Here is a 57,066-nt window from a genome sequence, read left to right on the forward strand (position 1 = left end):
CGGCGCAGCTCGTCCCGGCCCCACTGTGTCGCTGGGGTGCAGTTGGACAAGCATCCAGTGCCGGAGGCTCTTCCTCGGAAAGCTTGTCCCAGCCACCTAGTCGGGCCAGTAACCGATTCTCCTCCACACGTTGCTCTTCCCTTAACTTACGGCCCATCGGGGCTGCCCCCTCACTCCTGCGCTCCTTGCGGTACCAACCCGGAGAGAAACCCGCTGCTGCAGGGGTCTGTCCCTGTGTGGTGGGATTTTACTGCAGGAAAAGAAAGGGTTAACCAGGCTGGCTGACTGCGGCGGGACCCTGGAGGTGCAGAACAGGCGGTTCAGTCTGTTCGGCTGCAGTGAGCGAGGCCGGGCCCTTTTCAGCCGGGGTCGCTCTCCAGCTGTGCGGCTCCCCAGCCCCTGCCCCCTCGCAGACGGTGGGAGTCCCTGAACCCTGGCATATGTCCTAGCTCCTAGTGGGAACTTTAGAGGCTTTTTGAGCTAAAGCTGGGGTAGCCTGCACCTAATTAAATCAGGGGCCTATCTGAGGTGCAAGTCTACCCTGGCTTTGGCTAATCACCTCTCTCTGCTCCCGTCTAGTCAGGACGCTTCTTACAAAATGTAGGGCTGCCAAAACCAGCTGGCTTAAGTTACTGCAGCTACCCCCAGCTCTGCAGTTGCAATAAGCCACAGTGCAACGCTTAACTGCTTGTTATTTGGAGCTGGGAGGTGCTTGAAGTTAATTAGCTGAGATAGAAGAGTCCTTTGATGACTACTGTGAATAAACACTGAAAAAACACAATTAGTGAATACCTGTAGTGTGGCTTTTCTAAAGGGAACCAGAGTGCCAACGAACTTGCAAATAACATAAACCAGACCTTGTAATATCACTTCTAAAAAGTGCATTGTTTTTTAGGGTCCAAGAGGTCCCCTAAAAATGCTTGAGGTTCTTAAAAACCTTTTTAGAAGCCATGTGATTCTTAAACAATTTCTCTAATGTCAATTGCTTAATTGTTAAAGTCCTGGGCTTTTTTAACACAGTAATTCTGGAAACGTTTTATTATGAAAGTAGATGCAGATTGCGTTGTGCAAAAGTTCAGACTAGTGCTGAGCAATCTTTTTTTCTACTGATTTTAAGTGATATGTTATCACTTCAGCAGCTATCCTGGCCCCTGTTTTTCACTTTTCCCTCCAGTTTCTTCTCCCCATCAGCCTACTTTCTAATCTTAATTTTCTCAATTATATTTACTGACTTCTTTTCCAATCATTGCTGAAGTGTAATGAGAGCTAACTTGGCTACGTGCCTACATTAGCTACTATCCTCCATTGTATCTATATTCAGGCAGCTGTGGATGTGCTAAGGCTTGAAGTGTCTGCTGCAATGATTGTAGAACCCGATGCACCTCTGGGACTACTATAGCAGCTGTATTGTTTGCTAGAACAGGGACATGAAGTTTCCCAATAGGACATGTCCAAATTGTTTGAGATGTTTGGACCACAGCTACTGTTGGCTTGAAAGACTAGAAGTTTTTAAAGTCTTGGATCATACTTCAGCTTTTCAAGTGTAACATAAGAGAGCTTGCAATGCTCAGAGCGAGGTTTCCAAAGTGACTTCTCTTTAAACAAAATCAGGTGTGGCATTCTGACGCTACTCGTCTTACAGCGAATACATGAGATGCTCAGGGCTAAATCTATGGCAAAGCTCCCATTTAACTTCAATTTAAGAAATGGATTTTACCCCCTGATTCTGAAAGAAAGTAAATACCAGGGCAAAAGCAATGTTCATCCTATTGGATTAGGAAAAACTGAGGAGTCAGTGTAGGCTTAGGGAATAATTTTGCACTGTTCTACTGAATTTGACAGAAAAAAAATATAGGATCTTAAATTGGGGGTAGGTTGGCTATCCTATGTGCCAGTCTCATTCTTAGTGGTCTAAGGACAACATGTCAAGATCATTTCATTAAAAAAAAAATAAAAAATTACTACTTAATGGCTCTTTTGGGGGGGGGGGGAATCTAAGCTACCCTCAGTGTTTTAATTAAAGTTTAATTTGTATCTGTTCCTGACACTTGTGGATCAAGCTCATAAGCATTTTATAGTAAAACTTCTAATTAACGAAGAGAGTGCCTAATCGCAGATCAAAAACACGAAGGGTTTCACAGCCCCTCATGTACTTTGCCCAACACCTAATGTAGTAATGAGAAACTTTTGCTTCATACACGCAGTATCTGGTGCTGCTGTGGAACTTCTGAGAGTTTACTGTTGCATGCTATTAATCTTTTGTTGGTGTATGGAAGAACAAGACAGCCCCCAAAATGGGCAAATACATAATGACTCACTTTTTTCAGGGAGCTGGGGACCTGCTTTCCAACCTAGCAGAGGGCAAGGAGAATGTTTTAATCCAAGGATACCTGTGCAGGGCTTGGGAAAGCTGAGGCACAATGGTCATCTACACCCAGCCAGCACTGGAGTCAGCTCCTTGTAATCTGCATGCTCCAGATAACACTCTGCAGAGGCAGCAGTGTAGGAGACTTGCACAGCAGGCTTCAGAGACAGGGCAGGGCTGATGCCCTGCTAATATGGACTGAAAAGCAGGAGTGGAGAGGTCCCAGGAGTCTTCCTTTCTTTTTATTTATCATGATGTTGGGGAGGGCTTTGCAGCGTGGGCAGCCTGTCTGCTGGGCATCTAGCACTGGTTTGTCCCTAAAAGTTTGGTGCATTGTATAACACAAACAGAAAGCTTTGAAAGAAAGGTACAGCTTAACAATTACACTTTAAATGCGGTCTTTTCCGTTTCCACGAACACCCTTGAGAGGAGGAGGAAGAAAAAGAGCAAAAGCAATCCAGGGACTTAGTATCCCTTGTGTTGTGTGAAAGGCATGGCATTAAAGCAACATTTTCATGGTGTGTGCTGCCTTCTTTAAAACTCCTTTCCTTACTTACTCATTTCCTATTAAAATACCAACTTCTGCTGTTTATCATTTTATAATTGCAATTAAAATAATGGTGTTGATAGTCCAATATCCCTCCAGGTATGCAGGGCTCCCCACACCTCGTGCTTTTAGAACAGTGATTTTCAAATGGTGCCTGGAGAGCCCTTCAAGGGTGCTGTGGGGTGCCATGCAAGGTAAACACACCTTGCCATGCTCACATGATTCAAGAGATGCATCCAGAGGCTTCAAGTAGGAAACCATGGTGTTAAAATCATTCTGACCTGTCGTGGTCTTCCTGAGTTCTTTGCAACAGAAGACTTGCTCTGATGCTTTTCTGTAGTCAAAAGAGTGAAAACTAAGAGCTGGCTTTTTTCCAGTGAGGGCCTGAAGACTGAAAAGGTTTCTCAGACCCTTTCTAAAGCAGTGGTTCTCAACAACTGCTTAAGCTGAGTATGGAAGCAGCACCTTACTGGCAAAGCAGTCTTGGTATGACTTCTGCAGTACCAGCAGATTGCTGTCAGCAGTGGTGATAAAGCCACGCTCTGTAAGCAGAACAAGATACGCTGGTCAGAGCACAATTTGGCTTCTGCCAGCCCCGCTATGTGGGTGAGGAATCGCACCCGTTCACCACCATGACCTGCGTAGCTGTGCTGGCAGTCATAGGAGGTTTGGCTTCAGATGAGAATGCACTTGCAACACCACTGCAGTTCATATCGGCAGGCCCTGTGTTTCCAGATGTATGAACATGTTTTACTTCTACAGGCAAAAACTCTTCAAATGCACTATGGGTCTCTCTTACACAACCCTGTTTTTGGTGTGCGCTGTCCCGTTCTCCTTCCCTTGTGCTGCAGCGGTGGGGTAGAGCAGTCTCAAGCTCATCCCAGCGAGAAAGCAGTGGTTGAGGTGTATGGGTAGTAAGGAGGGTTATGAACTTCACTGTATCTCTACCATACCTGTGTGATAAGAAAAATCAGTTTGGACATTCAACACAATGACTTAGCTTTTTACATTTGCAATATTGACATTATTTTGCTTGAGGTAGGGGGCGGGAAGAGCTTTTCCTCATCTACCATTGATGTTTGGCAGCCACAAAGATGTCAAAGTCCTTCCAGCAAAGGAAGAGAAGCAAAAAGCTTTTTTACTAATGTAGCAGAGAGAGTATTTTATAGGCAACAGGAGGTAGCCACGCAATTATGGACAAAGAAGATTTGTGCTCTTTCTGCTTCACTCTTCAGTGACTGAGGGGTTTTTTTTGGCGGGGGGGATGCTGTTTGTTTGTTTTGCTTTGTTTTTTTCCCCCCTTTCAGCAGTTATAATAATAGGACTTTGTTTCCTAAATGCATCTGTTCAGGAACTGCTGGTGATGCACAGCCTAAGAAGTCTGCAGTCACAATTGCATCCTGGACAGACTTGGCTCCTATTCATTCCACATGGGAAAAGCTACTAGCAGCAGCTGACCCTCTGGGCAGGGCTGCAAAGTGTTCCCTATCTAGCTGCAGTTTGATCAGCTAACAGCCAGCAGTTCTATTCTGATAGAACTGAGGGGACAGACAAAGTAACAGTAAACCCATTTCTTTGGGACAATACAGTACATGCAAAAGCAACTTGTGAGAGTCACCTTTTAGCTTCCATGTCCACTGAAAAGCAGCTTAAACGGGTTCTGGTTTGCAGGGGGCAGGTGTTCAGTAAGTACTTTGTGCAAATTAGCCTCCTTTGGGGTCCTTCCACTTGGGCACCCCTCAAATGATGGGTCAAAAATCACCAGTCACTTCTGGATAATCTTGGACACATTTTTGTTTTCTAGGATATGCCTGTTCACTCTGAAGTATTTCTCATGGGGGGTGGGGGGGGAGATTTTGCAAACTAGGCAAATGATTAGTTTTATTACAGGCCCTGTCCACAGCTTATTTACAAATGTTTTAAATGTAGTTTGTTAAACACAGTTGGTATTAGGCCCCTGCTCCAGTACACTCATAAACAGGGAAGAGTTAAGACAATAACAAAGTTGAATCCCAATGTGATATAGACTGCTTATTTTTAAACCAGGTCTTCAAATGGCAGTAAAATCAGGTCTCTCATGTGTTAAAGCCTTCACTACATCTATCACTTCTAGGGTAGAAAGGAAGAGATTTTTTCCAGTCCTTTTCTGTTACAGTAACGCTGAAATGTGTAGAGGCAAAAATCCATAATTGGCTAAATATGTTCTGCCTATAAAGAGTCCGTGCTGTTAAGCAGATCTGTTCGGAAAGTCCTTTAGAAATTAATGCGGACGGCAATAAAAATTATCTTAGAAATTACTTTCAAAGCCTACAGAACTTAATAGTTCTCTTCTATATATTATATTTTAATCCCCCTTTACTATTCTCAAGCAGAAATTTAATTGTTATATTCAAAAGAATGGTTAGAAATAGGTGCCTATACACAAGTGCTATCATCACTTTTCATTACCTTTTACAGACTTTTCAATTAGATTAACACCTTGTCTTTGCTTTTGACAAAGCAGTGAATCGCAATCCAAGTTGTGAAAATACTTGCTTAGCGATATTTGTGTGCACGAAGCATATTTGATTTTTTTTATCCCTTTTTGTAAATGGGATGTCAATAACAAAAGGTTCTTTGTTGGAAACACAAAGCAAATGTCTAGCAATATAAAAATGGCTGACAACCACTAATATTCCAGGATCTCATCTGATAAAGTCATGCCAAAGAGAATTGTGTGCAGACTTTTTTAGAGTGCACAGCTGTTTGTTTTTTTTCTGGCTTTCGAAATTCTGATTGTACTGGGCAATAATTAGACTCAATTTTCTCTTAGAACTTTAGTTTGGTTTTGGTAGCTTTATGTTGCCTCCAACTTTCAAACAACTTAAGCAAGTTTGCTCCAGTAGATTATAGTGATGAACTGGGCTATGCAGATGGAGTTGTGACTGTAACAATGCTGCTGTTTATGCATGACGCTGCAGTCCGGGTATTAAGCAGGCAAGAGTGTCCCTAATGCAATCAACCACACAGCTATTTGACTGCCACCTGCTTTGAATAGTCCAAACATCCAGCTGAAAACAGCACCATTGCTAAAAGGAAGCAGCATTTTGCAGATGCTTTATGCTGAAAACCAAGAGTGAAGAGATCCAATTTTTTTTGCAAATCTGAAGTGAAAAATCTGCAGCAGTGCTAACTTGTAATAGGGTGCTGGGTTTTTTTTCTGTTCCTCTAGTGTGGGCCTGTTTTCGTGAGTAGAAAAGAAGACCCAGCAGGTAAACTGCATAGCAGGGGAATAAGCACCAACTACACTAATATTCAATTCTGGATCCTTTGTTCATAATGCAAAACAGCAGTGCACAAAGAGACTAATATTCCCTGGGAAACCAATGTTAAATTAAACCAGCTCAAGGGAAGTGAAGAGGAAAGTAATATGATGGATATGGAGGCTAGAGGGGCAATTGGCTTGGAAAAAGATTAGGAGGTAGACAGAAAAGGGATGAATGGCTGGATGGTAAGTCAGTGACATTTTGTTTGGATTTATTCATGCACTTACTTTCTAAATCCAATTATGAGGCAGCTCCTGGAGAGTAATATCTGAATGAAACAGTCTACATGTATACCAATACTCAATAAACTATATTAAACATTATTAGGGTTGCAAAGTCAAGCAGCTCAACTCAGGAAATGTCAGACAAAAGGTTGCCTGGACAGCATCTCAAAAAACAAAACAAAACAAAAAAGCTTTAATTACCTGATCACATGGTGTCTTTTCCACAGAACTCCTTCAATGCATAAAACTGTTAGCAAAAAGAGGCACTTTGGTATTTGTTTTATCCTGTGCCACATTTATCGTGCAATATCCAAACACTGCTCTGAAGGCACAATAAATCTCATGAGTTTTTCTAGGGTGGTCATCACAGTAATGTCTGAGTGCTTCCCACACGTTAGCGGTTTCATTATCATAATATTCCTATGGCATAGGTGAGTGGAATCCCCTTTTAAAAATGGGGAGCTGAGGTAGAGAGAGATTAAGGTAAAAATATTAATTGTAGATGGCCAATCTGAGAAGACTCCAGGGCCTTTCTGGCATGTTTTATTAGCATATAGCAATTTTCCGTGGTCGCCGCACCACGCTTGTGTAGGCCATGCTCCAGAGCAGATGCTCAAATAGGTCACCCACAAAGTGAGGAAAACAGGTTTTGGTCCCCTATGAAAACGTGGGTTGGAGTGACCTGCGTTGCGCCTCCCAAGAACGCTGTGGCAGAGGTAGGGAGACTTTCCAGGAGATTATTCAACTGCCCAAGCTGCAAGACCACCTTTTTTTTTCCCTTGCCACGTTTATTGCGTACCTCCCAATGACCTCAACAAAAGGAGCGGGGTGGGGGCACAGAAAAACTACCTCCTGTATACAGTCCAGGGCTTCTGAAAAAGCAAATGGGGGGGGGGCACAGAAATGCGATCCTAAGGCATCATATTGGCACTCGTGTGGGACTCCGCAGGGTTCAGACCTTTGGCAAGGACCTCTGCCACTTGGCTCAGGCAGTGACCAATAGCCATAGGTTGTCATCTGTAGGTCGGTGGGTTTTAATCTTTTTACATTTGCAGCACCCATGTGAATTGTAAACTTGTGAATTGAGCAGCACCCCATTTAAAAAACTAACGTATTATAGTGCTTACGTATTTGCAGAGGGAGGGGGAGAAGGAGAAGCTGGAAGGGAAGACCCTACACTTTATCTCCTCAAGCTTCTCACTTTCTCCTCTCTCCCCGCTGCGCGTTTCAGGAGGTGTCATGGCAGCCTGGCATGCCATGGGACCCCGGCTGAGAATTGCTGCTCTCGAAGGAACCGCACTAGGGGGGAACAGGACATTGTGCCCGTCGTTCTCAGATACCTGCTGACAGCAGAGGAGTGGTGTGAAGCAGGATTGTGATCAGGAGTGTGCTCCTCTGGGCACACGCTCTTGCCTGTCTCCCCTAAGCTTGACTCCTGTCCTGTTCCTTTCAACTTGCTGTCCCCATCCCATCTCCTTAGCCCTCAATCCTTTTCTCAGTCTCTTTGCCAGCCCTCCTCTTCCTCTCGGTCCCAGGCTCTTTACACAGACAATCCTAGTCTCAAACTCCTGGGGCTCCATGTCTAATTCTTATCTCTCCCTGCCCCTCATCTCTATTCACTTACTTTTGCTGCTGTTACCCATTTTCCCCTGGCTCCCAGCCTCAGGTTTGTGAACTGATATTTTTAAGAAGTTCATGTTATGTGAACTCAGAGGCATTCGCAGGAACGGAGACCTAAACGGAACAGAACTGTGTCAAATATCATATTTTCGAGTGATTCCCGGATACCAACCTAGGTTCCTTTCCTAGCTCTTCAGCCAAACACAGCTTTCTTTCAGTCCCAGCTTCTCATGACAGTTCCTTTGCCCATCAGTCTCTCGTCATATCTCTTTTAAACTTCTCTTCCCAAATGAATTCTCTACAGGATGTAGGTTGTTTCTTCTGCATTTGAATCACCCGTTTCTTCCAAGTTCCCTGGACTCAGTGAAAATAGCAGAGAGAACAGATGGGAATCTCCCAGGAATTTAAGATGCAAAGCTCTAGCGAAGCTCCACTGAGCACGTTTAAACTGCTGTTTTCCAAAAGGATGAAATTTGTTCAAATATGGGCAGATTTTAAGGAGAAGAGCAAAAGGCATGCCTAATACCAGGGTGTTCTCCCTAATTTAAAATCACTTACCAAGAACATGCGGATTTGAGGCCTGTTTGAAGAAGAGGCTGCTGGATTATTTATTTTTTTTAACCTTGAGCAGCACAACGTATTTTTTTCCCAACACCTGAACCATTTGGGCTGATAGTTTCCAACAATTTTCAACCTGACCTGCAAAATTTCAGCCTGAAAGATTGAAGTTTGGCAAAATGATCCTTGGTGAAAACAGGCTGTAACAGCAGACCCACTGACAATGGTATTTTCTCCCCCCATCTTGGGCATCTACAGTCTAGGTCAGGGATGTCAAACTCATCTGGGCCCCAAGCCGGGTCCAGATCCTAGGCTCCTTACAGGTCAAACCAGGACCATGAGGAGCCTCGTGGGCTGGATCTGGCAGTGGTGGCACAGGGTTTAATGCAGCTGTCACTTGCCCCCACCCCCTGTAGCTCCAGTCCTCCCTTGCTGAGAATTTAGCAGTAGGCCCTTCCCCCAAACCTTTGCCCTCTCTAGGATCCTTGCAGGTTGGGTGAGCCAGCTCCCTGGGCTACATCTTGGACGCCTCCATCCTAGGGTGTCGGTGCTAGACCCACCAGGATCTTCAGTGGGGAAATGGATAAAGGCACCAGTATCCATGCAGCAAAGTCACAGATAACTGAGGTTTCAGCCTTGTCCCCATTCTTCTGTGCACCTTGTATTTGGGGAGAGAAAGAGAGGATAGGGGCAGTTCTGTGGGAGCTGTGCTAGATGGGGAATCCCTCCTGTAAGAAGAGAGGTATCCTAAGGGCCCCCTCGCAAGAGAGTCACTGAAGAGCTGTCAGCCAGGTGGGATCTGTCCCTAGCTGGGATTTGACCGAAGCCACGATTTGCTTACACAGCAGAAAGCTCTGAAGGAATGTCAAGGCTTTTCCTGAGCTCATCATTGTCTTTAATTAATTCTCTTAACCTGCTGTGCTTCTTTGAAAATTTCTGCCGATGGGCTGATGCAAGTAGCATGGAGAGTTGGTCACTAAAAATTTCCTTTAAGGGTTTGGCTCCGTAGCACTTTTGGCCTGGTGCCTTATGTGCAGTCTGTTGCAGCCCTGACAAAGCAAAAACATAAGCTTGTAGAAAAGAAACAATCTAAAACATACTATACCATTGATTAATGTATCTATCAATCCAGTAATTTATTTGATGTTGATTGCAATGCAGCCAAATCCAGAATTCTGTAGCATTTTTTAAAGGGAGGCTAGTTGCCAGTGTTACTTCCCTGCTGTTTTTTGATGTGAAACTTAAATTACTAATGAAGAATATCTGGGGGAAAAAAGATGCTGGGAAATATCTTAAAGCTTTAAAGGGAGGATTGTTGGGCAAAAGCTTAGTGAAGAGGATACGGCCTACACCTCCAGCTTTGCAACAGAGGTTCTGCATGGCCGTTTTGCTCTCTGGTATTCAGTGTTTCCATTTGCAAACTGGCAGTGCTAATATTTCAGAGGTGTTGGGAGTCTTACGTCCATTGTTATTTCTAAAGCAGTATGTGTTTTTGGCTTAGAAGGACTTTGTAAAGCTAAAGGAGTCGCTCTACTTAGGTTAGATTGCTGGTTTCGTGCTGGAATGATGATGCTATTAATCTGCTATCTGTGGGCTCTCTTTTTGCAATGCCTCTCTCCAGTCTTGCAACAGCACATTCCCTCCCTCTCCTTCTGTAGTTCTGCCCTTAATTTGGTCAGTTCTTTTGATGTGGCTTTTACTTTAGCTCAAAGGACTGAAAGCTGATGACATGGCTGCATTAATATCATCTAGCAGAGCCATTGTTTCCAAATCTCCAGTTCTCCCCTGTTTGGCCTCCTATCTCTACAAGCCCCGAGTTCTGCTTTCCTCTGATGGGAGAGATCTGAGGTTGTTCCCGAACCTGCCTCTCTCATCCTGATAAAATATGTGGCGCTGCTGCCAAGCCACCAAAATATCCTTGGCAGCCTGCGATAGCAACTGAAAACAACAAACACAATACAATTGTCAAAAAAGGTCACTGCAGAGAGCTGAGGCAGGACTGAATTTTCGGGACGGTTCAGGGCTTTCTGTGAGTCAGGCATGGGACGCGCATGGCTGGCTAGAGGAACGTTAAAGATCATGCAAGACTTGTAGTTGCCCTTGAACTGGTGCAGTCTTTCCAAGGGCAGAGGGGGCGAGTTAGTGAAAGGAAGCAGCTTGTTTCATGCTAGCTTTTGTCCACAGGGCTGACACTTCAGTGCTTGGCAGGAAAGCTTTCTGGCATTTTTTATTGCCTTGCACATAAGTCATGAATGTCTCAATGATTCTGTCAAGAGCCCTCTCTGCAGTTAAAAGCTTGACTGCGGTAGTGAATGGGCTGCACTGACTGTGTACGCAATGATCCAGCTGAGCTGTCCATAAATCTGAGCTCCGACACTTTCAGGGGCGGTGCTAGGGGGAAGGCGGGGGCGGCTATAGCCTTCCTGTAGCCATCCTGCCGAATGCCCCTGTCCAAGCCCCCCGCCTCCCCCTTGGCCACTGCCACCTGCCCTTTCCTGCCCACAGAGGTGTGGCGCTCCGGGCCCAGCCTGGACTGATCTGTTTGCATGCAGTATATATTTTTATTCCCCTGTTATCTCCTGCAGATAACATAGCTAAAACACATGTTTAAGTGGGTATTGTTAAAAGAATGAATAAGTATGTTTGGCCAGAAGAGAGAGAGCGCAGCACCCCCAATTTTCTGTCTAGCCACTTCCCCGGGAAGTGGCTGGCACTACCCCTGGATGCTTTCTTTCATTGCATCAATCAGCACTTGGAGCCTACTCTGTACTTAAAAACTTTTGTGGTATTGTCAATGCTGGCAAAACCCTTCTGGTGCTGACACTCATCTGCTTAGACTGGCAAAGTGCTTTTGCCACCATAGTTAATAACAGTTCCCTAATCAAAGTGAGCCATAATGGTTGATGTGTTTCTATGTGAGGATCTCCACTATCTGGTATAACCTCATCTGCACCAGGCCTTTGCTGGCATAACAATGCTGCAGAAAGAGTCACACCCTCCCAAAATCCTGTTCTGCCAGCCAAAGTTCGCATCCTGCACGTGTTTTGAGAGGGCAGTCGTGAACGGACACTTCAACACTCAGCAAACAAGCACTTTGTCCTGTTGTTTTGGTGGACACAGATTCACACCCTGCCAAGGCCAAGCCAGAATAAAATTAGCATTCAAAGCACTGTGCGAACTGTGCCATCATTGAGCTACCTTTACATCGGGCCCCATGCAAGCATCATGCCAGCGATGGGAAGAACCATGGCAATCACGCATTTGCCAAACTCTCCTCCAAATAACAACATAGCAGACACTGCTGACTGGCTGTAGGAGGTTATTGCCTCCATAATGCAATGTTCCCCGGCCCTGGTGAGAGGGTGGCCCCAGGAGAGCTGCCAGGCACATCCACGATGAAGAGCCACGAGACTACAAGCCCCGGTATACACTGCAGCACTGTGGGACAGTGAGACGCGGCAGGCTGGGACTTGTAGTTTCTCGGGGGACAATGGAGGCGGTTACCAGGATACCGCAGTAAACAATCTCTCCCAGTCCCTTGTTCTCAGCCCCAGCCGGGCTCCCGGGGACCGCCATGCCCCCGTGAGTCTCCCAGGCGCGGCCACCGTCCTGCTGCCCCGGTGGGAAGGAGCAGCGTGGGGGTGGGAGTTTGGTGGACGGGGCGAAGAGAAAAGGAGGCTCATGTCAGATCCGAGTTATGTCCTCTCCTTGTGTCTCTCCCACAGGCCTAATGGAGCCTCCAAGTAGCCTGAGCGCAGAAAGGCCAGCAGGGACTCGAGGCACGGACGTGGCCTGGGAGCCCCGACCCGGCTGCCCGAGACGAAACCTGCTCCTGGAAGGCTGCAAGGTGACGGAGACTGTATTGCCTTCGCTTTCTCGAAGGCGATAACCGAGAACTCGGCTGAGCGCTGAGGAACGCGTACTTTGGTAACTAAAAAGCGGCAGGGACGGGACAATGTTGCGATACCCTTTTGTGGTACCGAAGCTTTTGGCGAGTAACTCAACCCGGGCTTCTGCATGTTTAAATGGGGGTGAACGGTATTTACCTCATAGAGGCGAGACCCTCGGGCAGGCAGAGCAGACCGCACGTCCCCGCGAGCAGCCGGGAGCTTCGGTCCTGGTGTGATCTGGAGGCACCGTACCCGCAGATATTCCCTGGGCTCTTGTTTCCTGTCCTCGAATCCGACATTTCCACCTCTTGCATCACTGCTGCTTCTGCTCGGTCTCGGATTTGGTTTATAACCCCATATAAGCGCAATATAAGGGAATTGCGCTTATATGCAAAGACACTGCTTTTGTCCTTTCATCACAGGATTGCAAAGTGTTACGAAGAGCTGGGTATTGTCTCATTAAACCAAAGGGGAAATTGAAACCCAGAGAAGCTAAGATCAGACCCCAGCTCAGAGTCAGAGAACGGATGAGTCCCAGTTCTGTGTTTATAACAGGGCTTTTGTCAACGCTAAATTATTGTCATGTTTCATATTCATCACGTAGCCGAGATATTAGAGATGGGTGTGTGAGACGCTATTATATAGGGATTTGCTTCTGTAGGACCGGTTAGCTAGCTGGCAAAAAGCTATAGAAAGCCTTAATTCTAAGTCTGCTTTAAACTCATTTTCCCCAGCCGCAGAAAAAGGGCTCTGGGAAAAAGATGCATTTTATCTTAAATTTGGCTACAAAGTGATTTATAAGAAAGACAGAAAAGTTTTCTTTTGTTTTCTTCCAGAGCTTTCCCTGCCGCCCCCCACTTGTTTTTCACATTGGAAATAAAAAGCATGTAAAATGTTGTCTCTTATAGCTTTTTTGGATTCCTGGGGGTCTAAATCATATTTATTGTTAATTCTTAGTCTTCATTTAAATGGGCATGGGCTCTGCTGAAATGTTAACAACAGGTTTTTTTCCTCCCCTGAGTCTTAGTCATTTATGTGCAATAGATATTACCAAATCCAAACCAAAACTGTATTTTTAAAGAGTCTGACTTCAAACTCCTTCTCCAGTTTGTAGCTCCATTTTCATAGTTTCTTTAGACATCAAAGAATGGCAGATTCCACCAACACTTTTAGTTCTTTTAATACTATTAATCTGCTATCTGTGGGCTCTCTTTTTGCACTAGAACTGTTTCTCTATTTGCCTGGCTCAGGGACTGCTCCTCAGAAACTTGCCTGGCAACATGTGAGTGAAAAGAAATGTCAAGAGAGAAAAACCAGTGGCCCAAATACACAGGGGTTGTGTCTTAAATACTTTGTTGAACTGGGATGAGGATATGCCTGAATTGTATTTCATTACATATGATATTCTATTTTAATTTGTGTAGATGATGAAAGTCACCTCAGGGGTGTGGTTCTGGAAAGATGACACCAACACACTTGAATTTGCAAGGTAAGCATTTAAAGTTATGATTTAAAGATGTAGATGCTTAGGTCCTGATCCCACACACTCCTTACTCAGGTAAAATTGGATCCCACAGGAGCTTTGCCTAAATGTGATCTTCAGAACCAGCCGCTACACACGTGCTTCTCCTGTTGAAAGAATAGTTTCTGCACCTCTCCTCTGTATCATTCATCCCAGCAGGTTCATGGAAAGGGAAAAGTGACATGGAGATGAATACGTTAGTGGTATTTATCAATATTGTTCTCCAGCAGAATGCACAACACTGGCTCATTATGAATGCTCAACAAGGCACATTAGTCAGATGCCCGTGTGACTGGGAGACACAGCTGAAAGTTGAGAGCCAAATTCAAACCCAGTGTGTGCAAGTGCAGTTCGTTGAAGCCAGTGGAGCTGTGCCCACTGATGCCGATGATATGTGTAATCCTGAGTGGGCGCATCTATATGAGACGGTTACTGTGGGGTTGCCTGATTAACTCCACAGCAAACATCTCAGCATCTACACGTGCAGTGCTATTAGACCGCAGGAAACAATGAACCTTGCTGTAGGTTAGTACTTGTAAATACAAGTACTATCGTGTAGCTGAGTTTTTTATTCCACAGCAACATGTGTAGACGCTGATGGGGCTGGCTGGGGCATGAGGGTGCTTCAGTGCAGGGGTTGCTTGCCGACTAACCTTGTACTGAAGCACCCTTGTGCCCCAGCCAGCCTCTTTGCAGCACGTTAAGCCAAGTTGGAGCAGCCTTGGACTGGCAGGCTGACCCCCCAGACTTTGCCAGCTGGGGGTGCTCCAATCCGGCACGATGTGTTGCGGTCCCAGACATGCGTGTAAACACAGCACCAAGGGAGCAATAAACTCTGGTGTGATGTGTGCCGGAGTTTATTGCTTCACATTTATATGCATGTGTAGGTCTGCCCAGTACTCCCAAAGCATCTAAGAAATATAGTTAAATACAACCACCTACTTCGTATATGGGAAGGTTGCTTTGATGTATAATTGCTTTTTACATCTGCATGGCAATTTTGGATTAAGACTGTACTGGGCCGACAGGAAAACAAATTTGGGTCAGCAGAAAAACAATATAAGTCGGCTGTTCCTTCTTTGAGCAGCTAACAGTGTGTGGGCCATGTAGAGCAGATAATTATTAGGAGTCAGGCACGTGATTTCTGGCTGCCTCTCTGCCTCCTTTGCATATTTCCAGTCTTCCTTAGGGGTCAGGCCTTTCCTGCATAGAGCCATCTCCTCCCTGCCCTATTCTTGATTTCAAGAAGCTCTGTTCTATTCTTGATTTCATGGAGTGGGCTTGAATTTAGGAAGTAACTTTTGTATCACAGGGATGGTTACATTGCCCCTGTTCATATGTATTCAACCTAGAAATGTGGAGAAACTTCTCCAGGGTGTCCTCCGTCTCTGCTTTCAAGAACACTTGAGACAGGGTCTTGAGAGTGGCTGCTGGGGGTGCCTTCAGATCACTGCCACATTCCCACTTTTGGTGTATGTGGACAGGATTTGCTACCTTCCTGAGAGCCTGGGGGACACGGGGTAGGTCCCCCCCCTGCCAGCTCTTTCTCCTTTCAGGGCTCTTTGGGGCAGGTAAAATAGTGGCATAATGGAAACCACCAAATGGTTTCTCCTTCTATGACTTTCTCTTTGGGGAGCAAAAGTTGTCAGCTTCCCAGATAGAAACAACCGAGGAAGAGAAGGGCTTACATGCTCTAGTGGATCACAACTTGACTATGAGCCACCCAGGTGATGCAGCCAGGAACAAAGCAGATGTATCAGGGAAGACATTTCCTGTGGAGACAGGGAAATAGCTCTGCTATTGTACAAGGCACTGATGAGACCTCATCTGGGATATCATCTCTATCTTTTTGTTTAAGAAAGATGAATTCAAAACTGGAATTCAGACAGAGAAAGGCCACAACGATGGTTAAGGGAATGGAGAACTTTTCAAACAAAAGGAAACTAAAAAAGCGTGGCTTGTTTAGTTCTGGCTGCGTGTGGTTGTGACTTCTGTCTATAAATATATTGAACAGTAAACCCCAGGGAGGGAAAGGAGCAATTTGAACCAAAGCATTAGCACAAGAACAAACATGTATAAACATGTATAAACAGCATTAGTACAAGAGCAAACATGTATAAACTGTCCATGAATAAATTAGCCTGGGAATTAAGAGAAGGTTTGCAGCTTCACTCTGAGAAGTGAGAATAGCCTCCCAAGAGGAGGGGGTGGGAGCAAAACCCTACCTGCTTTTTAGAGGGTTTTCTTAGTTCATGGAAGGGATTTATGATCTGGTCTCTGATAGCAAGGGCCTGGCATCAGTGACTCTTCTAGTCCTATCTTTCAACGTACTTAAAAGCCGTCTCCGATATCCTTCCTCTGTCTCAGTCCAGAAGTTTGTCTCATTGTCATATGGTGGCCCAAACTCATGGGCATTATATTCCAGAACGCTGAACTCTTTGAACTGTCTCATTAACAATTGCTGTTTCTGTTCCTAAACATCCATATTTTTATGTGTTACAGCTTTGCCCCAGCACTCGATGCTAAAGAGAAACTCAAGAAGGGCAAAGCAATCCATTTTCAGGAAATGAGTACTAAAACAGCAGACAGGTATTCCAGCTTACCCTCACTTAGTTAAAACTGAGACAGCATTATTAGGGTGGGAGTCATAAGGACTATATATTTTGCCTTGTTCTAACAAAGTAGGTTGGACAGAAAAAAAATTGGCCATTTCAGTAGTTTATTCAGGGTGAGGGGTTGAGGGTAGAATGGGATGAGTGTTAGTAGTCAGAGATACATGATGGCTAATTGAGCTCTGACACTGATTTGGCATGACCTTGGGCAAATCACTTAACATTTCTGCCTCTGTTTCCAGATCTCTTAGGATCAAAAAAGAATACTAGTCTGCAGAGAGGACTATTGTGAGGATGGATTAATTAATTCATCTTTGTAAAGTGCTTCCAAAGTGTATTATTATTACTGTTGTTATGACTTATGATTTATTTTTCAAATGTACAAAGTGGCAAAAGTCACTGTCATCTTAACTGTTCTTAACTTAAACCATTTTAAAACCTATACAGTATCATCACAATGTTGTTGTGCTCCCAAATGAAAGAGCCACAATCAGAAATGATCTTAGGAGCTGAAGAATCCTGGTTCACTGAACACGGCCAACCTGGAAAAGCATGTTTAGGGACGTTAACAGATTAATGAAAGAAACAGAAAGTGAAGGGTATTTATTAAGGGTTTTTTAACTGCCAGTTTACATCTTGGAATTAAATCAACTAAAGAGAGAACCTTCCACGTGTTAACAACAAGTATGTATAACACGGGGGGAATGAGCAGTGCATTTTAAATGGTGTTTGCAGGTCAACTCCCAGTATGTTTCAAGAATTGTTCGGTGCAAAATTCCCTGAGAAAAGATTAAAGTCGGTAGAAGAGATATCGCCCAGGCTCTCAAAACATGGACAAAAAGAGTATGTGACTCTGGATGATGTTAAATGTGAGCAATTTCCATAATTTTATGTTAGTACCCTATTACTCTTACAGTTTGGAAAAGTATTTCTTGAAAAGGTTAGGGCTCATAGTAGAGATAATATCTTTTATTAAATCAACAAGATTTTTGCAAAACAATTCTTTAACATTTCTTGGAAGGGTTGATTTTTACTGGACTTATTTTTAACATACATTTTTTCCTTTGTGTATTTTCAGATGCTGCTCTGTTTTTAGTACAAGAAAATGAATCGTATCATATATCCTCTTTTACAACCATTATGAGGTAGGCAGCTTGGAATTTGAAGTATTTTTGTGTTTGCATTTTACTGGCATTGGATTTAGAGCTTGTTAGAGCTTGTAAAGTGTGGAGAGCAAAATACTAGAGGTTTAAAATCCCTTCTCTACCAATGGTAGAGTTTGGTGGAAGATGCTACCAAATACATTTTTGCCCTGAAATGGACAGAGAATTCATTATCTTATCCTTGTGAAAGGCTTTTTATGATGTTTAATGGTTAAGGCCTAGATTGTAAAATGGGCTCAGATTTTAGAGTATTTAGATGTGTAATTCCCACTGAACTGCTTTTTAAAAATTTGGGCCTTGGGGTCTGTGTTGCGGGCACTCTGGCTAGCATGGCTGAATATGAGCAATTGGTACCATAGTTTGCTTCTGTATGGTCAGCAGTAAATTATTTCCATGCTGCCCAGTAGGGCCGTGCAAAACAGCATCGTTCCATTTCGCCTTTGTTTCGAGGTTTCTATGGAACAGTGTTTCGTATCGAATTTCATTTTGATTCGAAACAGCTATTCTGTTTTGCTTCATCGAAACAGTGAGGCTGTTTTGACTCTACTTCAACGTTTTGCTAGATTGGCCAGGGATGGGAAGTCAGCCCAACTGGGCTGACTTCTAAGGCTGTGCAAAATTTCACCGGCTGTTTCATTTCAACACTGTTTCGACTCATTTCGAGGTCCAAACAGCAAAATCATAGATTTCATAGACATTAGGGCTGGAAGGGACCTCGGAAGATCATCGAGTCCAGGCCCCTGCCCCATGGGCAGGAAGTCAGCAGGGATCATAGGATCCCAGCAAGATAAACATCCAAATGTCTCTTGAAGGCATTCAAAGTAGGTGCTTGAAATGAAACAAATTGAAATGAAACAAAGGGCTTCGGAGCAGCCTCAAAACAAAAGGAGGCTAGTTGAAATGTTTCAAAAGTCGAAACGTTTCGACCATAGCACTGGGGATGGGAAGTCAATCCAGCTGGGCTGAGTTCCCATCTGTGGCAGGGCATTGTGCGTGCCTGCCACTTTAAGGGCCCAGGCAAGTGGCCAACAGGTGCTTAATTGCAGCAACCAGTTTTGATCCATGGCTGCCTACATAAATGGGGCAGTTTGCTGCTGGCAGGGCAGGCAGCAACATCGCCTGGGTGCGAGGCTGCTTGGAGCATCTTGGAGGTCAGGGCAGGAACTGTAGGGGATGGTTTGGAGGCTCCTGGTCCTGACCTAAAACTGTACCCTGCTGGGAGTGGGTGGCCTGGTGGGGCTCTCAGTGGTGCGGGAGCCCCCAGGAAATGCCAGACCAGTTACTACCGCGGTGAAAGGCGAGTAGGGGCACCTTAACCCCAGCCCTCACCTTCGGGTGGGTCATATTACATCAGAGCAAGATAGGCCAGGTAAGCTTCTGGAGGTGCCTGAGCCTGCTGGGGGAGTGACCACGCAGGGCCAGGCACGCTTCCAGGAGCACCTGAGCCATGAATGGGGGAACCCCAATTCCTAAGTGCAGGCAGGAGGCAAAAACCCCACTGAGATACTCAACTGGTCAATGCTGGGGCCAGGACCAAAGGGTCAAAAGGGCCAGGGGCTCACCGTGAGGGACGCCCACGAAGAGCTAAGAAGCTCGGGGTCCCGACTGGGCCTGAGACGGGGCCAGGGCTTATGGAAGCTGAAGGTCCCCAGGGTTGGGGGCCACAGATAATGGGCGAAGGCTGAGCTAACTGCCTGAGATGCCATCTGCGAGGCTTGGGCTGCGGTGTAGGGATGGAACAGAGCCGTGGATAGCCCCCACCAATATTAGGGTGTAAGAATGGGCAGCCTCCCGCTTTAACTAACAACATTATTAATTAACAACAAGGCATGGTGGGTTGACAGGTGGGCGGCATGCCCAGAGGCAGGTGGGAAACTAGCCCTGAGGCTAGCCAGGGATGCCCACTACGCCCTTGCACTACGATAGGGCTGGGGATGGGAAGTCAGCCCAGCTGGACTGACTTCCCATCCCTAGCACTATGGTCGAAACGTTTTGACTTTTGAAACGTTTCGACTAGCCTTGTTTTGTTTTGTGGCTGTTTCTAAGCCCTTTGTTTCATTTTGATTTTGCTGTTTCGACCTCAAAATGAGTTGAAACAGTGTTGAAACAAAACAGCCAGCAATATTTTGCATAGCCCTACTGCCCGGAGCAAGAGGATTTCAGATACAGAAGTTATGTGTTTTATAACCAATCTATTTCTGGAGGTCTGTGTCCTGTAATACATTCTTGAACATAGGCTTCTTGGACAGTGAGTATTTCCATAAGGACCCACAAACCTTTTTTATTGAGTCTAGTGCTTGCTACAAATAAGACTGCTCAGGATAAGAAGTCTGAGGGTGTGTTAGCAGCCTGTAGGTGGTTAGGGGCAAGGACCCTTAACCCTTATGTCAGGTGTCACAATGATCTTCTTAACTTTTGTTTAGGAGTAGACAGCTTGATGAATTCCTCATGGCTCTGCTTTACTACTTGTCTTATTTTCTGGAGAAAATCACACTGGAAAAGAAACCCAAATCTTTAATGGGGTAAGTAGAGACTCTATGAAGGTAAGGATGCACAGGCAGATCCTGCAAGCCCTTGCTCATACAGGAAATTCTTCCTCCAGGGAGAGTCCTATGGCTCCAGTAGGATGCACATTTGAGCAGGGATTACCCACGTGCAAAGGCTGAAGGATCAGGCTCCTGAGATACACAGGATATATTTCCCACTTCTGGTTCTGTTTGGAGGCATTGATCTGCTGTCCACAAGGAAGGCTCTGCAGGGCTCCTTAGCAATCCTGGCATATATTGACACAGTTAATAGAGTTAAAGACTGAGGATCTGCTCCTGTAGGCGCAGGTACCAAAAACACTCATCTCACCTCCGAGCCTGGTGCTTCTCCCTGCCTCTTGTCTGCCTTGTCTATTCAGACTTCAAGGCACAGACTGGCTCTTACTTGGTATAAGTACTGTGCTTAATGCACCATCTCACTTGGAACAATGTTATGCCCTTTGACTTTAGTGAGAGTGCAAAGACATGGTACATTTACACCGATGTAGTTTACATCATTTGTACATCAGAATGAGTTCCATCAGGGTCTGGAGTGAAGCAACTGGTTCCATTTGTTGCGATTACAATATCTTGCCACTAGGTGGCATGACCCAGTAACACGTTTTTTGCATGGAGCAAAGGGCTATTTTGAATGATATCGACTACGGCTGCAGATACCAGTGTAACTTACATCAATGTGTGGTTATTTCTGACTTTCTGAGGTCTAGTTTTACCCCAGGGGAGTGATTCATGCTGGCATTGGGCTGTCTGTTATGTGTTCACGCCACATTTATTTCAGTGTAAAGGACAATTACATCAGAGTTGATGTGTAGCATGTTGTACCCTGGAATTAGTCGTAGAAGTTAGCAGTGCACCCAGCTATGTGTATTTGTTGGATGTGGCCTCAAGTAATCAAATGATTTCACCAGTGTCACCTTGCAAGGGCTGTTCTAAGCAAGCAACCTTCTGTAAGAGGTTAACGCATTGGCAGCTTGCAAAGTATGAACTGTTCCCTGTCTTGCAGCAGGGTTTTGCCACAACTCTGTTAACCAGCAGAAGGCTGGTATTTCCCAGTGACCAGGCAAGTTAATGACCCATATGTTATGGAGCTACAATAGAAATTCCAGAGATGAGAGTAGCTTTCCATTATATGCTGGACTTTAGCATGCTTAAAACTAATAGATTATGCATGAGGTTTCTTATGTGTTGTCTCCTGCCTAAAAAATGTTCTTGTATTTGGGGTCACTTTATTTTGGGTCACTTTTATTTTAAATTGCCATGTCCAGATGGTTTAAAATGCATGTATACCTGATGATTAAGTATTATAAACAAGTTGCATTGTGACAATCATATGCTAGATCAGGGGTGCTGAACCTCCAGCCCCATGTTACCCAGCCTGGGAGTCTCCTCCTGGGTCCAAAAATTGCTTCTCCCCTGCTGCCAAATTTCCAGACCTGTGGGGAGCCCTGCAGATTGGATAACATGGCCCTGTGCACTATACTGCATGCACAGGGCCTGGTGGTGGCAGTGGAGGGCCCAATCCTGATGCTTTGGGCCAGGTGAAGGTAGTGTTGCCCAGTCCTGGTGTGCTAGGTTGGGTGAAGATGGTGCAGTCTGATCATGACACGCTGGGCAGGGTGGTACTGTACTGATCAGGGCGTGCAAGGCCTGCAGAAGCAGTGCAATCCAGAAGTGCAAGGATGAGTAAGGCAGCATGGAGCTTGGCGGATACAGTGTGGGGCCTGATTTTGGCAATTTCAATTCAGACTACAGATGTCCACATGCATATTGTGATGGCTGTAGTCTGGATTAAACATAGAAAAATGTATGTCTATAAATGCCCAGAGAGACTTACACCCAGAAATATTATGTTGCCCCACCAGCATTACAAAGCTGCCTAGAAAGCCATTGAAATCATTCCTGTAACAAATGGGCTCTCCAGAGCTGGTTTTGTGCCTCATGAGGGTTTGCTCAGAGGAACAAACATGTTTTTTTTCTGAAACAACTGCCACACTTTGAAGGATTTCTTCTAAATAGTACACCCTTCCTAAAGGCTATTTTTATTTATATAATTTTAACAGGACTCTGAACTTGCTAGAAAGAAAGGACATGGAGGAGGCACTAGTTAAGCTCTCCATAGCCAAGACACAGCTTGCCAAGATATACTGCATCCTCATTCTTGGACTGGGAATGGCTGATCAGCATCACATGGCTTGCGGCAAGTAAGGAAATGCCTGGGATGGCCACAGAAACCTTTCCCCTGTGGTAACATCCACCACTGTCAGGAGCCATTGTGCCTGGGCCCACATATTGTGACAGACAGATGCCCACAATAACCCAATTCAAGTGAGCATCTGTATATAACTGTTGCAGGAGTGAAAGTACTGGACAGGGCCAAAGGAACACAAGGCAGGATTTGGCGAGTGTCTGGGGCCTGGCATCTGCCTGGTATCTTTTCACCTCTAAATGTGCGTGACTTCAGTTTTCAATAAAGTGGTGTGGTTTCAACACACTGCAGCAGGGCTTTGGATCCCTCCCTCGGGGCTTTGTGCCTGGTTTGTGGAAGCCTCGCTGGCTCGAGGAACCGTAAAGTCCTGATGGAGCCCAGCACAATTGACTAGACATGATTTGCCACCTCTGCGTCCTTAGGGCAGATGGTTGGGGCAGTGGTTGCTAGAAGGTGTGAAGGTCAGTACATTTTAGGAGAAGAAAGGTAAGAGGCTGCATCTGTGTAATACATCAAGAAGCACACTTCCCTGGGATGGGAGTGGCAGAGCACCGCTGCACAGCTCACCAGGACATGATGAGTTTCCCCTGGAAGCTGACAGGAGACAATTCAGCATCAAAATCCAGGGTGTGGGAACTGCCCCAGGCAAACCTGCGGCTTTCTGCAGTCATTTGCTGAGCTCCTCTGCTGCCAACTCCCAGTTCACTCTCTGACTCTCCTACCCGTCTGCCTCAGGGTGGCTTCCATGTACTTAGAGGGCAGGGAGGGGGTTTCCTCCTCATGGGTGGGGAGCAGGGAAGGGGCTTTCTTGGTGATGAAGAGGAAAGGAAAGAGCCCACTGCAGGCCTCCTGGATAGGGTCACCTCATCCTCTGGGACTGAAGGAGCATGCCAACATTGTGTGTACTGCACTTGCGTTTCTGGACTGACTGCGCTGAGTGATGTGGGGATTATTTTAAGTGTCTTGCTGATTGGGGAGTGCTGCACTGGCCGTTCCTCCTTCCTGTTGGAGCAGGCAAAGGGTACAGCTCCCAATGCTGCAGGTGCAAAACATGGCCTGTGGGCCTTCCTGCCTGTCAGCTAGAGCTGCTTATATTGAAGAACTAATACCCCCACTGTCATCACTAGGACACCGTTTCCTTCACAACAAATCAGAGGAGCAAGTCCCTCACTTCTTTTGCCTGATAGAAGACAAGGTGCAGGGTTGTTGCTATAAAAAGAGAGGGTTATACAATAGGTAATAAGGGATCAAAATGAGATACTAATATTTATTTTAAATGGTGCCCTGAGGAGAATGGGGACCTCATTATGAAGCTCCATAGGAGGGATAAGAAGAAATATCCATTTCCAGTATTCGTTATGGGGGAATTGTTACCATTGTTAGTGGGTGCACAGTGTAGCCAATGCTAAGTGCTTTTGAAAATAGTGCCATATCCACACCTGTCCCTCAGTGGTGGGTCCCTCCATGATAGATCACACGCATACAATTTGCAAATATGTGAATAGATAAATACAGTCCTTCCAAAACTGACTCACTCTTTGAGTGTTGGCTGCATCCTCCCTGGTAACTCCCTAAGCCTTCTAGAATAAAAGGTATTATGCAACTCTAATCAACATGCATTGGCTATTTGGGTGAGGTGGGTGGGAAATTTCAGTAAGATGCTTTTTGTTGGAAAATACCAATTTCTCAAAATGCAAAACATGGGAAAAGGGTCCCTTTTGGTAAACAAATTAGTTGGAACATCTTTTAGATAAAACGGTGGAAAAATTATTGAAATGTCCCACTTGGACACTTTAGAAACAATCTGTTTTTGATTGTGAAATAACTTCGTGTTTGGAAATCCACATTAATTATAGCTAAACAATCGATAAGATCAACATGCATGGTGAAGGTATTAAAATGAAATTATTCTTCTGCCCAGCAAAGTGTTTTCATGTTGACGGTTCAAAGTATTTTCAAGATTTTGACTTTCTACCTTGATTCAGGATGGGAATTTTTTTTTGACAATTTGAAAATTTCCCATGGTTGGGAAATCTGTATCCAGCCCAGGTCTACTAATTTTCCATATGCAGGCAGCAAATAATTGATTGGTCAGGAGTTTTCTCTAGAAATTAAGCAAGGAGCTTATTTTGGCTCTTTCTTTGCTCTCTTGACAGTATTTTAATAATCCTTGTAGCAGTAGGACACTGACTACCATGGTCTTCCTGCTTTACTTGTGGCAGGTTAGGGTGTTATACCTTGTGGTTGTGCGACAGCGTTGTGTAGTTTAACTAGTAGATTAGACAAGGATTTGTATGGGATGGTTTGGATAGGGATAACCCTCCCTTTGGCAGTGGGTTGGACTAGATGTGACCACCAGGTCCCTTCCAGCCCAACTTTTCCATGATTTTATGAGGAAGAAGAGTATGAGTTTCAAATGGGATCCGTATGTGACTTAACAACTGAGGTGTTTGTAGAATGCAGCTTAAAAATCCCAGTTTGATGTTATGTCAGACTGGAGTTTGAAGGAGCCCCAGCAGACCTATTATTTACTTGCATCAGCATTAGTCCTTTTATGCCTCTGCGGCTGAGGAAGAAATAGGTGCGGCTGGCGGTCTCTTCTCAAACGGGTGGAACGGATTGTGCAATGTTTTTAATGATGCCAATTTCCTTCAGGGGCTTTGTCATAATGGGAAAAATGCATGGTATTCTCAGAGGCAAATGCATTATTTGCACGAACATGGGCAAAGCTGGGCCTCATCGAGGACTCTTATGGTCTTCAGAGGGGCCTGGGTTGGCCCCCAGTCAATAAAATGCTTGGCAGGGCAGGAGAGAGTTGGTAATATGGTACAGGAAACACTTCCCTTTAGTGGGGCCTGCATGCAGGATGCTGGCTTTCGTTGAAGTTTGCAGATGCTGTGCCTGTGTTTTAATGCAGTACCTGGGCTTTGTTAGGTTCTTAGACACACTGACAGGTCTAGAGACTCCATCGTACTAGTGCCTGGTTTACTCCCCGCTCACTCATTGCAGGCTACCTAGAGAGAAGTTGTGGCATCTCCATCCCCGGACATTTTCAAGAGCAGGTGACACAGACACTTGGCGGGGGTGGTTTAGTCAGGGATAAGCTGAGCAGGGGGCTAGACAAGATGACTTCATGAGGTCCCTTCCAGCCCCACTTTTCTACAATCCCTTCATGTGTTTCTTATGAGCTTTGTCCCAAACTCTTTGAAGACAGACTGTTTTCCTAACCCCATTTACATTTTTTAGCTAAGCTGCAAGAGTGCCTTAGACACAGGAGCTTCCTGCGTCAAGGAAATGCTGTCAGGCTTATCCTAATCATAAACCTTGAGCACTTAACTTCCTCTTCTCTCCTTTTCCCGGGAAGGTTAGCGGTGGAGGGGAGGGAGATGGAGGCACATGGCCCTGCTTGGCTCTAACTGAAGGGCCTTTTTCACTGACTTGTCTTCAGTTTCCATTGCACAGCTCTCCCAGAATGCAGGGAACCTTGAGGTCACTACACAAGCTATGTCAAGGCTAAAAGATCAAGTCAACCCTTAAGAGGTCATTTAGCTTAATACCGTGGGAAATGTCAAAGGCAAACTGTTTGTGCCTTACTGTGCCTTGCAGATATGGACAAGTAACAAAGGGCACTAAACTATGGATCTCTGCAGTTACGATCGGCTATAGCGGTCAATCAGTATTGCTTAAACTCTTCCCCTGCAAGAGGGAGTCAGCTGCCTTTGGTGCCATCTTGCCTGCCTTGCCTAACTCATGGAGTTTGGGATCTGCAGCTGGGGAGATAGCAGGGTCAGATAAGGAGATGAAGGTTTGGGTCAGATGGGGAGAGTTGGGCAACATCTGCCTGGGCTTGTGAAAGAGTCAGCAGATAATTAAGATAGCAGAGAGCATATCGTATTTGTGGGCTGCTCTGAGCTGAAATGCCCACGTGCTGTGGCACTTGGAAAGTCCTCACAATATGGAGCAGCTGATGTAGTGTTGTCAGGCAGCCAGAGAAAATCACAGTAGGTCTGAGTGCTGGCACAGAGACATGGAGTTTCCTGTGTAGCCTGTAGGATCTACCAAATCTTGCAGGAGCCTGTAAGGAGTGTGCATGTGAGGCGAATTACTTTGCCTTTCATGAGAGGAAGCTCTTCTCCTTTGCAGAAGGACTGAGTAGCTTTTTTGAGGTTCAGCTTCCCTCCTGCAGGCCTTTGGCACAGGACTCTGGCTCAGCATGACAAAGATTTGTCTTGAGTGTATATCAGAGTCACTGTACTTCCAAAGCCACTCTTCCCTTGGGCAAGTCACTCTGCTCTGACAAAGTTCTTTCTCCCTAAAGCTTTGCCATTTTTCAGCCTGGTTTGCATTTCTTCTCTGAACCCCACCCACCAATCTGCTGCATTCAGTACAGTCTCTCATCTTCGGCCTACCTTTGCTCCCTTGCTAACTATTCCCTGCAAGATCTCCTGGAGAGATTTACCATTGCCTTCAGTAGGAGCAGAGTTAGAGCCAGGCTGAGCACAACAGAAAAGTAAATGGGGGTGGAGCACCTCTGGCCATTAGGCCCGGTGTCAGGCTCTGGCAGGTTTAATTAGCTGAGCTGGATCGTTTGCATATTCTCATTTTGTATTAATGCTGAAAAGTCTGCCTTTCTCTTGGGCAAGCGAGTGTGTGCATACTAATGAAGAAGATTTACTAGAAACTGGGCTTGCTGTGTTGATGAAATGCTAGCTTGATCTGTTACTCTGTGTTACGCCCAATATGCTGTTCATAAGATTGCAAATGCCACTCTCACTACTAATTTTGTGCTTTTATTCATTGCCTTAGGAGAAAAACATCATCATCACAGAAAGACCGGGAGTTCTTTGAGGTAGGAAAGGCCTATTACAAACTGGTGGGGTGACCGACTGATATCCTGGAGCACAGCCCTTGTGACACAAGGGAGATGTCCATTTTCAGCTCCTTTCTGGTTATCCCAACTACGTATTCCCAGGCCAAAGAAATGGAAATAGGATTCCTTTTCTTCTGAGCTACTCCAATTTTTTAGGTCTCTACAAAATGTAGGCTCTTGTGGCCCTTCTGGCCTACTAAGCCTTTCCCTCATGGAGTCTCCAAGTTTACCTTTGTTCCCGTTTCCTCCTCAACCAGGCCATCTCTGAGCCAGAAAGCTCAGTGGGGCCCTCCACAGCCCCTAGAGAGTCAGCTCCGTAGGTTTGCTCCTAGTCTGGTACCTGGACTCACAACTCTCTCCACTGTTAAGGGCTTTGACAGTCCCTTTTTATTCCCTGTGGTATGTTGTAATGTTTCCAGATGCCAAGAATCTCTCTTTCCATCCCTATATATGCCAGGGTGCAAATTTTGACAGCTAATTTCCATATGCCAGACTAATAGACACCTCATTTGAAACCAATACAGTATTTCCTACTTCAGTGTGTGATTGTGATTTGCTTCCTGGGGCAAGTCGCCTTATCTACATAGCTCCAAGGACACAGATTTATCTTAATAGTACTGAATGGCAGATGCTGACTTCTAATAAAGACGGGCTGAACAGAGATTCTTTTTTATGGGTCCATGTTCAGTGTGGGCTGAGGTCCCTGCTATTTGACTGCTGGCTAAATAGGCATGAAAATTAAAGTTTTTCTCCTTTAATCCTGAAATCGCCAAGAAACAATGATCTCAGATTTGACAGTGATGTTTGTTGGGACCATGTTTGCATTCAATATGAAACTGCACTTCCAGTCGTCTCTGTATTTTTAAAAAACCAATGTCCTCTTTTCCCCTCAATCCTAATGGCAGCGCAGTGAATCAGTGTGAGGTGACACCAGTCTTATATACTGAAACACAGACCTACAAAGTAGGACGCAAGACATTTGGCTCCAAAAGCTTAGGACATAGGCACACTGATCGGCTATCACAAGGTACAAAGGGGCAAGGTAAGTTGATTGTGTGCCTTTGCCCCAAGACAACATTACAAACGAATCTGCTATAACACTGGGTCAAATTCTGCACTCATAGAGCTCTGCTCTCTTCAGTGAGGTCAGTGAGTGATTAGCCCCACCCTGAGCATAATTGCAATAGGAGGGTGCTGAGCCCACTGTTTGTTGCACAGCCGTGCATGATGGTTTGTCTTTTCCATTCAGTGCTTCTACAACTTTTGCACATATGTGGCTTGGGTGGCGTTCAGACGCAAACACTTCCAGGAGATTCAGGAGGAAATCGGCAGGCTGCTTCGCTCTGACGTATTCAATCCCGCACTGAAAGAGAAGAGGTACCCTGGTGTGCAGTGGTCAACAGAGGCCTCTGCAGATCAGAGGAAAGTGCTCTTTCCATATGACAGGTACAGCATGTGGCTTGCTACTGGGGCACGTGAAGGGGCCTGCATCATGGGCCAACGAGCAAGTGCCCTCTGCATTGGCTTTCTCTGCAGGAGCTTGTATGCCAGGCGTCCAGCCATAATGAGTGTGGTGGGTCAGCGCTCGCCAGTGCTCAGCACACTGTTGCCCCTGCCCAGGGACAGTGCCCAGTATCTCTTCCAGAACCATTACCTCCACCGGGGAAGGACCGCTCCCGCCAGCAAGAGCAAGGATCACATGGATGTCACAGCAGTTGTGTTTACACCCAAGTAAGGAGCTGTTTCCATGGGGGCTGGTGGTGGGTGTGCAAAGAAGGTCTAGAAGTTGTTGAGCTTTCCTCACTGGGGGTTGTCAGAATAAGGGTGCATCTCTCCAGCTGTCAGTGTTGCACACAGGACCAGATTAGTGTCAGAGCAGGTAGCTCAGGTATACTGGTAGCAGTCCAGCCACAGCAGCCTACAGCTCCACGTGAGCCAGTTTACCCTGCTGCTTGGCTTCACTCCCTCCCCACACCGAGCTGTGTAGCTGTTACAGTTATATGGCTTCTAGTATCCAAACTTACCTAGTTTAAAGATAGCTTGGATCTGACTGCACTTTGTTGCAGTTATAGTTAGGGGTCTACTCAAATTGCAATTTCACAGAAACTGCAAAATCCAGAATTGTCCATGAAAGCAACTTAAAAAAAAACTTAATAAAAATAAAATTTTGGCTTCCCCAGTGGGAGCTAGCAGTCCTTGCTGCTGTGGCCTGGCCTGGCAGCCTGGCTGGCAGGGGTACAGCGCTGGCTGGCAGGGCAGCAGGAAGAGCAGCAGACGAGGTGGCGGCTGCTCGCTCGTCCCTCTATCCCCGTTGGGGCCTCTCCACCAATCGGCACCAAGGGGCGGGGCCGACGGAGTACGTCCGGGAAATAGCCGTAAAATTTCTGCTGTGACCAAACCATGAACATTTTTTAGTTTCACTGTGATTTAAGTAGGTCCCTAGTTATAGTAGGGATTGTACTATAGACATTGCTTAAGTAATGGATGGCAAAACTTAGAGTAGAGGGGATCCAGTGGCTTGCTTCTGCGGCCTCCCAAGTTCTTCTCTCCTATCCCATAACCCTGCTTTCTGGGGAAGCCATATTGCTTCCAGCAGGACCAAGGCAGCTGCCCTGCATGCTGGAACAAGTGCTGGGGAGCCTGCACTCCCTGCCTGCTATGGAGCCCAGCTCTGGTGCTTACCCGCAAGCTAGGGTTCAGGGGTTGGAGAGAAGGGGTTGGGAGCAGGACAGACAGAGCCGCCGAGTCCCCTCCCCTCTAGAGCTTCCTCATTGCTTGAGACCGTTTAGTGAAAGGCCAGAAGTGAAAATGATCACTCTAAAAGGTTCATATTGGATTGCCCTGGGCTCCCTGCACTCCCATTCATTGGGACGTACATAAGGGCAGTAGTGTGCGTGGCTTCCAAAAACCTGCAGTAACTCATACTTGCAACAACTAAGGCAACTTTAATGGCACAGTCTTCCTCAGGCCTCCTCTCGCACACTATGCCGACTGTCAATACCTTCCTCTTGCCCCTAGGAAGGTGCCAACATTGTTTCATAGGGTCTAATTTATCCTTCTGAACACCCCTGGTTTGTTCCATGCTCCCATGCTTTCTCTATTTGTTTTCTGCCTGGCACGTTATCTGCAGCATAAGGGTCAGGAGAACTACTGTGCTCCTTCCCCTCACCATTCGATGAGCAGTTCTGAAGATGCTGAAACACATGCTCTGTCACTGGTCTGGGGGAAGAGGTATTGTAGACACGGAGTGAATGTCTCTGTGGTTCTGCTCTTCCAGCCAGGCAATGCAACGTAAAAGGAAGCCAGAAGAAGAGTTTGCCAGAAACATTTTGATGAGACAGTTTTCTGGTGGAAAGCACTGTTTCATTCAAAGTGAAATGTTCTATGGGAAAGTGAAGTGGCATTTGATGAAATTTTTAACGGAAATGTTTTGAAAGAACTCAAAATTGAACTTGGTATTTCATTTCACCTTGATCAATTTGATTGGTGCCAATTTGCTGCTTTTGCCCTGATTTTTATGTTGTATATAATATTAATTTTAATATTACACTTATATATATTACATTTAACATTACACCAGAATGTTTCAGTGAGGTTATTTTAACATTTCCAGTTAATTTTTTTCATAAATTTCTGTTCCATGAAAAAAATTGAAATGTTGCAATTTTCCATGGGATAGTAATTCCACTTTCCAACCAGTGCAAAGCAGTGGGGACAAGGAACCTGAATTGTTTCAAGATGTAAGTTTACGGGATGATAACTTTATAGGACAGAGGTGTTTTTGGAACAGTAATTAGCACATAAGATGTGTCAGTTCATCATTTTGACTCATGATAGGGTTGAGGGAAAACTCAGTCTCTGTGGGAGGTATCTGGTAACTCCATGCTTTGGCACTTCTGCTTGTTGTCTATAGGGCCAAAAAGAATTTTTTCCCCTTCATGATTGCTATGTTTGGCTGACAGTTTTTGCCTTTTTATTGCTTTCCTTTATTGCCAATGGCCACAGCTAGAATTAGGAGCTTGATTTGGATGCCCCAATGCTGCTGGACCTTAGCAATCTCTCAGGGGCCTGTGTGGAGGGTCTTGTTCAAACAGGCAAGGGTCATACTAATTGTCACATCTGGAGTCGGGAAGGACTTTCCTCCCCAGATCAGTTTGGCAAGGAACACTGGGGTTTTTTGCTTTCCTCTACAGTGTAGGTTGGGGTCCTCTTTCAGTGGTCACTAGAGCCTATTTTAACCTAAGACACGTCCTGCTACTGGCAGTGCCCTTGCCTGGTGGCACATTGTAGAGTTTATATTGATAGGGTGCTTTGTGGCTGGGGGGTGTGAGTGAAACCTGAGTGTCATTTTTTTCTGGACCCTTTTGGGCATGTTCCTTCTCTAGTTAACAACATTACTGTGATACTCTGGATGACTTGTATGATGTGCTAGTCTTTTGTGGGGGTGAGGGTGGGGAGTTTCCCTTGGGTGGTGTTTTACCAGCCATCCAACCAAAAGAGTTTCTTTGCAGTTTTCCCACATAAAAATGGAATCCCCGCCCAGCAAATTTGCCTTTGCCTTGTGGCTTCAATTATAATAATGGCACCTTTTGAAACAGGGTGGGCATCATTGGAGCCCTGCGCAGCAAGTTCAATCGTCATACACTCATGCCTACTGGGGGGATGGAGGAGGAGGAGGAGGAGGAGGAGGACGAGGAAGAGGAAAGGTCAATGCAGAGCAGCTCCTCCGTCTACTCGTACAACCTGATGTCATCGTCCCACAGAGGCGTCCTTAGTGGATGCAGTCGTCAGAGCATCATACTCTCAAGAACCACTACAGAGGGGGACTATTCGGAGAATGGCTAACATTCCTAGCATTGGGGTTAGTTTTACTGTGTGTAAAGGTGTTAAGTAAATAACTGTGAAGTTTCATTTTTAAAAGCAGGTATCATTTCTCATCAGCAGCATAGCTTAGTGAATCTAGCATGGAGTTAGGATGCAGGACACTTAGGTTTATTCCTGGCTCTGCTAGGTGGACACGGGTAAGTCACCTCACCTCTCGTGCCTTAGTGTCTCCATCTGTAAAATGAGGAAAGTGATATTGAAATGCTGACATCTACAGATCAGAAGAATTTAAGACTCACATGGAAAAGTTTTGAGAAGACTTGTCTGGTTAGGGCTGAAATCGTTTTACAAGATGTTCTCCTGATATTTTCAATATATCACTTTTATTTCTTTTTGATTGCACTGTGTTTTGCATATGCTACCAATGCAGATTAATTCATGGTACATTTTACACAGGAATAGCAGAGAAGTACACCATTGTTTCAAGACGTATGCTGAGATTTTCTGTTGTTGCTAACCGGCATTGCTTTACGGAAGTTAAAGAGCTCTGCTCATTTACATCGCATGAGGATTTGGTTTGCAGGTTTTAATTCTGTATGTTTGGTATCTACATAAATCCCAAGTTTATATTAGCGGGGAAAGTGCATCCAAACATTGGTTTAAATGTATATTTGGGTTATCAACAGGTAGAAATAAAAGCAGATGCTTCATAAAAAAAAATTAGGAGTGTTCACTTACACATCTGTCAGGTTTCATTAATTTTCATAAACAGAAAACTTAGGGTGAAATCCTGGCCCCATAGAAGTGAATTTTACCAATGACTTTGAGGTCAGGATTTCATTCCTTGCCTCTAGCAATGCAGGAAATCCCAGGGGTAACATTTTCATAAAAATGGAGAAGGGGAATTTAATGTTTTGTTTAGTGCTGGCTGGAAATTTTCAAAAAAAGAGTCCCTGCCTCTGCTTGTTGTTAGCCACGTTGGTCTGAAGACAGGCCGAAGATAGGGCAGGGTGGCACCTTAGAGACTAACCAGTTTAGAGAGGCATGAGTTTCTGTAGGCAACAACCTACTTCTTCTGATCCTAGCATTGGAAGAAGTAGGTTGTTGCCCAAGAAAGCTCATGCCTTTCTGAACTACTTAGTCCCTGAGGTGCCACCCAGCCCTACCTTCTGCCGAGCCAAAACAAGAAAGAATTCAATCTGTCCCAGAGCAGCCTTTAGCCCAGAGTTAGGGCACTTCTCTGTGAATATTGGACGCTGACTGTTGTGTCTTTCCTTTGAATCACACATACAGAAAGTCAGGTGAGTGACCTGGCCACTGGACTGTTGACTACTTTGCAGGAGCTTCTTGTAGTCTCTCCAACTGGAGCTTTTCTGTCGTGTATAAGTAAGGAGAAGTGCTCGTTAAATTAAATTCATTGACTATTCTCTCTCTCTCTCCCTTTCTCTAGCTTTTCGTACCAAAAATTGTTGAAAGGCCTAGGGTTCACCTGGGTAAGAAATGAGAAAATGTATATGATCTTGAAAAATGTCACTGCTTGGGAGGTTTGTGTCCCTCCCACCAGTTATCAGAGTGCATTATTTACACGGCTATCTGTGAGAGAGTGAGAGGCATCCATGCTGAATTCAACGTGCTTTGTCCAGAACAAACACTTCTAGATTAGGCATTTCAGTGTTTGTGTAGGGAGGGCAACTTAATGAAAAAAAATACAGAAGAAACAGATTTGAGCTTAAGGACATGCCCTTGCCTTCGTACTTCTTTAAACACCCAGCCTGCCTGACTATCGTTGGGTATATTTAACTTGTTTTCATAACAGAGTCAGATTTTGCAGAGGCTTGTCAAAATAGCAATACAGCAATGCTTTGTAGGACAGTAATATTGCCTTCATGTTGTCCTGTCCGGTCTGAGGAGTAGTTTTGAGGAGCAGTTCATGCCAATGACCAAAGTCTCGTTAGGGGACTTGAAGATTTTAAATTTGCTGAGAACTTGATAGGGCAAATGCATGCGCAGCTGCATATTAAAGCTGCTTGAGCATTTACTGTGATTACAGGTGCAAGTGGCCAGTCAAGCAACGGATGATGGTTGTGGTGGTCCTAGAAGTCCCTTGCACTGTGTTTTCCCTACTGAATGCTGCTGCAGTAGCTTGGCTTACTAGTAAAAGTTGAGTGATCGATCTGGTGCAGACTTGCTACTGATCACAGTGGCAGCTTTGCATGGGTTGAGAAGTCCTTCATTGAACTGAGGGTGTGATTTGTTCCTCTGTACAGAACAAACTTGGCATCCCTGTACTTTTCCATATTGGCCTTACAAAAGCTGCTCATCCCTGGAAAGCCCAAGTGAACACTGAGGTCAGTCCTGTGGATTGAGGGGGCCTCTAACATGCAGTCATACCTGGGTTTCTGCACATGTCCCTTGAAGTGGTCTGGGTACTGGTTCAGTTGAGGGCTGAATTGGCCCTGCAGTTGGACTGGGCCTGCTTCATGCTGGCAAGAGCAAGAGCAAAGCCCGGCCACCAGGTGTTGACTGGAAACACAGCTGTTGGGTATGAGGGAGCCATTGCACCTCCCAGAGCTGCTGAGAAAGGAGCTGAGCAAGTGGCAGGAGCCTTCACAGGAACAGCTGTTAGTGGATCTTGAAATCTCTGTGTGGCACAGCTGGGTGTCCCAGAATGAGAGCTTGTCTGTGCTCACCTCTGTTCACACACAGAGAAGGGGCCAGGCAATCCCTATGACCTATAGGGGCAAGCCAGCCCCATCCGTCCACTGGGGAGCCATCTCTGGCCATGGGTTACTGAGGAATACGTTCTGAGCACAGAGAGAGGGAGGGTCTGGGACCAGGCTCATGCACAGTTAATTCTGTCTGCCCAGCCTTTTCCCCACTCAGCTCATTGCCTGAAATCCACTGGGTGAATTAACTGTGGTCTGGGCCATAATATTTCCTTCTGGCCTTAAAACCCAGAGCACCTCGAGACAGTTTGGGGCCTAGTCTTTAATGATACACCCCTAAAAAATAACTTTGAGCTGTTGGAATAGGATTGATAAATCTCTTGGGACTCAGGTCCTTCTGGCAGCAGCCTCTCTCCGAGGGCCCCCTGCACAGGTCTAAGCCTGCTTGACAGAAGAGACTCATTCATGTTATCGTGGAGGAAGCAAGATTTTGTGTTCCTAGCACAGGCAGCCCATGCTTGCCTAAGCCTGTAAGCAAGACCCTGCAGCCTTCCACACATGACACTGAATCATCCTGCCAGCTGGAGAAAGTGAGTCAGAAAGGGCATTTGAGAAGCTTAATTTATCACCCCCTTGTTATCTGTCCCAGGAGGATTTTGCTCTGAAATATGCACCCTCACTAATGACACTGTGGCATGCAACACGGCTCCCAGCTTCTTGTCGAGACTTTGGGTAGTTTTGCATGCAGAAATCAAAGCCAGTTGGCTATTTTTGCGAAAGGAGTCTCAAATTTGTGAAGAGTCTTGGAATGAAACCATGCGAGCCCAAGGAAGGCTAACCAAATGCCCGGCAATGAGAAAAGCAAACAGGAGATTCTCTGCCCTAAGTCCTGTTGTACCTCCAGTTTCTTTACCCCCTCAGGCTAATTTGTATGTGGCTTGTATTAAGCACTCCCAGCTGCATGGCCCAGTTTCTTGACTGGCTTTTCGTTACAGCTCTGCCATTCATCTGCACCATATAGGGTGTGTCAGCCTTTCCACTGCAAGCGTCTATTTTCAGACGTTTATAACTCTGTTGTAAAAATTCACGCCAGGCAGAAACTTGGCAGAAATAACCTCAGCTCAGAAGCTGGTTTGAAAAAGAGAGAGAGAGAGCAAGCAAGTGAGCAAGCACATGATAGTAATCCGGTCATTTGTGAGTTATGAGAACTCCAGCTCTCAGGAATGAGTGGGAGGTAGGGAAGAGGGCTGGTGCAGGGACAATCATTGTGTCCTGCTTGCAGGACGCAAGGTAGAAGAAGTGAGGCAGGTGGAGGACTGTCTAGCTCTGTTCAGCCATGCTACTTTGTTATCTATTTGGGTACTAACCATATACCCCTGCTCCCTCTTCCCACAGTTGAGGTTCCAGGTGGATTTGGGGAGCCCACAGAGAAGGCAGCAGCCCCTGTATGCAGTAGATAGCTCAGGAGAGGCTCTTGGTGGGCCATCATTGAGGGGCAATGGCATCTGAGATCTTGCACTGTAGATCAGGCCCCAGTTAAAAGATCTATATCGTTTACTGAACTGAGGGATTCGCTGAAAGGGCCTATAGACACTGCAACTAGAAAGAGAGGGACTGAGGTACTGGGACCGAGCTGTGGTCCATCTAGTATCTTCTCTATGACACTGGGCAGCACTAGATGCATCAGAGGAAGATGGAGAAACACTGTTGTGTGGATCCACAGGCCATTTTCCTAGGAAGGAGGCAATACAGCAGCTGTGACTGCTGCTCACAAGTCAGAGGCTGTAGGAGCAGCTGTAGGATGGCAGGTTCACCACCGCCTAAACACCTTCAGGAATTCCCCACTATTTCTCTACTGCTGAAACCTCATGGTCTCAAAAGAGCATTTGCCTGCCAAGGGACACAAACACCCACCCTGATTCTTTCTTGTGGTAAGAGGAACCCAGCCAGACACGCTCTCGTGTGTTTGATGCGGAGGAGACTAGTGTGCTCACCCCTGCTAGTCCAGTGGGCTGCTGGTTTGGACAGATCTTGGATTTTTTTTTTACTATCCATTTGACTTTTGTGCTGGGAGCGGCATCCAGTCCCTCTCTTTCCCCACAGAATAGCTACAGCACAGGCAGCAGCAACTTCCCCTGCCCTTCCCCAGGCCCTCAATCCTAACTCAGTGGGGCAGTCCCACAATAACAGCCCTTGCCCTTCCCCCTGAGAGTGCTAAGAAGGGGTGGCTGCCAGCTAGACTCAGTAGGGAATTGGTAGTTGTGGAGAATGGCCCTTGGCCCCTGGACCGAGACCACCAAATTGATTTCACATATGCCAGCAGGTAACAACTCAGTAAGGAATTGAATGGGTGCCCTAGGAAGTGAAAGGGCTTGTGTGGCATCACTTATCCCTGGACCACTTTTACCATCCTTGCTTGGAGAATGATTACATTGTGCTACATTTTTTGTTCCACTCTCCTTTTTCTCTGCCCACAAAAGGATGCAACTTCCGCCTCCCTGATGGACCTCTGGAGATGTCTTTTATTGCTCCCTGTTTTCCTCCATGCCATCATTTTGTTCTTTCCTCAAGGCCACCACAGCATCGGCCTACCTCTCTGCCAGCCAGAATCACTTGGAGCAGGCTTTGTTGCAGGCAGGAGCCAGTTCTTTCTCTCCAGAAGGAAGCGTTACGGGTTTGGGAAGATGTGAGATCCCCCGAAATTTGGACCAACAAACTACAGTCAGCCCTCAAATTCTTGTGGACCACCACTCACACTTACTATCAACCTTTCACGTGAAAAAGGGAGGAGGCCAGTGAATTCTGTAGATGATTATCATGGCTTTATGGACCATGGCTTGAGAACCGCTGCAGGCCACGGTCTGAGACCAACTAGAAGTTTAGTCTATTTTCCTCCACTGTTTCCAACTGCTTTTACTCATCGATTTGAGGATGATCTTTACTGCTCGTTGATGGGTCTTGAGGTGACATAAGAGTCCAGCCCTGGAGCCACAGATCTGTCTGCAGGTCTTTTCACAGAAAGGGCATTTGAGAAGCTTTAGGCCAAGCTTTTAGTTTTAAGAGAATAGGCTTTAGGCCAAGATTTATCTCATTTTCCTTCTTCCACTCTCTCTTCTCTGTTTTGACAGCAAGACGCTTTACCTTGAAGTAGACTGCCACTTGGTTGAGGTTGTGGCACTACTGGAGTTGGCTAGTAGCCAGCAACTCCCAGGCTCTTGAGATGACAACAGTAGGTCACTCACGTTTCACATTCATAAAGGAGAGTGGGGTTGATGAATGTGTTGTAGACCTGGATCTTGATGTCTTTCTGGAAGACTGTAACATGCAAGTTCATTTAGGCGCTTATGCTGAGCCTAGGTACCTAACTCTCTGTAGATCACTTTTGGTAGGTACCTCAGTCATTGACGGTTTGGTTACCACATACCCTATATGTGGTATCTAAACCCAGTCAAATGGAATTGCTCTCCTGGAATAAGGCACCTAAGTCTGTTAGGCCTTCCAGTGCTTAAGTGTAGGCACATCCATGAACAGACTAGCTCTGGTCCCGGCCCTCGGGTTTGCAATGTTGAATAGAACAGTACTGAAATGCCAAACATCTTACAGGGGTATAGGTTGTTTAAATACCTAGGTCTACATGACTTCCTCCAGGAACCTAGGACAGAACAGGGAACTGAACTCACTTCTCCCAAGTTCCAGTTAGGACTCTAACCACTACGCAATTCTTCCTCCAAAAGAAAAAAATAATACATTGTTTTCAGTTACTTTCATTTCAATTTTAGCCCTACAGTTTTGCTGCAGACTTCCTGGAAATACTGACACTTGGGAAAAGGCCAGGCCTGGAAGGAGGTTTGACACTTCTAAAGACCCAGAAAGGTTCTTTAGAATTAAAACACATAGCCAACCTTAACCAGAGCTGCCACTGCTCATTCCCAGCTGTAATCCAGAAAAAATAGACATTAGACCTGGTTCACCACCACGTTACTCCATGTCACACCAAGGTAATGTGGCTGCAATCAGTGGAGTTACCTTGGTATGAGGCTGGAGGACCAAAGTAGGTAATGGGGCCTATGAACACAGAGCTATAATGAGCATAGATGCAAATGCCAGCAACCTCTTCAGCTTCGGTATTAAAAAAAATAGTTTCTGACATTCATTAGCATTTCCTCTTGGTGTATTCATTACAAGAGATGACCCACAAATAAGATGTCTTACTAAGGTGAGTTTGCCTGATATACCTTGTCATGGTGCAGAGAATACAATTTTGCTGAAAATTGCTTATATTTGCCATCACATGAATCTGATCCAGAGACAATCACAGAACTTGTTGGAGCCACTGAGAGACTAACAACCTTTCTTCCACCTCTAAAGGAAGAACAATTAAGCCCCTTTATCTGTGTAGTAAAGGCAGTGGCTACTGTTAGCCACCTCTCTTGATGAGGAGATCCAGCTCAGGAGCTGGTGTTCAAGCACCTCCCTTGTATAATTGCTTTGGTGTGTTTTTATTGATTATGATCTTCTGAGTTTTTAATTTCCTTTATCTGTTCTCCTAATGTAAACGGGACAAAACAAAAACAAGTGAGACCTCAAAGGCCGCAGGTGAATAATAACTGAACAGGAGGAAAGAATAAAATACACATGCTCAGCAAGCCCTTAGAACAGGAGTGGGCAAAATATGGCTCATGGGCTGGATGCGGCTCACCAGGCCATTCTATCCAGACCGCGGGGCCCCTAAAAAAGTTAGAAAATTAATATTTATCTGCCCCTGGCTGCCTGTCATGCGGCCCATGATGGCTTGCCAAAACTCAGTAAGCAGCCCTCCGCCCAAAATAATTGCCCACCCCTGCCTTACAACCCTATTATTAAATCCAAAGCTGAATAGATTAATTCCTTTCTGAGCCAGCTCTGGACAGGAGTCACGACTAGCTCCATTTGAGGTGGATGTTCTCTTCCTGCACTCTGATTTTGTAGCTCTCTCTTCTTTCCAGAGCATGGCTTCCTTGTGTTAGAGGTGGCATCTGACTCCTGGAAATGGGTCCAAACTCCTCTGTGATCTATTGAAGACAATAACTTCCGTAAGTGCTTTCTGGACACTGACCAAAGTATTACTAGGCTCCAGTGCAGCTCTGCCAAACCAAACCTTTGCTCTGATCTCAGCCAGTTAATCCCACCAAGCCTGCGCTGTCTGAATCTGCCACCTCCCTTCTCACCATGAGCCCTCATGCTTGCTCACGCAAATGCTGGCAAAACAAGAGGTGCAGCATGTTCAGGCAAGGGAGGCATGTAAATCAGAGCCTTTTGGTTGCTCTCCTCATTCTGAGTAGGTTTTAACTCATTCACTTCTGGAGTAAAGATCCCATTGATGTACACAGGGATTTGGACTGTGGCTCAGCTATAGGACGGCAGCACATCCAGTGTCCATTCAAAAGAGGGCCTTGGAGTCAGCAGTGGCTGGAGAGGTCCTGTGGCTCTCCAAGGGCGAGAGGGAGAACCAAGGTGACATCTGTCTGCTGGCATTTTGCCTGCGTTCTAGGCAGAGTGTAGATGTTCTCCAACCAACAGCAGGGGAAGCCATTTGCAGTCCTACAAATCCAGGACTTATACTGCATAGTCTTATCTGTTAACAGGCTACTCAAGCTTCTGCTAATATAGACCACTCTTGCAACCACCATAAGTTGCGTGTCATGCCAGTGCAGTCTTGTTCAGGGCCACGTGGGAACTGTAACAGCATGAGAGGAGCAGAATTTGGCTCCCTTCCCCATTTCACCAGAACTGGTTACAGAATTGTGAGCTTGCTCTGCACCAGGACAGGATGGCAGAGTGGAGGAAGAGGGAACAGTACAAACTGGGTGAGCAGTGAAGACTGCGTGGATGGTTTTGTCATGACAATGAGGAATGTTTGATAAAGAACGCAAGGGATTTACAGATAGCTCACTGAGCCAGGGCTGCATCCTGCTTGCAAAATTAGACTAATGAGCACTCTGGTTCTCAGAATTTCCTGCCAAGAGCAGGGGCAAGCCAATGAATTATGGCACATTCGTGGGAGCAGCCAGTCTACCATGGTCTTCAGGAGCTGCCCCAGTGTCTGCTCTTATCCCAGAGTAAAGAGAAGCTGAACACTGACAGTTTGTGCCCCAGGGAAACAGAGCTAAACAACCATGGTTTACCATGGTCTAAGACCAAGCACACACACTTTTCTGGCCAAACTTCAGCAAGCCTCATTCATCCTTCAGTGCGGGAATCTGATACAATGACAAGCAAGTGACAATCGGCCCGCTATTTTATCGTATTCAATAAATAGATGGTTTGGTATGGGGGGGGAGAGCAACCTGTGGTGTGGATGCCACAAGTGGCATGGGCAGCTTCTGGCATGTAATAGATCTGGGAAGAGGGACAGTTGAAGCAGCAAACAGGGCAGGGAGCAGAAAGCAGAGCAGGAGATCAGGCAAAGAGTACAGAGTAGTGAGCAGAAAGCAGAGTGGTGGGTCAGGCAGAGGAAGGGGATCAGAGTGGCACAGGAGGGGAGGGGACAGGCCCACTTTGTGGCACATCTGCTAAAAAGGTGGGCCCCTGCTGGTATAACGCAGATCAAATATCCCCCAATATTAAAATCAGGCCAAAAAGCCATTGTCCCCCAGCTGACCTCAGACAAGAGGATCATAATTTCTCAGGCCTGCTCTTCTAATGCTGTTTAAAGCACCATTTATTAATATGATGTAATAATCAAAGCAGACATATGCTCTGAAGCTGCATACTCTGTGTGTGCCCCTTCAGAGGGCTGCATGCCCCCTGGCACATTCCCTGGCACCACTAAGAGCTATGCTTCAGCCTTTTTTGGGATTAGGCATATAGTTCCCTGTGTGGTCACAGAGAAGAGCTGACATTCTCAGTAAAGGTCAGTTTGCCTTTTCTGTGTTCCTCTTAAGCGCACAGATACTGAACCCCATTCCCTTGCTAAGCATGAGTCAGATTCACAAACTGTTCGGGATTCTGAGCCAGGCTCTCAGCTGGTGGGAATTGGTGCAGCTCGGTTAACCTCAAACTGAAGGAAATTGAGTATTGCCCCCCAGGCTTTGTCTGCATTGGAAGTTTTGCTAGTAGAGTTATAATGGCAAACTTGCCTAACAGAGGTGCAACTTATACCCACAAGAGTTCCTTTGGTTACCAGCTTCCTTGCTTACACTAGTTCTCTAAATGAAAGGGGCTATCCAGACTTCTTTTGGCTGGTATGACTGAGTATAGACAAGGGCTTTAGGTTGGTAAGGGGGGTGATTTAGTCACACTTGTATCTGACATACCTATGCTGGCCTTATACATGGGTGGGCTTTATACATAACAAAGATGGGGCCATATACATAGGTGGGTTTACAGGCCACGTGTTTAAATACCTACTTAGTCACTGGCGTTTTCCATTCTGCTGTCTTTACTTTTCTTTCGCAGAAGGACCTGTGCAAACATAACAATATGGCAGTGTTTTCCCAGTCTAGGCCTTCTATACGATCCTCCCCTTCAGTCCACTTCTACCCCTCTGTCTTTCTGGCATGTCAGCTTGGATATCTCGTTGCAGGGTAAGATTCAAAATGGTAAATAACTGAGCTTCTCATCTCTCCTCCAAAATGGGCTCTTCTTCCTCCCTGCTCCAATGCTCTGGGAAATTCTTCCAGCCTCTCCTTCACTCAGGCTCACAGCATCATCCTGGACTCTGTCATCTCTCTCTTTCTCTCTTCAGATCCCCTTATTGTTCCCTCAACCACATACAGACATTTCTGATACCCCTTTCATGGCCTGTATGCAGAGGTGGAATAAGATTCACTGGGGCCATGGTCGCAGCCGGGCCAGGTCTGCACTGGGGCTGTCCCACCACTGGCAGGTCCCAGCTACGCACCACACCCGGCTCTGCTTCTTGCTGCCAGTGGCTCCAGCCACTACTAGGGCTCCGGTGCAGTCACGCCTTGCACCTCACCCAGTACCCAGCAGCCGTGGCCTGCCACATTGTGCATACCTGGCCCGGCCCAGCCCGGCTGCCAGTTTTGTCTGCACTAAGCTGCCCTCCCTTCCCCCCGTACATACCCTCCAGGCATCTGGGGGGGCCCTGTTTGACAAGGGACTCTGGGCCCGGGCCCGGGTGGCCCGTGCGTTAATCTGCCCATGCCTTTACGAGTAAAATTCTTGCCTGTGACTTAGCTATCCCATGCTCTGTGACTTCTGGTTCTTGCCTCCCTGCTCCTTATCTCATTTCCGCACTGCTCCTATGCAGTAGTTAAAGTCATCTCCCTTCTCTGCTTCTCTTCTTTGAATCTGTCCTTCAGTCGTCCTGTTCTCCCCCTCCTTCATGGTCAAAAGCATGTCTCTCCCTGCTCATATCTCCACACTGATACCTTACTATCCCCCAACAGCATGTGTCACGCCCTTCACTACTTTATTATTATAGGCGATCTAGTAACAACCTATATATTTAGGCTGCCAAACACATTATGGCTGCTGACACACGTGAACACTCCCCCCTCCCCCCGCAAACACGCTTTACCAGAAGAAACAGCATGTTTATTCGACCTGGTTCTGCAGCATCTCTATAAATCAGGCACTTCAGTGGGACTTTTTGGCTCTTTTATCTAGTAGCTGATTCAATTAGCTACTAGATAAATGCGCCAAAGAAGCCCCAGTAAAGTGCCTGATCTACACAGATGTTGGGCAAGCCGGGTCCTACTAACGTGATGCCTCTTCTGGGCAGGCTCTGGGCTTGGCATGGGAGTGCACCAAGTTTAAAGTAAAACGCCTTTTTATTGTTTTGTTTGCCACATCTGAAAGCAGCCTACATGATTTATTAGGGAGATCACAGTAGCACTTATATGCACGGATACAGATCAGGCCCTGTACAAACACGTAAGAGAAGAGAGTCCAGGCCACCTGGCTTACACTCTAATAGACAAAACAGACAGTTTAATCTTATTATGCCCATTTTACAGATAGAGAACTGAGGCCTTATGAGATTTTATACAACCAGCCAAAGGTCACACAGAAATCAGCATCAGGAACTGATCTCTTGAGTGCCAGCCACTTTTCTTTTGTGTTCCTTCTACTGAGCACATCTCCTTGTGTATGAAGCTCTTCCCATCCTGGATGCTTTGTTCCTTTATGCAGACCTGGACTGACTCACTGCATTTTCCCTTTTCCAAAGCAGTGGAAGCAGCAAATCAAATGAGATTCGGCTGCTTTCACACATGAACAGCAATTGATTTTTCCTTTGCAGTGTCCGTCCATTCTGGAAATCCTGGCTCATACAGGCACATTAATCACAACATTTATCTACTGATGAACTGGAAGCTAGATTACAAACCCCAGACTTTTTACGTCAGTTCAAACATACCAGACATTCAGCTTCAGGACACTGGAAGAGGCCACCACAGGCAGTTGATGGGGAGAGGGTGGATTTTTGCCCATTCAAAGGCAGGAATATTTGGAATATATGTGAGTGACTCATTCATTAAACGGCACAATTTATCCTGAAGCTGTTCAAGGGAATTGTTTTGCTAATTCTGTTTCTGGTCTTTTTACAAATATTGTGACAAGAGAAGAAGGCGGTCATATAGGTTACTGCGCCAGCCCTGGCTTCTGGACACCAAAAGCAACTCCATTCTAGGTCACAACTAAAAAGGGATTGAGTGATCTTCTTTTTGTCCCAACTCCTCCCATGCATTTCAGCTGCCATAGTGCTCAATACTGATACTGGTTATTTTGAAGGGTTGCAGGAGTGCTGCAATGTCATACACTTACTTGTTCTGACCCGCAGGGCTGGGAGAGCCTAGGAGTACTCACATGTTTACAGCAGGTTCTTGCTTTGCTGAGATGGCATGACTTTGCTAAAAAATCCAGGATGAGGATGTTAAACAAACGTCTTTGCTGCTGACACAGGAAGGCTGTTTTCTCAGAGCTTTTGTTGAACTTGCCAATTGTTACGGCTGTTTGAAGAGGCAGACAAGTTTCTTTGGGTAAATCCGATATCTTTTATTAGACCAACTTAAATAGTTGGAAATTTTTTTCTTAGCAAGCTTTCAGGCACAAACACCCTTCATCAGGCTGAGGAAGCACCTGTAGATGGTCTGTGCTCTTCTTGGATGGCCATCACCTCAGCCTGATGAAGGGTGTTTGTGCCTGAAAACTTGCTAAGAATTTTTCCAACTATGTGAGTTGGTTTAATAAAAGATATCAAATTTACCCAAATAACCTTGTCTGCCTATGCCCTTAGACCAACCCGACTGCAACCTACACCTCTGAACTGCACAGAGGACACTTCAGTCTGCCAGGCTGGATTTTCAGATCCAGGCTTGGAATAAAACATTCAAGTCTAGATTATCCAAATCAAATCCTCTAATAATAACATCACCATTGCTAGAATTTTCCTATTGAAGTCTGAAAGCCAGCTGTGAAATTTCATGCTTGAAAAAATATAACATTAACTTACATTAAAGGGAAAATTCCAGTGCTGGATACACATACTTAGGGCGCAGATAGGATATACATACTTAGTGCCTATCAGCTTCTTATTTATCCCCTGAAAATATGTGAAGAAAATGAATCTTTATAAACCTCCAGGGTATGGTTCTGTAGCTGAAAGCTGATATTAATTTTACTTTTCAATGATTCATTTTGATGCAGCCTTTAACATACTTTCTGGTATCAATGAAGGTGCCACTGGAGAGATGGACTATGATGTTGTTGTACAATGGCTCTTGGCCACAGATATACTGGGAGAGGCTTTTCACATGGATAACTTTTTTAAATACACACCAAAAAAGTTTGGTTTTGCCCTAAGCTCTATACATTGGTGTTTTGCCTTGATATTTGCTGCTGCTTGTTTGATTGTCTAATCTGGGTGGTGGCTTCTGTAGCATGAATTAAAAGTCTTGGTAGTGATTCACAGCTACATTTGGAAAAGTGATTCACAGCTGCATTTAGAAAAGGATTGCATTTGAGGAGGTTGGGTTATTTCTTGGAAATGTCATGCACTAACACGTTATTCTCTTCTGTACGTATCTGTTAACACCACATATAGAAATCCCTTCAGTAAGGGCCTTCAGTAGGAAACGTCACAGACAGAAGTATAGGAACAATCTCACTCTTCCAGCTTTTACTGCTGAAGTAAATCAGAGTTAATTTTCCACACTTAATTTCTGGAAATGTTGCAGCATGAAGAGATGAAAGAGAAGAGGCTTAGATCATACCATACTGTAGTTAAAGTATTAGCGGCATCTATTATAAACCACACTGTTTGCACTCCAAAGTAATAATTTTTAAACATTTTTTCACAGACTTTGCAACAATCCGATACAAACATATCCCATGTAAAGAAATCAGTAAATATAAAAATCCTACTAAAGACTGCATTTTGGGTGGAGTAAATGGTCCATTGGCAACTCCATTGACACCAAAATGTTTCACCCACAGACAATTTGACTGTAAATTTAGGGAAAAAAGGTTATGTCTTCATATGAACAGAGCTGGATTAAGGCCTGAGCATGTCTAGGGCCCCAGCTCCTGGAGTCATATATTTATATGAGAGTCATATATCAGATTCTCAGCTTTATTTGGGAAAAGTGCCTTTCCTAAGTTGTGAAGGAAAGCTCAAAAAGGTGACCTGAATATAACCAAGCAGTGATGACTGCTAGAATCTGCAGATGCCCTGAAACAACAGTGGAGGGGTGTGGACTATACACCTATCCGGTCAATATTAACCCTAAGGCTTACTTCCTTCCAAAGATGGTGAGAAAAATCAGAACACAACTGTTTATGTGGCACCATGCTGTTGCACTGCAATGGAGAGCACAGAGCTAGAGGTGGCTAGGGATTTTTCAACATTTTTTTTGATTGGAAACAGTGGATTTGTCAAAACAGAACCTGTTTGTGAAAAAGGCTAGTCGCGATACTTTTCTTTTCCTGAAAAACGTCTGAGAAATAAAGCTGTGAACGTCTTTCAATCTTCGACTGTGACATTTTAAAATGATTTTTAAATGTCTTTTTGTTTTGAAATGTAAAATACGTATAATAAAAAAAATAAAAGTCAGAACTGAAATATTTGGAAGTTATTCAAACAAAAGTTTTTGATTAATCAAAACTGATATTTTTCCCCTTTTGGTATTGTGAATTTTTTAGAGGTTTTTGTTCTGATTCAAGATGGGGAAAATGTTCAAATGCTCAAAAATTTCAAATATTTTCAAATGATTGAAAATTTCAAAATTTTTCAAGGGTGTAGGTTGTAGCCATGGTGGTCTAAGGACATAGGCAGACCAGGTTCTTTGGGTGAATCTGATATCTTATATTAGACCAATTTATATAGTTGGAAAAAACATTTTAAAGCAAGCTTTTGGGTTCAAAAACCCTTTGTCAGATTCACCCAAAAATTATCAAATGATTCACACTTGGATGCTCTGACCCCAGCTGATTTCCTGCCCCTCGGGCAGGGGGCTGGACCTGATGACATCACGAGGTCCCTTCCAGCCCTAATGTCTATGAAATTTCTCTACAGATTATTGAAAATTATTGACAATTTTCCAAGGACAGGAAAACTGCTGAGCTTGAGGTGGATCCAATGCTGTATGTTGCCTTAATATGGCCCTGCTTATGAGGTTAGACAGTAGGCAATAATTTGAAGTGTTGAGTGATGGTTGGTTTAGTATTGGTTGGAGTCTAGTATGCTTGAGCATGCGTGGTCGTTTCTCAAGAAAGCAGTTTATGAAATTCTTGGCTAATTAAACTTCTAGCTCTCTGCTTCCCTTTACAATTCAAACATCCATGTTAGAGAGTCATAAGCCTCCCAGTTTTTGCTCCACATGCTTGTACTTTTATGACTTTTCCTTGTGCTTGAAAGAAGGTTGTTCTCATCTTGCTGTCGAGCTGTTTTCCTTGATGGCAGAGGAATAAGATGATCTATTTGACAGTATCAGTAAATCTTTTGGAGCTATGTTCAAAGACCCCTTGCAAATGTCACCTGTGAAGGATGTGGCCACCTGGCTTTTAAGGAGAGTCCTGTCCATATTGTGAATAGATAGGCTTTAGATTTTGGACTTCAGATCTGCTTCATGGTCTCAGGTAACATTCAGCTGGGCTGTGGGAGGGGAGCAGAAGGGTGTGTGGTGGAGCTGAGCTCTGCTCCTCTGCCCATGCAAGGGACCTTGCACGTTAAAGCAGACCCTCTTCTCCCATGCTTTCAACAGGGATCTCCTAGCCACAGTGGAGCAGTACCTACAGACCCTGGATTTCGGAGGGAGCCGGGGCCTCTCTTTCTCTGCTTGTGCTGAAGGGAAAGCAGGGTGACAATCATGCTGGGAGAAGGCTGTGTATAATGCTTATGTTAGTCATTCTGATTATGCAAACTCCAGCCCCTGAAGTACCAACAGAGGGAGTTTGCTCTCCTGAGAACTATTGACATTTCCTGTGATGAGAGAAAGTTAATGAATGCCCTCAAACAAGGCAGCTAACTTGTTTCCCGTCTCTTCCTATAAACCTATTTATGAACCGTTATTTATTATTTGTATGCTGCTAACATCTTAGGCATTTTACAAATGGTGATGAACTCCATCAGAATGTATGTGGGTATCTATTTTTGGGTCCACTGAATCTAGCCTGATACCAAAGAGGTAGCTTGCAATGGTGTAGTAAGATTTCCTGGTTTATTTTTCAAGCAAAAAAGGAACTTCACATGCGTCCTGTGACACTCTTAGCAGCTCACCTTTCTCTAGACTGGTCCTTTTGACAATTAATTCCAATTTTTTAAAAAGTGTAGGTTAGCAATCATTAATTTATTTGCACTTGTATCTGAGTGCATAAATTTGTCAGATTTCATTGATGGACCTTGGCCTTTCCTCTAAAATAAATTACCCTTCATATGAACATGAATATCAAGGTACAAGCATGCTCTAATTTTCATATGTAGGCCCAGCAGATAGTCCCACAAAAACACCCTTATAGCTATTGTGTGCAAAAAATCTGCACTTACATATTTCCTTATCTCAACTGAATAACTATATACACCAGTTGTACAGTTCTCTGCATGTAAGAGATGTGCACTAATAGTTGAACAAATAGCCCTCAGTATACAAAATCTGCATAGCAGTGTAGTAGTCTTTGCACTGGCATATTCTCCTATGCTTAGATTACCATGCTCCTTCATTAAAGGGGTTTCCTCTTGGCTGACCAATAAATAGACAAGTGTTTTCCATTTTAAAATGCACTTATTTAGGGTTGAACAGGCTTGTCTCCCAGTAGGGCTGATTTTCTGAGATGATTTTACGAAGAGCCTATCTAGCATTTATTTGAACATCCTTTTTTATCCTGTCATTAAGCGATGCAAGCAAACCACAAGTATTATTACATTTGCCAGTGAGGACTTGGAGGCCTCAGTTTTCCTTAACCTGTTACAAGATTGTGAATTGGGAGATTCTGGTGTCAAAAAAACAATGCTGCAAAAAAATGGTGTGGTGCACATGGCAGCAGCGTGCGTCACCAGAAAGCAGAGCCTAGCTTGCCAGAGCCACATTCTAGGTGCTGGTGCCCTGGGAGGCTCCCAGGTAAGGCTGCTGCTATGCTGGGGCCAGCATAGGTGCTGGCCCCAGCCTCCCCTATGGGAGGGGAGTCAGAGCACATGTGCAGGGGTGTGCCCAGGGACAAATGGCAGCTGCACAAACATGTAAAATATTTGTCCCATGGGAAATGTGTCCCCATGTGCATGCTCAGAGGGACGCATCCCAGAAGTGAGAAGCAAGTGCCATATGAAAGTAACTTAAAAACAAACCTCTTTTAAAGTAACAATTTGAAGGATTTCAAGAGGATACAGATTAAGGAAATGAAACCAATAAGAAAAATCATCAGGCCTTTCAGCCCTGATCTCAGTGTTACAACTTCCATTCCAACTTTACAGGTCTTTTCTTTTCCTAGAGCGCTCTCTAGTGCTCTCTGTTAACATAACCACGTTTTCTCAAACATTCACAGGTAGAAAATGTTTCTAGCTGTCTTCACCTTATAAGGTTAATCTACTTAAAAGTTCTGTGCCCTTTATCTGTGACTTATACAACACCATAGAATCTATTAAATGTACAGATTTAATAGATAATCTTTGCCTTAGTTTGCATACTCCAGAACCCAACAAGGCTTTTTTTAGCCTGTATATTTTGTCCCATGTTAACTGAGTATTCAGAAAACAAAGCACCATCATAAGACCTAGTTCTCTTTCTCTAGAGTAATTGTCAGTGGCCACTTCCCCATAAGCAGGTGTGCGTTTGCCATGGAGAAAAAAGCAGTGGCACAAATTTGTGCCACTGCTTTTTGCCCCATGCACATGCCCCTGCACAAGGGGTTAGTGCAGGGAAAAATGCTCTGGGTGGGGTAGGGGAGGCTCAGGCTAGCACCTAGCCTGGCCCCAGCAGCCTTACCTAGGGTCCTGGGGGCCTACTGGGGCTCCAGTGGCGGTGATCTGGGCACATGAAGTGTGACTTTGGCCAGTCAGGCTCTGTATTTTCCAGTACTGGTTGTTTTTGACACCAGGATCTCCTGGTGTCAAAAAACCCTGCCGCACTGCAAATTAGCAGTGTGACAAATGCCTGCATGTGCGGAGCATGTGGTTTGCAGCATCACAGAAGGGTCTTCAGTGCTGCAAGCTACACGTGCACATTCATCTGGATGCACCCAATGGCTGCATCCCTGTGAGGAAGAACAGAAACCTGGGACATATGCTAACTGGTATATTTTCCTGGCCCCATGGATTCTCAAAGTTACTAATGTGCATAGAACTTGAGTAATAAAATATTGGCTCTATAAGAAGAGGCATTCTATATGGAATGGTTGGCCAAAGCTTTTCATGATCAAAGTCTTTAACTCACTGAAGGTGGGCTGTATTGAATCATGCTTTTCAAATGACATTTTTCCCTCTAGTAGGACACAGATTGCTTGCTCCAAAGTATTGTATTCCAGGGTGAGTATATAGTACCAGTCAATAGACTTGGGAATTGGATGTAGCCTCATAATAATCATCACTTGATGTTTTTTTGACAAGCTCTCCTGTTTGCCAGCTGTCCATGAGAAACCCTGTCAAAAAACCCTGCCGCACTGCAAATTAGCAGTGTGACAAATGCCTGCATGTGCGGAGCATGTGGTTTGCAGCATCACAGAAGGGTCTTCAGTGCTGCAAGCTACACGTGCACATTCATCTGGATGCACCCAATGGCTGCATCCCTGTGAGGAAGAACAGAAACCTGGGACATATGCTAACTGGTATATTTTCCTGGCCCCATGGATTCTCAAAGTTACTAATGTGCATAGAACTTGAGTAATAAAATATTGGCTCTATAAGAAGAGGCATTCTATATGGAATGGTTGGCCAAAGCTTTTCATGATCAAAGTCTTTAACTCACTGAAGGTGGGCTGTATTGAATCATGCTTTTCAAATGACATTTTTCCCTCTAGTAGGACACAGATTGCTTGCTCCAAAGTATTGTATTCCAGGGTGAGTATATAGTACCAGTCAATAGACTTGGGAATTGGATGTAGCCTCATAATAATCATCACTTGATGTTTTTTTGACAAGCTCTCCTGTTTGCCAGCTGTCCATGAGAAACCCATTCCAACAAAGGGTTTTTGCCCTTTCACAAAGCAATTTTACATTTGCCTTCACTTAAATTGTTATTCAGGTATAGGACTGAGAATGATATTCTCTTCCCAACTTTGCCACTGATTTTCTGTTTCATCCTAAGCAAAGCAGGCTTTTTTTAATGGGTAACTAAGCACAGTATTTGTTGGCAGTATCTGTAAATACATCCCTCCCCTACAGGGGTACTGTAAAACTAAGTCCACGAGCAAAAATATTCTGGTTATATATGGAGTGTATGTGTTTTCCATCATCTGATGCCTAAATTTCCCCTTTACCAGAGCCCTGAATTTAGTGAAGGGAGCCAGCCTCCTGTGGGAATAATTTAACGTGTCACCAACTCGCCTACGCATATTCCCAAAAGTTCTGTACAACATGTGCATTCTTTTGGGAGTAGAGCATGTACTTGGCCTGGGCTTTCTGAATTCCCTTGTAATCCCTCTGGTTGTGCGAGAGTGATGTCCATTCACATTCCTTCAGCACTTACACAAGCAATGGACCACTCTCTCCCATTTTTTAAGCAAGGGAAAACAATTTTCTCTCAAGCCAACCTCCACAAATGAATTTCGAACAAGCTTACCCAACAGCTGCTAATGCTTCATGTTCCCCAAGGCATGTCAGGCAGGAAATAGGTTGCCCTGTACTAACAGACATCCTGAGCACCGGTTTGTTGCGTTTAGGAAAGGAAATTTGGTATATGAAATATATGACGGTGGATCAAATGAAAAACAACTTAATTTTCTCCTGTGTGCTAAAGGGACTGAATGGCTCAGCAGGTGGGCTCTTTACTACTAGAATGTTTTACCTGTCAGTTGCTAGTTTGAATCCAGCCATAACCCATAGCTTGGCTTATGGCTCCAGTCCTAGTCCTACTAGACAAAAAGAGAGTGGGTAGGACTCTTGTTATCAGAAAGACCAACAAAATTATGTATGTAAAAAATGAAGTAAATCTCCCCAGATGGCAAAAGCTTTATAGAAACAGTAGGAGGCATGAGGTTGGTGAGGTGTAAGGCAGCAGAGAGATCACCTATTATGTGGAATATTTTTAAGGATTTGTTTCTTTTGTACTTCATGTGGTAACTAGCACCAGCTGGCATGCTCTGATATTATGGTATCTATCAGCACCCAAGATAATCGTGGAAAAGCAAGAAAACACAATTGTTTATTTGGGAGAGGGGATGGATATAAGAGGATGTGACTGAATGTAAAAATAATAAATGGCTTAGAGAAGGTGGATTGGGAGCTTTCATTCATGGCTACTCCAGAAATAAGCACCATGGCCATTTTAAAAGAAACTGAAAGGCAGCAACCTTCAAACTGATTGAAAGAGATATGTGGGTAAACAACACACTCTTGGCAGGGGAATGCATTGCCACCAACTGTAATGGAAGCAAAGACCTTGTAAGATTATAAGTGGGGGGTAGAGGGGAGGACAGATACAGTACATTATACAAACTAAATGCTGCTTTGAGCAAAGCATGGCAACACCGAAACAAACAAATGCAAAATATCATTTGTAAGGAACAGAAAGCTTTCCTCTTCATGGTCCAGAGCTAAGCTGACCTCTCGCAGATAGGGATTAGGAAGGGACTTTCATTACGGGGAGGCTATCTTGTAACTCCTTGCTCCAGGACCTTTTGCACCTTCCTCTGAAATAGCTGGTACTGGCCATTGTCACAATCAGGGTGCTCAGTTGTGTGAGCCAAGCGACTGATCTGGATGAGTTGTTCTGTTCCTGTGAATTAAAGACTTGGTAATACCTCATTGACCACATTGACAAAGTATTTTATTAAGATTTTGTAGACAAATGGGTTCTTTATTTGCATTCTATTTAGAGTTTAGAAATTAACTGCATGCCTTATTGTACAGGTTCTGTATTCCCCTTCTTCCATTTCTTATTTTTAAAAACACTGTATATAAACAGGGCCATATGTTGTTTGATGCTTATTGACTACCTGAAATCATACTGATCTCTTTGTGAAATCACATTTGTCTGCTGTGGGGATCATTATATCATAAACAGGACATAATTCAGGAGGGGAATAAGAAGCTGGAACAGATGGACTCCTTGAAAACAAAAGGATGCTTTTCTCATGCATATGTCCTGAATGCTAAAGTAAAAGGAAGGAGAAGAAAGAAAATATCGTAATGATGCAGAATGTCACACTAGTTTAACTGCAATATTCTTATTGTTCTGTTGAGGAGGGTCAGAACCTGCTAATACTTGTGCCTGTGTCTAATGCTTGCTAAGGAGATTCTCAATTTTCTGTTTCAGTGCAAAGCAGCCTTAGGGAGAGCCCAGATCTGGTCTTAAATGTGAAAAAGATGACAAATGTCTTCTTGGACCATAGGAATAATCAAATTAAAGTGTAAAGATTAATTTTATCATTTAGGAGAAAGAAAGATTTTTTTCCCTTGTGCTTCCTGTTTGAGGATTTTGACACACTTACCAAGGTTATTGCCACACTTTTGTGTCTCATAAAATACTAAAGTGTATTTTCCTTTGGGGAAAGTCTAGAATAATTGGTCTGTGAGCAGCACAGAATATTTGCCTCCCAAGATGTGTTCAGTGTGATACTGGTATGTGTATGGAGAGAGGGTGAAGTTGTCTTGGTTGTGTGAGAGATTCAGAGCTGGGAATTTTAAGGCGCATCTACACGAAATGCTTTACAGCATAGCAGGCTAATTTGCTGTGCAGTAAAGGGTCACTGTCTACAAGTGTGTTTTAATTAGAACACAGTAGACTAATTTACTGTGCTGCCAGATAGTTACATCAGAAACTCCTGGAAGATAGTTTCAGGCTGAACATTAGGAAAAACTTTTTTACAACTAGGGTGTCCAAACTATGGAACAAGCTCCCCCCAGAGGTGGTGCAATCATCTACCTTGGAGGTCTTCAAGAGAAGATTAGGCAGTCACCTGGTTGGGGTCATCTGACCCCAGATGTCGTTCCTGCTCATGCAGGGGGCTGGTCCCAATGATCCTTTGGAGTCTCTTCCAGCTCTCTGATTCTACAAGTGGTATCCAGCAGTGCAGTAAATTCCTGTGCTTAAAGGCACGTATAGACGATGTCAGGATTAGTTTAGTCAAGCTCAAACTGAGCCAGAATATATTCAGTCACATTAACTGCATGTGCAGATGTGCCCAGGGATGTCCAATCCTAGTGCCGTCATTTACTCAGTGTCAGGGAAAGATAGGAGAAGCCTGATATGGCATTAAATGCCACTGGGTGCATTTACATGAGATGCTTTAAGCGCAGTAGACTAATTCTACTGCGCATTAGCATGGCAGGCACAAACTGAGCTAATGCGCAGTAGAATTAATCTACTGTGCATTAGCATCACCAAAAAAGCGTGCACTGGCGCTAAGGCGCAGTAGCACCAATTACAGTACATTAAGGTAGTACCTGGAATTACAGATACAAAACTTAATGTGCCGTGATTACAGTGCATTAATGAAATGTGAGAGGCTAAGGCCCACATTTTTGGCCATTTTGAGCAGTCAACTTCATTGTTATAGTTTGTCTGTATTGTATTGGCACCTAGAGACCCTTCACCCCAGATGAAGGCCTAGTGTGCTAGCTACTGTACAGATGTACATAGTTACAGATATTCTGTACTCCAGAGAGTTCACAATCTCAGTTGGCAAGATGAACAAAACATGGGAAAAAGACAACAACCATATCCCAGTTTTAGTGTAAATGATTTTTACTAAGGGCAGCTATACAAGTAGAAGTGGGATTAGAGCTCAAGGCTGCCTGACTTGCCCAGCCCCATGCATAGTCCTTTGCCCCATGCTAACTCTCAGTAGCCAGACGGTGCAGGAGCTGAATCACAGCATGGCTTCAATATATTGGTATTGACATTTTTTGTACATCACTGGGACAAATGGTGGTGGTAGTGGTGGGGGGTGATAAAGCAAGGTTCAGTGAAAGAAAGGCAGATTTCAGTTGGACAAAAAAAAGTATGTCAAGCAGAGTGATTTAGAATGAATTGTCCAACAGCCCATTTGGGCCTCTTCCCATTGATTTCATTGTACTGCTGAGATGTCCAGGCTCAGCCCAAGAGCTCAGTCATACGCTGCAGCCTTAAAAGACTCTCTGCCATAAAATCTGCCCTAGACTGCTAGGTCCTATATTTTACTTTGTTCTTGTGTGCATCCAATCATAATCCCTTCAGTTGTAGAGACATCTGGACTAGGGCTAGAGAGAGAAAACACCCCAACTCCCAAATCTCATGCTGTCTCCCAGGCTGCCTCTTTCAGCTCTCATTTCCCACTCCTGCAAAACATGGCTATTAATACTGCCTCATTTCATGGAGCTGTGACAATGTTAACGTACATACAGATCTCTCCAGCGTATGTTAACAACTCTTGCAGGGGTGGGACAGGGAGTGTCCTTGCCCCCTGCTTCGCCTGTGGCAGGTCAGGGTGGTTCTGGGGCAACACTCACGATGGTTGTGCAACAGTTTTAGGAATGGGTTAGACAAGGCTTTATATGGGTTGGTTTAGAGCAGTGGTGCTTAACCCTTTGACCCTGAGCGGCACAGGGCTGGTCCGTGGGCCAGTTTGGGCCCCGTGCACTGGGACGGGGTCCCCTGCCACCCTGTGCGCTCTGCCTAGCATGCAGGGCAATGCTATCCAGCCCAGGGGGCTCCCCCCGCGTCCAAGAAATTTGACAGCAGGGGAGTGGCAGCCAAATTTCCAGACCCATGGGGAGACCCAGAGGCCGGATGACATGACTCTGGGGACTGGATTTGGTCCCGGGGCGGTGGGTCGAGCACCACTGGTTTAGATGGCGGATCCTGCTTCCAGCTGGCGGTTGGACAAGGTGCGACTTCTGTAGCCCCTGCCGGCCCGGCGCTTCTAGAAGCCTGCGACAACGCGAGAGGCCAGGATTTCTCCGGGCCTGGCGCCGAGGGGCCGGCGGTGCTGAGCTGCAGTGCAGCTGCACCGGCGTCTTCGACCACGTCACAAATAGGGGCATGTCGCAAAGCCTTGACTGTACTGACCCACCTCGACCCATTTGTACTACTCTTACAAGACTGTCTTGGCGCTCACCCGCGGCAGACGGCGCGCGCCAGCACGGGGCCGCGGCCAATGTTTAGGGGCAGGTACAGAACCGTGTCACAGACAAGGAGCGAGGCGCACGGACGTCACGGGAGGCTGTGTTGCGCGTCGCTCCCACACCCATCGCACGCGAGTGGATTTACCTCGCACAGAGCCGATTTTTGGCATAAAAAGGGTCATTGCAGAAGAGCAGATTCGCACGCACTGAACGAGGGAAGCCTGCGCACGGACATTTCATGGCTCTGCCTATGCTCTGGGGGTGCTTCCTAGGCCCTGCTGGTTGTCCCCCCCGGCCCGTGCTGTACCGCTCAGGGAGTGTTTAAGCCGTGGCTGGGCTTGTGCCAACCCTCCTGACCCCGCGAGAAGTCGCCAACTCCCGCGAGAACGGGCGGGAGGGGGCGGAGCCCTGCTACTCGCCGCACTCTGCCGCGAAAAGGGGCGGGGCCTCG

The 57,066-nt window shown here is 45.2% G+C and overlaps 1 protein-coding gene across 1 annotated transcript; it reads left to right on the plus strand.

Moving 5' to 3' along the window:
- The first annotated feature begins 12,155 nt into the window (after positions 1-12,155).
- Positions 12,156-33,286, plus strand: PPP1R36 (protein phosphatase 1 regulatory subunit 36). The gene is made up of 12 exons (XM_025197917.1): positions 12,156-12,201; positions 12,345-12,466; positions 13,934-13,998; positions 16,534-16,620; positions 17,379-17,512; positions 17,722-17,788; positions 20,230-20,328; positions 22,413-22,553; positions 27,365-27,407; positions 28,678-28,874; positions 28,965-29,159; positions 32,027-33,286. The coding sequence occupies exons 2-12, from the start codon at positions 12,350-12,352 to the stop codon at positions 32,271-32,273; spliced, it is 1,392 nt and encodes a 463-aa protein (XP_025053702.1). The 5' UTR covers positions 12,156-12,201; positions 12,345-12,349; the 3' UTR covers positions 32,274-33,286.
- Positions 33,287-57,066: the final 23,780 nt, after the last annotated feature.

This window comes from Alligator sinensis, unplaced genomic scaffold (assembly GCF_000455745.1).
Source record: "Alligator sinensis unplaced genomic scaffold, ASM45574v1 scaffold13_1, whole genome shotgun sequence".
NCBI classification, from domain to species: Eukaryota; Metazoa; Chordata; order Crocodylia; family Alligatoridae; genus Alligator; species Alligator sinensis.

Coding starts and splice junctions, on each gene's coding strand:
- PPP1R36 (XM_025197917.1), top strand. CDS start 12,350: ATGGAGCCTCCAAGTAGCCTGAGCGCAGAAAGGCCAGCAGGGACTCGA. Junction 20,329..22,412: donor AAACCCAAATCTTTAATGGG/GTAAGTAGAGAC, acceptor TAATTTTAACAG/GACTCTGAACTTGCTAGAAA. Junction 29,160..32,026: donor GCAGTTGTGTTTACACCCAA/GTAAGGAGCTGT, acceptor CTTTTGAAACAG/GGTGGGCATCATTGGAGCCC.